At 43.3% G+C, this 72089-nt stretch overlaps 2 protein-coding genes across 4 annotated transcripts; one reads left to right on the top strand and one right to left on the bottom strand.

Annotated features, from left to right (window-relative positions):
- The first annotated feature begins 25384 nt into the window (after positions 1–25384).
- Positions 25385–26029, top strand: LOC142841071 (ubiquitin-conjugating enzyme E2 L3-like). Of its 2 annotated transcripts, XM_075957812.1 has the most exons (3): positions 25385–25411; positions 25508–25752; positions 25942–26029. In XM_075957812.1, exons 1-3 carry the CDS (start codon positions 25385–25387, stop codon positions 26027–26029), a joined length of 360 nt encoding a protein of 119 aa, XP_075813927.1. The 2 variants fall into 2 exon arrangements, with proteins under 2 accessions (XP_075813927.1, XP_075813925.1); XM_075957810.1 differs by having other exon boundaries at positions 25385–25752.
- Positions 26030–38601: 12572 nt separating this feature from the next.
- On the bottom strand, positions 38602–62563 carry Prkx (protein kinase cAMP-dependent X-linked catalytic subunit). 2 transcript variants are annotated; one of them, XM_075957343.1, is made up of 9 exons: positions 62175–62563; positions 53502–53670; positions 49325–49588; positions 46892–47011; positions 45074–45169; positions 42892–42949; positions 42090–42167; positions 41578–41727; positions 38602–41358 (listed from the first exon to the last, which is right to left on the bottom strand). In XM_075957343.1, the coding sequence occupies exons 1-8, from the start codon at positions 62338–62340 to the stop codon at positions 41602–41604; spliced, it is 1077 nt and encodes a 358-aa protein (XP_075813458.1). In that variant the 5' UTR covers positions 62341–62563; the 3' UTR covers positions 38602–41358; positions 41578–41601. The 2 variants fall into 2 exon arrangements, with proteins under 2 accessions (XP_075813458.1, XP_075813459.1); XM_075957344.1 differs by lacking the exon at positions 45074–45169.
- Between the last annotated feature and the right edge of the window lie 9526 nt (positions 62564–72089).

Here is a 72089-nt window from a genome sequence, read left to right as displayed (position 1 = left end):
ACCTAGGTTGATCTTTTGTTTTGTTTTGCTTTTTGAGACAGGTTTTCTCTGTGTAGCCCTGGCTGTCCTGGAACTTACTCTATAGACAAGGCCAGCCTTGAACTCAGAGATCCGCCTGCCTCTGCCTCCAGCATGCTGGGATTGAAGTTGTGCACCGCCACCGCCTGGCTAGTTTGACTTTCTTTTAAGGGACCAATGACATTTGACAAAAAGAACAGAAGATGGGTGGCCTGCCTGGCCTGTTATGCACTTACTCATTTCTAGGGATAAATGCACTAAGACCATTTGCCAGAAGAGGTACCCAAACACCACCTTAAGTTTTTTTCCTATTGAATTGGAACCTTTTCTACACACAGCACAGGACTATGATCAACACATTTCTGTCCTGAAGCCCTTTTATAAGTTTATTAATTAATTGATTGTATGTATGAGAGGTGAGAAGGGTGTTTCATAGTGTGTATGTGAAGGAAGGACAGAGGTTGAATGCAGGTGTTCTTTCTCTCCTTCTAACATATGGATACAACTTAGGTTGGCTCACTGGCAAGTGACTTTACCCTTTGAACCATCTTATCTCACCTAGGTGATTTATTTGTTTTGTTTCTTTAAGACATGGCTTGGCTATGCATCCCTGGTGGGTTTGGAATTTACTACATAGAACAGCCTGGTCTCGAACTCAAAGACTTATGTGTGCCTCTGTCTCTCTAATGCTAGGGTTAAAATCATCATCCCCCAGCCCAGGTGACTTTTTTGTTCTGTTCTGTTCTGTGACTCTATGCAGCCCTGGCAGCTCTGGGACTTACTATGTATAACAATCTGGTCTTGAACTCAAGTCATCTGTCTGCCTCTGCCTCCCAAGTGCTGGGATTAAAGGTGTGCACAACCATACCTGGCCTGGGTGACATTTTAAGTGCCATTTAACACTTAAACTCAGGATAAACAACCATAGACTATCCCTTCCTTCCTCCCATGTGTGAACAGGACCAAGCAAGCACAGTAGGACTGGCTTTGTGTCAGGTCAATGTCATCAACAGAGGTCATTAAAGGATGCCATGGGCCAATCGTATATAGGAGAAGTGTTCAGCACATGCTGTGTGCAGCTTCTGGTACCACCATCAGCCTGATGATAAACTGAAGACTCATGAAAGGAGTGTTCATGGCTCTCCGGGAGCAGATTGCCACCACAGAGTGGTCATTAGCCCAACAATGCCTCCTGTTTACTTCTCTAAAGAACTGCCACTCTCAGAGGTGTTGCCACTTAAAGTGGAGCTCCTCTCACAGTGCCTAGCACTAATGTATTTTAAATGATGTTTGTAGTTCTCAATTATTTATGTTGGCTGAAATTCTACAGATGCTTCGATGTACTCAGAAAATCACACAGTAGAACCAGCAGCCATATGTCTGTTTTGCAAACAGTGGTGTTTGCGTATGAATAGGCAGATTAAGCCAAAGAGAAACTTTTGAGTCATAGATTTAAATGTTGACTATAGCGCACATACCAACACTCAGGGACAGCATCCAGTGGTCAGGATTACACGTCATCACATTTGTTCCCCAGAGATGGTGTCTTAGTTAGGGTTTCAATTGCTGCAATGAAATACCATGACCAAAAAGCAATTTGGAGAGGGAAGGCTTTATTTGGCTTATACGTCAGCATTGTTGAAAGAAGTCAGGACAGAAACTCAAACAGCAGAATCCCAGAAGTATGAGCTGATGTAGAGGCCATGGAAGGGTGTTGCTTACTGGCTTGCTTCATGTGGCTTGTTCAGACTGCTTTCTAATAGAACTCAGGACCAACAGCCCAGGGATGGCACAATCCACCATGGTTGGGCCCCTTCCCTGTTGATCACTGAATGAGAAAATGCCTTAGAGCTGGATCTCTAGGAGGCATCTTCTCAACTGAGGCTCCTTCCTCTCTGATGACTCTAGCTTGTGTCAAGTTGACACACAAAATCAGCCAGTACAGACGGCTTCACACTAATATTCCATTTTATTGCTATTGCAGTCAATTTCAGAGATTGCTGCACTGTTCTCAGCATTTCTTCTGGGATGTTCTGGGACGTTCAATCTACAGAAAGAGACTAGTGAGCTACGTAAGCATTTTAGAAAATACTTATTCAAGTAGGGAGAGTAGTGTGGGTCAGGGTGTGAATTAAGAACAAGCTACAGTGATATATATGTGTGTGAAAATGTCACAATTAAGTACATTATTAAATGCACAAATTACAATACTAATGAAACATAACTTGGGAAAGATGGTGCCAAGCAATGCATTTGGAAGCGTCTGTCCACTTTCCATTTTTACAATGTATTTCTTCTGATCCCTGAAACATCAAATTAAGTTCACATTCTATATGAACTATTTATCCATGATAATAAGTTCTTGAATATGGTTGAATTTGGGGATTTAAAAGCACAGTGCAGGAGGATATCAGTTTATTTTTTCCCTATGTAAAAATACTAGTCAAATTACAAAAGAAAATTATGAAGGTTTATTGGGAATGTTTATGGTGCCAAGCAACACATAAAATATGGCAGATTCTAGGAATAGCTGCTCCTGTCAGCTCTCTGACATAGCACCCCTCTCCATCAGTGGGACCTCTCTCTTGTTTCTAGACAACAGGAAAGATGATGAATTAGTACATGATTATGTTATGTGATGGTGCAATATAAATTTGCAACACAGTTCTGGGTGAAAGCCACTCTCCCTACTGCCCTTTGAAGAAGCAATTTGCCATACTGTGTACTTCCCAAATGAACAAGTCCAGAAAGGAAGGATTAGAGTGTTTCCAGCTGCCAATAGCCAGCACAAGTGCAGCAGCCTGCAGAGTACCGAGTGCTACTAACACCCTCAATGAGATTGGAATATTAATGCTAAAGCCTTCAATGAGACCGCAGTCTTCACAGGCGCTATTTGGCTTAACAGCCACTGAAACCATACCCATGTATCTGCCCTACAGAACTGGTACAGTAATACTATTGTGTCATCTTAAGTATTTTACAGTCAGCTTCTCCTTTAGTTCTAGACTTATTTCTTAAGGATTGTTATTTCTGTTATATTATAGATAAATCAGCTAAAATTGTTTCCTTCCATTGTCACATCTCCAACTTCCTGTCCTGTAGTCATGTCCGCTTCAGTCATTTTTATAAGGTCCAAATACATAATCTCAGACAATAGTCACACCTCAAGAACTATGACCACCCCTTGTGGTTCTTTTCCCACATAAGGTTACTATCCTAGTTCTAAGAATAGGGTGGGCATACAAGCAGCAGCAAGACAATTCTTCAACATGACAGACAGAATTATCAGTTGAAGAAAAGCTTTAATTAGGGATGAAGAAACGCACACACACAGCTGGCACACACAGACAGAGACCCTCCCTCCAAATCAGAGAGGGCACTAGAAAACCAAGGCCCAGCCTCTCCTTGAAGACTGAGAATTTTAAGGGTTTTATGGGCTTTCCCCTGTAATTTACAGTTGGTCAGTTTGAACAAAGTTAGGGAGGCTGATAGGTCCAAAGGTTTGAGGTACATAAATCCTGAGTGAAATTTACTGCTGCAGACATGAATGTCCCACAGCAAAGCAAGGCTCAGGCACAGAAACACTACCACATTATATGTCTATATCTATACTGCATATGCTATCTTTACATAGTACACTATATAGAGTATTCTACTACAGTAACTCACATGGATTTATTCATATAGCAGTTCACGGGGATTCAGTAGTAGATCTGTGCTCCCTGACAGACTAAAATAGCAGTGCACAAGACTGAGCCAGTACAGTCACTCAGTTGAATGAATTAGGATAGCAATACACATCGATGTATTAGTAAACATGTGCACATGGATTTACTAGTAGAACAGTAATTATGGATGTACTTGTACAGATTCAAACATGGATATATATTACACCCATAATATTACAGAAGCATGTTGGGATTTATTACTAGAGCGGGACTTTTTTGTTGTCTTACTTAGGGTTTCTATTGCTGTGATGAAACTCTGTGATCAAAAGCAAATTTGGGAGGAAAATGTTTTGGTTTTATTCTTTTTATTTTGGTTTACACTTTCTGTTTCTTTTTTGGAGACAGGGTCTCTCTGTGTCACCTTGGATGTCCTGGAATTCACTCTGTAGACCAGGCTGACCTCGAACTCAGAGATCCACCTGCCTCTGCCTCCTGAGGGGCTGCAATTAAACTTTCATATCACAGTTCATTGTCAAAGGAAGTCAGTACAGGAACTCAAGCAGGGCAGGAACCTGGAGACAGTAGCTGATGCAGAGGCCATGAATGGGTGCTGCTTACTGGCCTGCTTCCCTTGGATTCCTCAGCCTTATTTCTTACAGAACCCAGGACCACAATCCTCATCAATCCTAATTAAATAAATGCCTTACAGCTTATGGAAGAAATTTTCTCAATTAAGGTTTTCTGATTTTGCCACGCCCACGGTGATGACAACACCTGTGTGACAGAATGTCCGGTGGTGGAGGTCGATGTCGGGTGAGGGGTCTGAGCTTCCTGGAGCTGTGTCCCCGGTGGTTCCCTGGCAGTCGGCTACAGTCATGATGCTTGACCAGCAGCAGCCTTTGCAATCTTTTCAATCACAACGTTCCTGGCCATGCTGGCGCTGTTGACGCCTGTTTCTTTTTCTTTCTCTTTTATCTATCGTGACAATCATAGACATCGTGCCAAAGAGGTTATGGACTTTCTCAACAGGAAAATGTCCCCAATGATTCCCTGAGTTCTGAGGAACTCATGCGTTAGTCTCCACCGTTAATTCAGGCCTTAAATCAGGATCAGCCAAAAAGTTTAGGGGAATTTATGGATACTTTAGAACAAAAGGAGGTTCATGACACAGACCCTGACAAAGTGAACATAGAGATGCTTAAGAAAGAAAATATTAGATAACATGAAACCAGCTTTACAATAGTGGTCCAAGCCTTGAGGCACAGACCCCAAGGAAGCTTAGTGGAATTATTTAAAGGGTAAATGGGACCTTGGCCCCTGAGAATGTTTGCAGTAGTTTTATGGTGTGAGACAATTTTTTAAGAAGAAGATTGCTATGTCCTTAGCCACAACCGCAAGAAAATTCTAAGTATAGAGATAGCCTGTGTACATGTAATTTCTGTCTATTGCTGTAAGGGAAGTGTGCCAACTTCCTTATTTGATTGCATTTAGTTTCTGTTCTGTAATAATATAAATATTATGCTTTGATTTGAGTAAAATGCAGCAGATTCTAACCTCAACCTGAGTTGTGTCTGTCTGTCATTCGCCGAATCCTAGATTCTCCTTAGCCTTCACCCTTGTTCTCCCTCGGTTCTTGAGCTCCACGAGAGAAGGTCCGTGGCATGCTTTCTGATAGCTCTAGTTTGTGTGACAAATTGCCGTAAGACTAGCCAGCACAGATGGAACTACCATCAATGGGCTGGGCCTTCCCCCATCAGTCACTAATTAGAAAATGCTTACCAAGTGGTAGGGTGCATGCCTTTAATCCCAGCACTCAGGAGGCAGAGGCAGGTAAATCTCTGTGAGTTTGAGGCCAGCCTGGTTTGTAGAGAATGTTCCAGGACAGGCAGGCCTACATAGAGAAACTTTGTCTCAAACCCCACTCCCAAAATAAAGAAAGAAAGAAAAAGAAAAAGAGAAAGAAAGAAAGAGAAAATGCTCTACAGGTGTGCTTACAGCCCAATCTGATGGAGGAATTTCTCAATTGAAGTTCCATACTCTCTGATGGCTTTAACTTGTGTCAAGTGGACATAAAACTAGCCAGCACACATATGGATATACTAGCAAACCAACACCCATGGAAGTACTAGACAGGAACACACAAGGGTGTGCAAGTACAGCACTTTCCATGGATACAATAGTACAAAAGCACACATGTGTATCTTACTAAAGCACTGCACATCAGTGTGCCAGTGGACTACTACTACTACAACATAAACAGATGTGCACAAACTAATACAAGAGAGCTCACAGGTATACTCCCATGTCAGTTCACAAGCCTGTACAAGAACAGCAGTGAACAGGTTTATAATAATTGTTCCATGTGTCTCAATGTTCTATTATAGCAGTGCAGATGGATGTATGTGTACAGCACCAAACATGAAATTTATGACTACTTCTCTGTGCATAAACCTGATGGATCAGCAGTGAACATCAATTTAATAGTAAAGAGGTTTGCATAAACTTACTCTTATTGAACTGCACATGGACATAGATGTATTAGTGCCAAAGTAGAGCAGTGTACAATGATGTCCTAGTCAGTGTGTTCATGTATTTACTAGTACATCAGAAGACATAGATGTCCATGAACAGGAGTGTAAATGGGTGTCCTTGTGTGGCAGTACACATGGACAGTCATCCACAGATGAACTTTTACAAAACACACTCAAATGTGATACTACAACAGGACATGTGGATGTACTAGACATGAGTACACCAGGATATACTTTAACATCTTGACACACAGATGTACTAGGAGAGCAGAGCACACAGATCTATTATTACAGCACTACTTTGGAAAAACAAATGTACTACTGCTGCCTCATAAACTGATGCACACTAAAAGCAAAGTAGACAGCTGTATTTGTCCGGCACAGCATGCGCTTGAACTAGAACAGCAACGACTAAATACCTTTGTAGGAGTAGAGCAGTGCAACTGAATGGACGAGAACACTGTGCAGATGGATGTAAAGGCACAACAGGAAGAATGGCTGTACTCCATGGGCACCCCATACTGATACTAGAGCACCCCATAAGGATACTAGAGCTAATGAAGTAGTTACTAGAGTAACTACTACACTAGACTAGGACATCAGATGCAGTACTCAGCTTCTGCACTAATTCAGAAGACATCCGTGTGTAGTGATGCAAGTATATTCAAGTATGCTGCTTTGCAACTACAGACATGGCCACTGTCTCTCTGATAAATTAGTGTGTACTGTCATCGATACTTGTGGCTGCAATGGCACATCCAAGTGGACAATTATAGTAGTATAACAATGTGTGATCTTGCCTAGTAGTACTTGCATCCTGGTTTACTACAACATCCTTCTGTAGCATTATACCCATGTGTGTTTCTGTAATACATCCCCAATGTGCAGAGACTGAGGTCACACCCAGTCATATTTCACTAACTAGTTTCGGGATCTTCCTACTCTAAAGTGATTACAAAGGGGCAGAGGTGATGTTCTCAGGCCTCAGAGGATGTGACCAGAGAAGCTGGGGTGCAGTAAACTGTGGAGGCACCAAGGTGGGTAGGCAGAAAAAGAGATTCTAGCTCTTTCGCAACTGCAGAGCTGAGCTTCCAGCGAAACAGCTCAGATTAATGCTGGGCTGTACAGGATCTCATGGGTGGCCATGATGCTCCTTGCTGCCTCCTCAGACTTCCGATGGTCTCATGCTTCTTCTCACGTGGCAGGCAGGTTTGGCCCTCTGTTGCTCTGTGTTATATGGAGCACTTGCAGGGATCCCTGTGCATGCCAAGGCAGATGCTCACATCAGTTCTGGCCTCTGAACTGTCTTTCCATGGGCCACACCTTAAGAGACTGTCACCACCAGCCACATGCAACCCAATAAACTGCTGAGTTCTGTAGTTACATGAATTCTAGACACCAAGCTTGTTGACAGAAGTTTCTGTTCTGCCAGGTCCCAAAGTCATTCAGTCCCAAATAAACACACAGAGACTTATATTAATTATAAACTGTTTGGACTATTGCTCATGCTTATTACTAACTAGCTCTTACAATTTACATTAACCCATAATTCTTATCTATGTTTAGCCACCAGGCTTGGTACCTTTTCTGAATAAGGCATTCTCATCTTGCTTCCTCTACGTCTGACTTGCTACTCCATATCTGCCTTTCTTCTTCCCAGAATTCTCCTAGTCTGGTCACCCTGCCTATACTTCCTGCCTGGCTACTGGTCAATCAGCATTTTATTAAGCCAATACGAGTGACAAATCTTTACAGTGTACAACAGCAGTATCCCACAGCACAAGCTGGATCAGGTTCCCACAGAATCCTCAAATTGGTCCTTGGAAGCCTGAGAGTGGTCTCAGCCTATGCAGGCTGAGCCTGCCCCATACCAAGCCACAGCAACATAAAATACTCTTGAATATTTTTTTGAGACAGAGTTTCTCTGTGAAGTCCTGGCTATCCTGAAACTCACTCTGTAGGTGAAGCTGGCCTTAAACTTCAAGATTCACCTGCCTGCCTCTGCCTCCTGAGAAGTGACTCAACCACTAAAGGCTAGGCTCATGACCAAAAATAGTCTTGACTTTTAGCCAAGTTGTTATGGGCAGGGTTCTTTGATCTGATTGTATCTGGGCATGTGTTGTTTAGAGTGCACATTATATGTTGAGAACTAAGACCTCGGTGAAGGCCCAGCATGCTACACAGATGAGCACTATCAAGGGTGTCTTGAATTCATTCATAGGTTTGGCCTGGAATTAATTCTGGTTATTTTGCATTCAGAAACCTTTTGATGACCTCCTTCATGTAGTAATAACCCCATAGTTTAAGAAATCTGTCCTAAGTGATGACTGTTTTCCTCTATATCTAAATTTCACTTTCTGGGTATTTGGCATACCTTTATCTATACCAGATGTAGTATTTATATCTGATTCTGGCCCTTTACCCTGACTTTAAAATTCTTTCATATTCTTATACCTTTCAGCATATTGTTTCTTTTAACTCTGTGTCTATGGCTGTTATGAACAATTCTGTTGGGTATATTCTTTGTCATCACTGGAGAATTTATTGCTGTGTTTAGGATCATACAAGTCATTTTACAAACAGCTTACTCTCTGTGAGTACATGCGTGTGTGGTGTATAAATGTAAGTGTGTGTGTGTGTGCTTCCACACATGCAGAGGTCATATGAGGATGCCAAGTCTCCTGTTCTATCACTTTCTACCTTATCTTTTTGTTTGAGTTAGTGTCTCTGAAATTATGTGTATACACACTCACTTACAGTAGGTATTCAGAAACAGTTTGTTGTTTGCCTAACATGGTTAGTGAATAAGTAGGACATTTTTTAACTGTATGGATTATTTTTTATTTTAATGTCTTATTAAATGTTAATTAAAAAACTTTCATAGTTAAACTTTATTTTTTTCTTGTAATAGATCAGTCAATGAAATGTTGATTTGAACCTGGCATCATCTCACAGGAAGAGATGTATATCTTTTTCTTGTTTTGTTTTGTTTGTTTGAGACAGTGTCTCTTGGTATAGCCCTGGGTGTTCTGGAAATGCCTCTGTAGACTATGCTGGCCTCAAAATCACAGAGATCCATTTGCCTCTGCCTCCAGAGTGCTGGGATTAAAGGTGTATGCCATAATCACAATCACTTGGCAGAGAAATAAAATCTTAAGAAAATGTTAGATGCTAAATTAAGTTGCTGATATTCTTTTCTGATATATTTCAATCTGATTGTCACTGAGATATTGCCAAAAGCAATTCTGAAGTATAAGTGTTTGTACACTGTACTAGGTATTAGTCACCACACACCTAATAAGAAGAACCTTTTAAAATAAGACTAATTTGGGGTTCTGGTTTAAAGTTTTAGTTCATCATAGTGAGAAGGCATGGCCAGTTAGGAAGCAGAGAGAGATGAATGCTAGTGTTAGCTCACTTTTTGTTTTTCTCTATTGTTTCATTCTGGGCCTCAGCACGTGGGATGGTGCTGCCCATATTCAAGGTGGGCCCATGGATATCAGGCAGCAGTGGTGTGTCAAGTTGCTGTGAGACTAGGCTTCTGTTTTTCTGTTAAGGCTAGATGAGGCAACCTCGTAGGAGGAATAGGCTCCCCCAAACAGGCAACATAGTCAGAGATAGTCCCTGCTCTCACTGTAAGGAGTCTCACATAAAGACCAAGTTACATAGTTGTAACATAAACAAAGAGTACCTAAGTCAGTCCCGTAAGCAGGCTCACTGATTGTAGGTTCAGTCCCAGTGAGACCCTGTGAGGCCAGATTAGTTGATGCTGTGGGTTTTCTTGTGGTGGCCTTGACCCCTCTGGCTCCTATATCCTTTCTCCCTATTCTCCACAGGATTCCCTGAGATCTGCCTAATGTTTAACTGTGGGTCTCTGCATCTGTTTCCATCCGTTGCTGAGTGAATCTTCTCTGATGACATTTAGGCTAGGCATTGGTCTTGGGTCCCTAGATCTGGTCTGGCGTCCAGTAAAGCTACAGGAGGTGTGGGCTGGGATATGGTGCCCAGGGGAGAGGGTCAATATTATGCTCCTAAAACATAACATAAAAGATAATCATTTATTTTTACATGATCTTATCAGTTATGTCTATGCACCAATATCTTGTCTCTATCTTTTTGAACTTTAGAAAACTAAAAATAGCTTACTATCCATTGAGGGGTATTATGTTCAACATATAATATATAGATGTATGAAGCCTTAATAAAATAAAAAAAACCCATCAAGCTCTGGAATAAGACATGGACTAGAACAAGGAAATAAAACTATATTCTTGAACTTTTTTTCGAGACAGAGTTTCTCTGTATACTTTTTCATGATTTTATTTATTTATTACATATACAGTGTTCTGCCCACATGTTGCCTACAGGCCAGAAGAGGGCACGAGATCTCATTACACATGGTTGGGAGCCACCATGTGGTTGCTGGGAATTGAACTCAGGACCTCTGGAAGAACAGCCAGTGCTCTTAACCTCTGAGCCATCTCTCCAGCCCTCTGTGTACCTTTGGATCCTGTCCTGGAACTCACTTAGACCAGGCTGTCCTTGAACTCACAGAGATCTGCCTGCTTCTGCCTCCCGAGTGCTGGGATTAAAAGCGTGTGCCACCACTGCTTGGTTTATTGTTGAGCTTTAAAGATTTATAGACCTTTTAAACATTCTACTTCAGTTGAAGTACGGAGTTTAGGTCAAATTATTAACCTTTCTGGGTCTCCATTTCTGTGTTAAATTGAATTATCTGGATTCAGGATTAAAGTGTATGAAATACATATCCCACTACTGACACATGTGGTTACAGTGCTTGTCCAATAAATATATAACTTGATATATGAACATGAGTTATATATACTAACAGGCATAGATCGGGTCTAGAATTCATGTGATAACAGGTCAAAAATGCAGTCTTATTTCATTTACAAAATGCTTTGTAGCCTTATGTGCTAGCTAGTTTTATGTCTACTTAACACAAGCTACAGTCATCACAGTGGAGGATACCTCAATTAAGAAAATTCCACCGTAAGAAGGGACTGTAGGTAGTCCTGCAGGACAGTTTTTAAATTAGTTATTGGTGTGGGTAGGCTCAGTCTCCTGCGTGGAGCAACCTCTGGGCTGGTAGTCCTGAGTTCTATAAGAAAGCAGGCTGAGCAAGCCTTGGCCAACAAGCCAGTAAGCAGCACTCCTCCATGACCTTGGCATCAGCTCCTGTCTTCAGGTTTCTGCCCTGCATGAGTTCCTGGTCCCGATTGCCTTCAGTGATGAACTGTGATATGGTATCATAAGCTAAAATAAACCCTTCCCTCCCCAAGTATAATGTTTAATCACAGCAATAGAAATTTTAGAAATTTTTTTATGTGAATTTAACTTTAACTCTGAAGGTGATTTATATTAATAACAAGAAAATATGTCCACTGCTCACCAGACACTCATCTAGTTGATAACTTAAGAAGGAGGCTCCTTATTCTTCATGTTCTTGAGGCTATGGTACCAACTTGTGAATCTGATATAGAAGATAACCAAAAGGCTCAGGTTTGTATCTTTTACATTGCTGGAAGATACTTTTCACACCTGTGTAGGAGGCTTTTTCTTTGGGCTGCCAGTTAACAAATAATGACACGGAGACTTATTATCAATTATGAAAGCTCGGCCTATAGCTTAGGCTTGTCCCACTAGCTCTTAGAACTTAAATTAACTCATTTTTATTTATCTACATATTGCCACATGACTCGCGGCTTTTACCTCTCCTCCTACCTGTCTTGTTCCCTCTGCATGCAGCTCACAATACCCCTTTCTTCTTCCAGAGCTCTCTCTGCCAAGAAGTTCCTGCTATGCCTCCTATCTAGCTATTAGCCATTTAGCTTTTTATTAAACCAATCAAAGTGACACATCTTCACACAGTGTAAAGGAATATTTCATAACACATCTGGAATGAGAGTCTTCAATATTAAGACTTACTACAGTCTCTTTAGTTGTGTGTCTTGTCTTCAGTAGTGTAATCTCTACCTTTAAGATTGTAAGAAGCAAAGTCAAAGGAAAAAGCAACAAAGGAGCTAGAACAGCTGTTTTGAAATGGGGTCACAGCCCCTTTAGGTGTTGCACATTAGATCCCTGCATATCACTTACTTACATTATGATTCATAATAGTAGCAAAATTGCAGTTATAAAGTAGCAACGAAAATAATAATATTGTTGGGGGGTCATCACAACATGAGAAAAGTTGATAACCACTGAGCTCAAAGAATGGTATGCAAAACCAGCTAAGCAACAATGGGAACAAAAGTGAACAGCGGGGCAGCAGAAGAAGCCTTTGTAAATAGCACTGATGAGTCTTGCCCAGCCACTGAGTGGTAGCCATCTGGGTGACTTTAACCCTAAATCCAGCAAACAGGACAAATATGCCTCCTGCATGTGCTAAGTCCTTACATCCTTGAAACAGGCCTCTCTGGTACACTCAAGAGCCACACTGAGCAAACACTATGTCTACAGTATCTTAATCCTACCCAGTGCAGCTGTTCACGTAATTGGATTATGTTGAGTTGATCATTGCTTGTAATTTCTTTCAACTGTGTTCTACCTGGCATCCAGAGAGGAGTGAGGAAGAGGAAGGGGAAGGAGAAGGGAGGCAGCTCCACAGTAGCTTTAATCTGTGCTTTTGTGCATTCTTCTGAGAATATATTTCTGGCCAGATGGACTGGGTTTGAATAAGCATGGGATAAAACCGGATTCGCTGAACATAGCGGACAATGAGGACTGCTGAGAAGTCAAGAACAATGGCACTGGGTTTTGATCCTACTGCACATACTGGCTTTGTGGGAGCCTAGGCAGTTGGGATGCTCACCTTACTAGACCTAGAAGGAGGTGGGAGGTCCTTGGACTTCCCACAGGGCAGGGAACCCTCACTGCTCTTTGGGTTGATGAGGGAGGGGGACTTGATTGGGGGAGGGAGAGGGAAATGGGAGGTGGTGGCGGGAGGAGGCAGAAATCTTTAATAAATAATAAATTAATATAAAAAAGAAATATTTAAAAAAGTTTGCTTTCTTTTATCCTTCATTCTTTGTTTTGAGACAGGGTTTCTCTGTATAGCTCTGGCTGCCATGAAACTTGCTCTGTAAATCAGGCTGGCCTCAAACTCAAAGTTACCCTTCATTCATAAGAAAGTTGGAGAGAAATAAGTTGTTGGTGTAAGAAGTAGAGGAATGGAAAATCCAAATAAAATAGTTCATGGATAAGACAGTCTGGAATGTCTTAGTAGATTGAGCTCTAGAGACAGAAATTGATGAGACAGGAAAGTTGAAACAGAGGTTCATATCAAGAAAGGCCACATAAAAACATTGGAAACCATTTTGTGCTGTGCTAATGTTCTTTTAAGACTTAAAGCATTCCGGGTAGAGCCACCAGAAGTAGCTGTTGGATTTTAATATAAACAATCTGTGTGTGCTACTGAATATTACAGTATGTGATACCTCCTAAAAAGACATAAACTTTCTCTTAATAGATTTCATTGTTCTTCCCTTCAGTAAACCCAGGTTTTCGAAAGCTTATTTTCCCTTCTGTTGGATTGTGGGTGGGCGTGAGACTCCCATTGGTCAGGTCAAACATGCTGTTCAAATAAAGGAAAACCAACAAGAAACAACAAGAATCAAAAGGTAGTTGATTCTTCTCTCAAAAAGTGTTTTAGATCTCGTAGTTAGACATCCTAGAACCCATCTCTGTCTCTGGGGCAAGGTCCCATGAGGGGCCTTGCTGGACCATTTGCTCCACTTCCTCTTTATGTATTTTATTTCCTTCCACTCACTTCTTCGCATCTCATAACTTTATTGTTGTTCCTTTCTCTCATCCTCACCATATCAGGACATCTGTAGTCAGGGAGTTGGTTACTGCCATCCCAGTGTGGCCTGCCATTATGGCACTTTCCACCTTCTTCTCCTCTCCTATTGCATTCTGAATAGTTTAGTTGACACCCTGGTTTCAGAAGACTGTCTCAAGCAGTCAGTTTTTAAAAATTTGGTTGGAGAAAAGTGTTTTGTGGGAAAGTCAGAAATAGGAGTCTAGGACTAGAAAGACAGCTCAGTAGATAAGCTTCCAGAGGACCCAGGTTCAATTCCCAGAATCCACATGGCAGCTCACAAATGTCTGTAACTCCAGTTCCAAGGGATCTAGCACCCTCACACAGATATACAAGCAGGCAAACCACAAATTCTCATAAAAGTAGGAGCCCTCCCCCATCTTATTGTCTTTCTTATTGATTGGAAAGAGACTCAGCAATCCATTTGAGTTCCAAGTACCCACAGAAACTTTAATGGCAATGTTGACTTTCACCTTCCAGAAGGAGGACATTTAAGAATGGTTTTGCTTCATGTCTGTTTCATCCCTCCATATCTCCCTAAGCCTTAGGCTTTTTTTTCTGCTATAATAAATTTGGTGTGCCCATATAGAAATTATAACTTGAAGTCTCTCAATCTTGTTTTTTAAATTTTCATTTTGACCTTTTGTGCAGAAGACTTAATTGAATGCAAGAAGGGCAAAAATTTTACACAAATACACTCATAAATTCTTTTATATTTATAAATTCTTTTATAAAAGTATTCAACAGAAAGGTTAAGAATTGGTCAGGACAAAAATATCCCATTTTTACTTCCAAAATAAGATTTTTTTAAAAAAAATTATTTATTTTTTTTGGAGATATTGTCTTTCTACATAGCCCTGGCTGTCCTGAAACTCACTATGCCGACCAAGCTTGCCTGGAACTCTCAGAGTTCCACCTGGTATTAAAGGCATGTAAAAAGGTATGTGCCACTAGGTCTGAATGCAAAATAAGATTTTAAAGCCTGCTTGTTGAGGCTGGACACATTGCTCAGTGCTTAAGAACACTAGCTGTTCTTCCAGAGAATCTAGGCTCAATTTTGGCACCAACATGGCAGCTGCCTTTGATGCATATGTATGTATGTATGTATGACTTTATTCTGACTGTATATCCAGTGAACAGCCAAAGACTCCCAGTCTCTTTCTGGGGCAAACTTCAATGCATAAAATGCCTTACTGAGAAGTTTTGTGTGTCATGAGAAAGTTGAGGGTTATAAAATCAACTAATCAAACCTCAACCATAAAGCTGGATGAAGATGGCAAGCCAAAAGCAACAGAACATCTCCAGAGGAGGATTGGGTTAGCCCCTGTAGTTTCCCATCCTTTCTGAACAAACAGAAGAGAGTAGTGAAGCAAGCCAGGTGGTGGTAGCACACACCTTTATTCCAGACTCGGGAAGCAGAGGCAGGAAGAGTTTGAGATCATCCTGATCTACAGAGCTAGTTCCAGGAGAGCCAAGTCTACACAAAGAAACTCTGTCTTGAAAATAAAAGAAAATTAAATCTTTCCAGGAATAACTTTCTGAACATACCACCTCAGCATTGTAGTAATATGGGAAGCGGCGGGGTTGCGTCCCCAAACACCCCAGCCGCCTGCCCGGCTCGGCTAGCTTATGCCCCAAATAATTACACGGAAACTGTATTCTTTTAAACACTGCTCTGGCCCATTTCTAATAATCTATGTAGCGCCCCTAGGTGCGCTTACCGGGAAGATTCTAGCCTAAGTCCATCCTGGGTCGGAGCTGGGGCATGGTGTGCGTCTTCCCTGGAGCAGGTAGCATGGCGTCTCTCCTGCGTCTGCTCCGGAGAGCAGAGCTGTGGAGTCTGCCCTCACTTCCTCTTCCTCCCGGCATTCTGTTCTGTTTACTCCACCCACCTAAGGGTGGGCCTATCCAATGGGCCTAGCAGTTTCTTTATTGCTTAACCAAGGAAATCAACAGATTGATATATGACACTCCCACATCACTTCCCCTTTTTCTGTTTAAACAAAAAAGAAAGGCTTTAACTTTAACATAGCAAAATTACATATAACGAAACAGTTATCAAGTAAAAATTACATCAGAAACATTCATACATATAACAAAATTGACCGTAAATCTCTATCAATACAAATTATTCATACCTCTATCATTTCCCCCTTTAAATGTAAAAGAACATTTATAAACTATATTTGGGAACATGGGCGCAGTTTTTTCTCTCCAAACTGCTTCCTGCTGAATGGGGGCGTCGTTAATCAGATTATTTAGGGTGTAACCTGTGTGCCAGGTTTATCTCAGTTGGCAGTTGAGCAAAGCAATTTTCTGAAGATGTTCACAGCAACCCTTCAGGAGGACGTGGTCCATCATACCAAATCGGGATTGAAGAAATGAACAGGGTCTCATCCTCTGTGAAAACAAAACAAGAAACTCCTTTCCAAAGCATCATGTCCTTAGATCCAAATTTCGAAATCGTAATACCCTTATATCCATTCTGGTTTAGCTTGGCAGCCCAGGTAATGAAATGTCTCTCTGTACTTAGCTCCTTCACAGTCAAAAATTTTAAAGAAAACACAATGTACATAATCCAGACTCTTCGTGAATTTTTCATCTTTACGCGGCTTATTTTTACTCTATCACTTTACTTTATTCTGTCTCTTTAAAGACTTTACCTTTTTTTTTTTAAACCATTAACTTTATTCTCTATATTCTTTTTCTTCTCTCTCCCAAGCCTACGTACATTCATCCAACAGTGTGACTCATTCAGTGGTCTGAATCTGTCCTATTGTGAATCTACAATTTTTTACTATCCAGGAGCACTTTTGATTTACACCTTTAAATCACTAGGCGCTAAGCTGCAACATTTCTAGGTTAACTTTTTGCTTTTTGAGCGCATATCTTTGACCTGGAATAACCCTGTAGACCAGGCTGTCTTTGAACTCTCAGAGATCCGCCTGTCTCTGCCTCCCAGGCATTGGGATTAAAGGCGTGTGCTACTACACCTTGAACTCACAGAGATCTGTTTATCTCTGCCTTCTAAGCACTGGGATTAAAGGCGTGTGCTACCACACCTTGAAGTCACAGAAGTTTGCTTTAAGAATTTTAACTTTTAGTCTGCATATATTTTTAACACACTTTAAACCATTCAGAAATTTTCTGTCTTTGAATCTCTCTTTACTGTATATCTCTCTTTTTCTGATGACAAGAGCCTTTAATTTGCCAAGCAATATCAGTAGGACTAAAGGCGTGGCTTTGCCAGCTAGATCCAGTCCATTCCTTAGCTTTCCAGCCTCATGGCTGAGGTACAGGCTGCAAGGTCCCTGCCAGCCAGCGAGCTACAACAGACAACACTCAAATCCTCTCTCGGTAGCCGGCCCTCCTGCCTCAAACAGTCAGAGTTTGCCCTGGCAGGACAGCCCAGAAAGCCTGCATTTTTAAACGCGCAGCTTTTTTCCTGCTACGGCTGAAAACCGAAAAGCATGCGTTCAGCTTTTCGTCACCACCGTTTAAGTGTTTCGTGGCAGGACCTCTTAATGAGCTGCAGGCTTTGCAGCTAAAGCTGAGTCAGGAAGCCTCTTGGGGCTACCAGGTAGGAGCAGCACTCAGCACTTTAATTCTGAGACTGAGCACGCAGCACAGAAATTCTTTTCATCCAAGTTACATCCAAATCTGACACGCAGAGCACTGTGCAGTCTGAAAACACGTGTCTGTATGGCGGCAGGAATCCGCCATGCTCTTCCGCCTGCCTAAGCCTGATTCTGCCTTCTGCCCAGGAGCAGGCGGGAAGCTCTGAGTCATCGCACCGTCTCAGAGCACTCTCCTTCCGATCCCAAGCGGGAACACAAACATAAAGCCAGAGTTTGCACTGGCAGCACAGCCCCAGGGAGCTGTGCTTTAAAATGACACAGCGTTTTTTCTGCTGCTGTTGCCGAATCAGGAAATCTCTCTACAGCACGCCACCAACAAACAGCAAAAATCTGTGTTAAACTCTCTCTCCCTTATTTTTAAGCCTTCTCAGGTTTTTTAAGTGGGTTTAGTTAGCCACACGTCTGGGCGTCATTTGTTGTAATATGGGCGGCGGCAGGGTTGCGTCCCCAACACCCCAGCCGCCCGGCTCCGGCTAGCTTATGCCCCAAATAATTACACGGAAACTGTATTCTTTTAAACACTGCTCTAGCCCATTTCTAATAATCTATGTAGCGCCCCTAGGTGCGCTTACCGGGAAGATTCTAGCCTAAGTCCATCCTGGGTCGGAGCTGGGGCATGGTGTGCGTCTTCCCTGGAGCAGGTAGCATGGCGTCTCTCCTGCGTCTGCTCCGGAGAGCAGAGCTGTGGAGTCTGCCCTCACTTCCTCTTCCTCCCGGCATTCTGTTCTGTTTACTCCACCCACCTAAGGGTGGGCCTATCCAATGGGCCTAGCAGTTTCTTTATTGCTTAACCAAGGAAATCAACAGATTGATATATGACACTCCCACATCACAGCATCACAATTAAATTGTAAGCTAAAATTGTTTACATTGAATGCTACAGGTACCAAACGCTATTGTGTATATTTTCTAAGGCGAATTAATTTTCCTTACAAAATATTTATAAACTGTTGAAATCATTTCATTTTTGTTATCTCTTTTCAGGCTGAAAGTTACTCTGATTCCATAAATGTATAAATATAACTCCAAATTTCAATTGATGTAATAATAGAAAAGTCTTTTTCAGTATTAATGTACATTATGAGTTGTTCCTTCACTCTCTTTCAATTTTATTTTGTGGAGGAAAATAGAGGCAATGCTGGTACATGTGTTGGAGTTTCTTGATGGCCACGTACATGATTTTTAACCAGAGCACTACTATTTTCTTAACCTTTGATTTGCAAAGATTGGTGAGAAAATTGAAGACAGTGTCCTAGATGAGCAAGCATAGCCAGCACCTACTACCAGTGTGTAAGCATCCAGCAGGATTTCCGGCTCCCTTGAGGACACCACAACTGCCACCACTCCTGCCACTTACACGAAAACAGAGCCTGCATCTGAGTCCCCAGGAGTAATGCCACTTAGTCTTCTCAGGTAGACAAGCTGGCCTCTAATGTCAGTCATGCTGATGCCTATGCTTCTCAGAATGCATTGCTTCTCTAATGCAGAGTGTTAAATGCCAAGTTAAATCCAGGCCTTCCAGGGGAAGAACCTGGGGTCATTCAGACAACATGCCTTAGTGAAGGGGAAACTATCCTTCTGGAGTTTGATAACTTGTCCTGAAGTCTCAAAGCCTATGAGTGCTGGGCCAAAGACTAATGATTATTTTGGCAGGAGCAGAGTAGATGCAGGGTCAGGCTGTCTTCCCAGGCACAAGTGATGCCCTTGCTTCTGGACAGGTGGGAAATGTAGGTGTAGCACAGCCTGGCTAAGCTTTTGAAGTTTTGGTTTCTTCAGATAGGAAATTGATTGATTCTCTCTTCCTGTCTTGTGTGTGTGTGTGTGTGTGTGTGTGTGTGTGTGTGTGTGTGTGTAGGTATGATGTGGGAGAGTCCCCTCTGTGTGCTGTGATTACCAATGATGAATAAAGAAACTGCCTTGGCCTGTTGATAGGGCAGAACTTAGGTAGGTGGGGAAAGTTAGGCTGTATGCTGGGAAGAAGAAGGGCAGAGTCAGAGAGGGATGCCATGAAGCCGCCACTGCTGAAGACAGACGCACTGAAACTTTGCTGATAGACCATGACCTTGTGGTGATGCACAGATTAATAGAAATGGGTTAAATTGAGGTGTAAGAGTTAGCCAATAAGAAGTTAGAGCTAATGGGCCAAGCAGTGATTTAAATAATATGATTTCTGTGTGATTATTTTGGTTCTGGGCAACCAGGACGAACAAGCAGCCTCCTCCTACATAGGTGTTATGGGGCAGTGCTGCTACTGAGACTCAGGACCCATACATACTAGACAAACATTATCACCAGGATCACTTCTCCAGTGATCCATTCTGGGGTAATGATACTTACATCAGCACCTATGTCTAATAAGCCTTCAATAAAAGTGCCATTTATACAGACTCTTAGCTTTGGTCTTTGATCATTAATAGAAGTCTGCCAAAATATACGTTTACTCTGTCCAACTGGGTTTTTTGACTCATCCTCCACATGGATTTCATCATTTAGACCAGTATTACTTTTTACAGCAGAAATTGGAGCTTTTAATTTTCTTGGTGAGGCACGTTCTCCACTGTGACTGGGAATGACTGGGCCACTGTTGGCTTGGGGGCCTGCGAGAGGCCCCCCAAGGAGTTTCCCGACGGTATCGGGTTGCCTTGTTTGTCTGTTGTTGACCTGCATTCATTGGACCAATGTCGGCCATTACCGCATCTCCTACATATACCTGAAGGCCTAGGTCTCCTATTTTTGTCATTCCCAGAGGAGATAATATTCCTAGAAATTCTGTGCCTGCAATCCCTTTTCAGATGTCCTAATTTACCACAATTAAAACACCTGGCAGTTTGATGTCTCCTCATTGCTGTGGAAATCGCTTCTCCTACCCACGATTCATCGTTATAGCTAAACGTCTCAACATTCATCGTATGCTGAATCCATTCATCCATAGGTGCTGATCTAGACTTTAAAGGCCCAATTATCTTTTTGCATTCTATGTTTGCATTCTCAAAAGCTAGAGATTCAAGAAGTATTCGTCTAGCTTCTGGGTCTGTTACCCCTATGTCCACAGCCTTAATTAATCTTTGCAAAAAGTCAATAAAGGGTTCTCTCTGTCCCTGCCTAATTCTGGTATATGATTCAACCCTTTTTGCTGGATCTTGTATCCTATTCCAAGCATTTAAAGCTGCTTGGTGACATAGACACAGTACTTCATCATCATAAAGAGCTTGGACCTGTGGATCAGCATATTCTCCTGCACCAAGAATTTGATCTTGGGAAACCTCAATACCTTTTGCTCTTCCTTGCTGTTCCATATGTTTGGATTCTTCTCTGAAATAAATTCCAAACATCAAGGAAGGTCCATTATCTAAAACTGCAGACACTAACTGATGGAAATCATGGGGGGTAGCTCTAGCATTAGAAGCCCAAGTCCTTATCATTTCCTTTACGTATGCAGAGTGCAAGCCAAAATTAACAATAGCTTGCTTAATTTCTTTTAGATCATTCATTGCTATTGGCATCCATCTAGCTTCTCTGACTCCCTTTGAGCCTTTAGAAGTTGACGCTTTGTCAGAATTAAGTATAGGGTATGCTGCTAAAACCTTTGGTAAGCCAGTTCTAATAGCTGGTGTTGGCATTGTATCCTGTCCTTGTGCCTTATTACTCTGTTCACCAGCTCCAATCATTTCTTCAATCATTTCAAGTCTTTTTATTATTGTCTCTTTTGAATCCTTAATCTCCTGACCTGCATGAGTTTCTAGTAAAGATTGTATGGTTCTTAGGAGTGCCATGATCTTCCTAAATGATAGAATATGCAAAAGAATACTGAAACCTAGTAACCAGTAAATTAAGTTATCCCCATAGTCATATAAACCTTGCATGATATAACCCATTGTATTGGTAACCAGAACAGTAAAATTCGCGTTGGAAACGAGAACTGCCATATTACCTATTATCCAGCAGGTGGCGCTGTTGCCAAGTCTCGACGAAAACACGGTCCTGTTTCAGAGTCCGCCTAGTATTTGTTAAAAACTGGAAAATGTAAGTTGCTCAACAAAGTAAATGTAATTAAATCAATTCCAGAGATGGAACCAGAAACCAGAATCCAGGGGTAGAGAAGAGCAACCTGGAAGCCGCTTATGCCTCCATGTGACAGAGTCACCCTGAGGGGTTGCAGCTTTCAGCAACCACGTGCTCTGGTTCGCGCCACTTAAGAGCTGTGCTTGCAAGGGAGATTTAAAAACGACTCAGAAAAGAGCAAACCAGGCGGGCAGAGACTACGCGGGCCTGTGGAGTTTAAATCCTACGTGGGGAGGCCAAGGCCACAGCCGCAAGGCACAGGCGGCGGCTGAGGAAGGGAGGGCTCCCACCAAGCCTCGGCCGGCAGCCGAGCGGGGAAAGGAGAGGTTCTAAAACCAAACGTTGGGTGCCAATTGAAGACGTAAGTCATAAACAATGCCACACCAATTTGGAATTATGATTAATAGGGTGGTATTTATTTAAAGGGGAAAAAACTTACAGATCACTGTCAGCCCTCTGCGTAACCAGGAAGGAAGTCAAGTCACCTGCGGAGCAGGAAGTGAAGAGAGAGAGGAGAGGGAAGTGGCCGCTTTTTTAAAGGGAGAGAGACCACGCCCCAAGGGGCTGGTATCTCAGCGGCGATAGGCTGGAGGAGTGGGAGGACCTCCCGTAACACCTCCCCCTTTTGTTTAAATAAGAGAGTTCTAAACCTACTATGAAATTATATACAATAAGTACAAATATCCTATTCTAACTAGCTTAGGTCTTGTATAATAAATAACTTGGCCAAGTCATGAGAGAAAAGTAACTACATCTATATAGTCTTCAACCCCATCAAAGATCTGAGAAGGGAAATAATGTTACCTGGTTAATTAGGAAGTTCAATAAAACAACTTCCAAAACATGCAACAAATCACAGAGACAACTAGCTACCTAGGCAATCACCCAAAGTCACATTAGCAGCGTTGAAGCAACCAACTTTGGCTAAGGCCTAACATAACTGACACACCATTTTCAAAGGCAAGCAACTTTTCAAAACTATCTTACCCTGTCTTGGCAGGATAAGACAGTCCTGTTTTATCCATTGATGCATGCTCTGTATCTTTGTCGGTGGTTGAGGTACGGGCATTTCTTTGCCCAAAGGCCAGTTCTGCTAAAAAGAAAGGAGATCACTTTGAATTTTGAGTAATAGAGTCTAAATAAAAATAACTCATCTGAGTGAAATAAGTTTTCCCTGAGTTTATTCCCTAGCATTACCTAAAAGACGCTGATTTAATTAATGAATTCGATATAAATAGATTTTTCTGTCTCGTTTTAATGAAATTTGTATTTCCATTTCTTGTAGAGTTTTCTGCAGTACTGGGATCAAATCCAAAGTCGTATGCATGCTAATCAAGTGCTTTAACACTGAGATATTTTCCCAAGCACTATTGTTTTTACTATCTAATATTATATATTCCCTTTTTAAGCTGTAAAAAGATTTTTGAGTATGTACCTTATAATACTATCGATAAGATAAAATAGCCTCAAATTCCCCCTGCAATCATTTTCCTTTCATAGTATGACTCTAGGTCTTCTTCTTTTTATTTATTTTGATTTGATTTAAAATTTTATGGATATGGGTATTTTGTACCATGTGGACATGGGCATGACCGGTGTCCAAGAAGGCCAAGAGATGGCAGCAGACACCCTCCAATTTGGCATTCCAGGCAGTTGTGCGCCACCATGTGGCTGCTGAGGATAGAAACCACATCCTCTGGAAGAGCAGTTTGCTCTTAACCACGGAGTCATCTCTTCCTTCATAATTTTTTATTTTTAATTGTTTTTAATCATTCTAACCACGGAGTTCTGTAGTTATCATGGCTAATGTCTTATGTGGCATGCAGATTTTTTTCTAATAAGTTCCATGAATGGTTTCATAATTTATTTTGAAGTATCTGTTTCCCCTAGGCACAGGTTCTCAATCATTTCAGATGTTAAGTATGGTATGCAATCAGTTAGGATTTAGTGTAAAGTCATTTTCTAACGGGAGCCTTAAAGTTCTAGCCTTTAAGACCTCCGTTTAGGGTTCCATTAAAGATGCCAGGATGAGCTAAAGAGGGCAAAAATCTGAGGGTAAAGAAGCCTACTCACAACAGGTTCTGTGTCTATCCATGCTTTTTATTCTTCTCTCTTCAATACGTCATTTCTCATTGGTCCTTGTTCTACATTGTTCCACCTGTTACAAACATTCCCAGTCATATATATTCTTAAAACCAGCAATTTCCCAGGCCTAGCAGGTTCCAGTGCCAGAATTCTTTTGCCCCATAGAAAATCAGAAGAGAGTTTTTACACACACACACACACACACACACACACACACACACACACACACAGAGAGAGAGAGAGAGAGAGAGAGAGAGAGAGAGAGAGAGAGAGAGAAAGATATCGGTGGGAGTAGCTAGTATACATCCAGTGAACTCCTTAATGGGGAAAGTTAGTTAAGAAATGAATTAAATCATCAGAGGGTTCTAGAAGGGAATCCTAGTGAGCTATGCTACATTTTCAGGTGGTTAGTAAGAGCTAAAAGATTTATTTTCAGTAAAATTATTAACAGCGCATTGATTGTTTAAATGAACACGCCACTTCTTTTTTCGCAGCAAGCACAGAGGCTGTGAGGTAACCAGGCAACCTGGGCGATGCTGATAGCTCTTGATCAGATAGCACATACACCAGATGCTGCAGTTTGTACAGACATAGGTCTGGAGGTAAACTTCCTGCTGTAAGTGAAGCAGAGACCCAGACCTCCAAATTATCAGTTCTGGGCTACGCTGTTATCAGCTGCTCGGATCGTGGGTGTTGTGGGTCTTTCTCTGGTTTGCAGTTAATTATCCCTTCTGTTGTCTTTGAGAGTCGGGAACTAAAATCATCAGTAAGCTGAGGTGAAAGTGAGTGTAAGGAGTTAAGAATCTTTTAAGTGGGGTAAAACCAGAACATCAATTTGGGCAGGTTCTATGTCCTTGGAGATCTGTGTATGTCTTAAGTGAAATTCTCTATTGCCTGAACCCTAAGCACTGACCAAATGCCTGCTGATAAAGATAATTGCAGGAAGGCAGATCTTTGTACTTACCTAGGAGAGAGGAACAAAGGCCTGACCAGTAGGAAACTGTTTTCACTAAACAGTTCTGAACTGAAGGAATTAATTCCCAAATATATAACAAAAAGAAATTTAACTATAGCAAAAAAAATCTACAGCAAAGGACAGCCACTTTATTTACAAAGTAATAATGCCAAAAAGCCTTGCCTTTTGGTTTAGCCTTTATCAGATCCCTTGGTTCTGATAAGTCACTTGTGAAGGGATGGCTGAGCAATTAGGCTTGCAGCAACTTTCTCTTTAGCTGTGGGGCTTGAGATGATACTCCAGGCTTTACATTCTGGGCAAGAGCTCTCCAACTAGCCTCATGGCCATTTCTGATTCTGTTTGATTTTAGGCTTGAATTAAGCATCATTTTGCTCACAGCTGAATTCAAGATCAGACAAAAATTAATGCCCAGGTAATATGTATGACATATCTAAAATTTAGGAGTTTTACAAGGGATGAAAAATGTTCCAAAGTTTTTTCATAGGCTGAGGGGAGAGTCTGGACAAGACCCTGGTTTAATATCCAGCAATTTTCCTCCATGTAAGAAGTTTTAGATCAGATCCAAGATGGCGGCCAGCAGGAGACTGATGAAGAAGCTTGAAGAGATCAGCAAATGTGGAATGAAAAAGTTCCATAACATCCAGCTTGATCAAGCTAATTTATTGACTTGGCAAGGGCTTATTTTTTCTGACAACCCTCCATATGATAATGGGGCCTTAAGAATTGAAATCAGCTTTTCAGCAGAGTATCCATTCAAACCACCCACGATCACATTTAAAACCAAGATCTACCACCCTAACATTGATGAGAAGGGACAGGTCTGTCTGCTGGTAATTAGCGCTGAAAACTGGAAGCCAGCCACCCAAACCAACCAAGTAATCCAGTCCCTCATAGCACTGGTGAACGACCCCCAGCCTGAGCACCCACTCAACAGGCAGACCCCATGCTCTGAACCCGTGGTCAGGCTTTCTTTGTAGAGAACCCTACAATACCAGGTTTGTGGTGACGTTGGAGGGAGGGTCTGCCAGCAGAGAATGCCTTGAACTTGTGTGATAAATTTCTCTCCAGTCAGCAGCTCTCCCTGCAGCTGTGGGAGATGACCTGTTGGTTATCCCAGGTCAAGGCAAAAGCCAGAATATTCTTTTGACCCTGAATACTCTAAGGACCGTAAAAAATTCTGTAAGAATGCTGAAGAGTTTACAAAGAAATAGGGGAAAAACGGCCTGTGGACTAAAATCTGCCATCAGTGATTGATTCCAGCAAGTTTCAGCAGAGCCCCTGAGCAATGCATTCAGATGCCCTGCAAAGCAGGACTCTGTGGAAAATTGACGCGTGCCGCTTGTGGCAGTTACTAACTTTCTATAGTTTCTTAATCAAAAGTGGTCTAGGCAACCTGGAAAGAAGGATTAAAATATTCAGATGCTCTAGTTCTGTTTGCTTTGTTTTAAAAATCACTGCTTTAGTCTACTTTGAAAGAATGCCATTTCTTTTCCTTCCCAGACTCAAAGGTACAGTTAGCCCAGAAGGTTTTTTTTAAAAAAAAAGCTGTGATTCCCTCTCCCCATTGCCTTCTTCTATTTCAATTCCACTTCCACAGACTAAGGCCCCAGCTCCCCATAGAAGCAGTAGCCCTTTTGTGCCACACTGCCTGTGGGTGATAGCTCAAGTCCCCTAATGCCATCTTAGTAATGTACTTACAAAAGATTATAAAACAATATCAACCCCCCCCCCAAAGAATGTCTGTGCAGAGGGAAGCTGCTTTTACGTAAAATCTTAGCAAAGTGTTTCCACAAGTGACAGACTCAATGGGCAGATCCCATGCTCTGAACCCGTGGTCAGGCTTTCTTTGTAGAGAACCCTGCAATACCAGGTTTGTGATGACGTTGGAGAGAGGGTCTGCCAGCAGAGAATGCCTTGAACTTGTGTGATAAATTTCTCTCCAGTCAGCAGCCTTCCCTGCAGCTGTGGGAGATGACCTGTTGGTTATCCCAGGTCAAGGCAAAAGCCAGAATATTTTTTTGAAATCTCAAGCTTCTCCATCACCAAGCTCTGCTGAGATGTGCCAAGGAGCCCCCACCCCTAAGCACAGTAGGCCACCACTGTCGTTCTCCGCATGGTTTGCATCTTGTGGGATCAGCATTGGTGGCTTCTGCTTTGTAACCAGCTGCCTCTTCCTCAGAGCAGCTGCAGGTGCAGCCCAGGAACAGGATGGCCTTTCCCTCCCTCTGGATTCAGCCTTTCCAAGGTCAAGGTCCACTTTAAGTTCACTCAGTAATATCCTTTTAATGTGTTTTATATTGTTTCCACTGCCTTTTTTGGTGGAAATAAAATTTGACCTTAGAACTTATCAAATGAACTTTGTCAAGATTTGAATGTTAATGTCTTTTCAAGGCAAGTGGGACTGTCCTTGAAGCAGTAGTGACGCCCTGAGGAAGATGTTGGCCTGACTGCCTATGTTCACCAACTCTTTCTACTAGGGGTCTAGAGCCTGTGGAGAAGATTGCCTCGAGAAGTCTTGCTTTCTGCTTTAATCTTAGTTCTTTAACTTCAGTTCTTAGTTCTTTAACTATGAGCTACCTAGGGCTCATAGGCTTGGAAGACAGTTCTGGGTTTTGCCTATAAACAAGGGAAACAGGTCCTCTCAGGCAGTGTAACACTATTTAAGTTTTCCAAGTGTTTGGTTCCTGTGGTGCATAAATGAACTATGCTTTTAGTTCTAGGTGTGCATGGGGCAGGTTTCTGGAGACGTCCATGTGCCCAGGATGGTCAGAGCATTGGGCCTGCATTTCTACGTCTGTCTCTACATTGGCAGAAAAGTGACAATGGATCTTATTTCATTCATATTCAAATTTGTAAGAAAATGCCAAATTCTGTCAGAAGTTGTCCAAACAAGCCACCATTTGTTCTTATTGCTTTTCTGAATCTAGAGATAGTCCCCAATTGTCTCATTGCTTAGCTCTACCTGCCTGTTGCCCCTTACTGCTCTCTGCTCACTATGAGAGGGTTCTCTTATGCCAGAAGCCCCTCTCAGGGACTCTCAGCCCCAGGACTGACAACCATAGCCTACCCTGGAAGCAGAGGCCTGCCCGGCTTGGAGTCAGTGGTGTCCCTCTGGGTTTGCTCTTTCCAGCCCTGCTCTGGAGCAGGCTTTGAGCAAGCTGGCAGGCAGCTCTGGCTGCTCGAAACTCAAGAGCTGGATCCTCTAGAGAAGGGGAGATCTGTGGAGCAGCCATCTACCCACCCATCCCTCACACAAGTTGGCTCAGGAATTCACATCCCCCTGGTTCCTTGAAGTGCCCCGGGTCTTGTCCTGCTCCTTCCATGATGGCAGAGAATAGACTTTCTAAGATGCTGTGACCCCTTTCTGTCCTTAATAAAAATGTTCTCAGACACACACACACACGAAGTTTTAATCATATATATATATATATACATATATATACATATATATATATATATCTTATACAAATAATTTCCATTTCCCCATTCGATACCTACTGTAGCCAAAGACACAAGCAAACAATAAACACAGTTCTAAATATATTATGATGGTATTCTATAAAATGTCTTAATTTTAATAAAAGAAACATTTTAAGCAATAAAAACCTTTAGAAGAGCTCACTTGGTAAAGTACTTGCAACCTCAGTTTGATTCCAAGACACCCCTCCCCCTATTTTTTTTTTATTTTGTTTTTCTGGGACAGGGTTTCTTTGTGTAGCTCTGACTGTCTTGGAATGTGCTCCTCAACAAGGCTGGCCCCAAACTCAAAGATTCACCTGCCACTGTGTCCTGCGTACTGGGATTAAAGATTTGTGCCACCACCACCCAGCTTCCAGAACCACCCTTTAAAACAAAACAAAACAAAACAAAAAAACCCTCCAGACAAAGTCAGGCATGGTGGTGCACACCTTTAACCTCAGCACTCTGAGCAGAGACAGGTGGCTCTTTGTACCTTCAAGGCCAACCTGCTTTACATTGTGAGTTCCCGGCCATATGACGCTACATAGTAAGACCCCGTTTCAAAATGTGTGTGCGCTCTCACACACACACACCAAAAAAGAAAAATCTAGGCTTAGAGTACATTCTTGTAAGCTCAGCTCTTGAAAGGAGAAATAAGTGGTTCCCTGGGATTCACTAGCCAGCAAGCTAACCTCATCTGCTTGTTAAGTTCCAGGCCAGTAAGAGACCAAAGCAGTAGGATGCAGATTGTAAATGATTACCCAAAATCTGTACATAAGAGTTTCCTAGCTTATGTGGTTCAGGCAATCAAATGCTAACAAAGCATCAGTAGTGTAAAAGATTTGAATGTGGCATATACCTTGTGTATCACAACACTGAGTTTTAGATAGGTTAACAATGGTAATGGACTTATTGGTTATAGGTCCAGTACCACCAGTTCAAGGGAGGTTAGTGATATCCTCTGTGGTTGCCATTAACAAGTGATCAAAGTGTTATTCAAGCCACACAGTACTCTGTCTGATTTGTCTATTCTCTGAAAGAAGTCAATCTAATTGTCCATTTTGCATAGCATCCAAGTGTATAGTTAAAGTGGATCAAACATTCTTAGAAAGTAAAAACTGAGCAGTTAGTTGTGCTGAAACTGCTGTACCTTAACAAGATGTCTTTCATGCTCTGCTAATGTGTCTGCTTGCTGTGCTTGGGGAATAGTTAAAACTTTAATTGCCAGGGGAGCAACAATATCAAACTGAAGGAACCTTCATTTCCATTTTTGTTGAATAGGGAAATTAGAAATTTGGTAAGACTGAGAAAATTTAGCACATAAAATTATTCTGTACATCAAAATCTATTTCAGAGAACTGGAAGTTATATTTATACACATTGGGTCTTTGGAGTACACCAATATGTCTATGTTTTAAGGACAATATTATAGAGTTTCTGTGTTCTAATATTTCAGAGGTATGTTTTCTTTGGGCATATCCTGGTCTCTGGTGTTTAGTGTATAATTTATGTTTCTGATTATTTCCTTCACATATCATCCAATAGGGTCCAGGGAGATTCCCCAGATATGACAATCCACGAATGATGTAGGAGGGTCATCTGTCTATGTTATTTTCATTGGTTAATAAAGAAACTACCTTGGCCTTTTGATAGGCCAGCCCTTAGGTGAGTGGAGTAGACAGAACAGAATGCTGGGAGAAAGAAGCAGAGTCAGGCAGCCGCCATGGAGCCAGCAGCCAGGTCAGACATGCTGAATCTTTCCTGGTAAGCCACCACCTCGTGGTGCTACACAGATTATTAGAAATGGGTTAATCAAGATGTGAGAGTTAGCCAATAAGAGGCTGGAACTAATGGGCCAGGCAATTTCTTTATTAACCAATGAAAGTAACATAGACAGATGACCCTCCTACATCACACAAAGAATATATGTTTAAAAGAAATGTGTCTCAAAGATGTGAGTTGAGTTAAAACCTATTGTTGGTACATGTGTTATTCGATACTTTAGCCAAATTACCATTAAAAGGTTGAATAGTATTAAATTTATGACAAGATGCAGTTATTATTTTAGTAATTAAATTATCACAGTTAAATTCCTGTCCAAGGGATGTCAGTGTGGTTATTTCTCAGAAAATTGGGAAACAACCTTCCTCAAGACCCAGTAATTCCACTTTTGGGTATATACCCAAAGGACGCTCAATTGTACTACAACGACATGTGCTCAACTATGTTCATAGCAGCATTGTTTGTCATAGCCAGAACCTGTAAATAATCTAAATGTCCCTCGACCGAAGAATGGATAAGGAAAATGTGGTACGTTTACACAATGGAGTACTACACAGCAGAAAAAAATACAACAACTTGAATTTTGCAGGAAAATGGATGGAGCTAGAAAACATCATTTTGGGTGTGGTAACCCAGACACAGAGAGACAAGTATCACATGTACTCACTCATAAGTGGTTTGTAAACATAAAGCAAAGAAAACCAGCCTACAAATCACAATCCCAGAGAACTTAGACAACAATGAGGACACTAAGAGAGACTTACATAGATCTAATCTACATGGGAAGTAGAAAAAGGCAAGATCTCTTGAGTAAATTGGGAGCATAGGGATCTTGGGGGAGGGCTGAAGGGGAGGAGAGAGGCAGGGAGGAGGCAGAGAAAAATGTAGAGCTCAATAAAAAAAAGAGAGAAACTGTTGATCCACTTCATTCTCAGTATTAGTGATCTAGGTGTGATATCTCAGTAGATGCATGGTGCTCAAATAGAGGATATATATTTAAAATAGAGCCAATTCAAAACTGAGGCCAGTAGGACTACAATTAAGGTGATATAAAGTGTGAGGAGAGTGCTGGGCTGTGTATCTGCCATTAGATCTTAGGATGTAGCTTCAGTTTTGGCTTCCAGGACCAAAGCTAAATCTACTGTCAATATGAGCTTGTGTGCTACAAATTTGTAAGTTTTAAAAAGGTTATTATGTCTCCCAGTGATGGTATATCTGGTAAGTTCTTCTCCTAACTGAAAAAAGTCTGGAACAAGGTAAGTTGTATCTGGGAGGCCAAATCTCAAATTAAAACCACTTTTCATGTAAAATGAGTGGAACTAGTAAAAATGAAGGTAGTAAAGTAGCAGATAGTGACAAGCTGCTATAGACTATTTAGAGTCTGCAAAATTGGCCTAATACTTTGTTCTGATAAGCGTTGTGAGGTGGGAACGCAAGCATTCCCATTGAGGCAGATAGTGGAATTAGTCAATACCTAGTGTCTCCAGGTAAGATTGAAGGTATTGTTGACATTCAGATGTTGGAAAGGAATAAATTATCATAGATAGGCTGAGTCCCAATACTGTCTGGGTCTTGACTTCAGGGTGTAAGCTGCTTTGCTAATAAAAGCCAATTTTAGGTTGAGTTAATCTGATGTTAGTTGTTCTTTGATTATGGCATTACCACTCTCAATGTTTCCTGATGCTCTAGGGCAGTGGTTCTCAACCTGTCGGTCACAACCCCTTTGAAGGTTGAACAAGCCTTTCACAGGAGTTGTCTAAGACCACTGAAAAACACATATATTTACATTATGACTCATAGCAGTAGCAAAACTACAGTTATGAACTAGCAATGAAAATAATTTTATGGTTGGGGGTCACCACAACATGAGAACATATTAAAGGGTCACAGCATTACGAAGGTCGAGAACCACTGCTCTAGGGTTATATGATGCATAAAAATTCCATTAGATATCTACTTCTTTAGCCAGTCCTTTGCCAGGCTATTTTCACAGATTTAAGACAGCCAAAGGCCCTGCCCCAGAACCAAAGATTGTTCATGGAGGCTTGTCATGTAGGATACGTGCATCTGCTGTGCCTAACTCTATAAAGGTATCTGCCACTAAGCGTGCGTATTTGTTCCTATATTTCGTCAATGGTCCTATGAAGTGTATTTGTATAGTTAAATCTATCTTACAACATGTAGCCTTGCCAATGGAGTTGTAATCTAGTTGGCTTCTGTGAAAACTTTTCACAACCCTTAATAATATTCTTAATAACTTGCCAGGGTGTCTTATTAGTACATTAATCTAACCAATGTTTTGGTTCTTGTGTTCCTAGATGTCTTAGTTTCTGATGTAGTGGCAATAGCCACTCGTAAGTGACCTTTACTAGATTAATGGTAGATAGTATTTGTTCCTTTGTGTCATTTTCCCATTTGATTGTAGTTCTACGTTTTTGCTCCTAGTTAAGCTCATATCTGGTTGCGTAGATCTTAGATGGTTGATCATAATGGTATTGTTATGTCTGACTTCCTCTGAGCTCGAGGCCAGCCTGATCTACAGAGCAAGTTCCAGGACAGCCAGGTGTGTACAGAGAAACACTGTCTTGAAAAAACAAAACAAAACAAAAACAATCAAAAAACCAGAAAAAAAATCTAGGCCTCTTTAGAGCAAAGATCTTTTCTACTGTTGTAAAATTTGTCTTTTTCCATTTTTTTTAGATCAGATTGCAATACCTTTTGCTAAGGTCCAAGTGTGAGTAAATATGCATATAATCTGGTGGCCTTTCTTTAGGGACTGTTGGCTAGCCAACCTTGCTCCGTGGATTCTGCATGCTGTACATACCTGGACGTTCCATCCTCTATGATGGTTTTATCACTGGAGGATCTGAAAGCGGCTGACTTCCAGGCAAACACATTGTCACCGAGGCAGGAGTATTTTGTAGAACAAAGTATACTTAGGGGGTCTAAGTGTTGCTCCTTAGCCTTCCCCTCTGGAGGAGAGACCTCTATGGCTGTAAGTTCCTCAGTCACCACCTGCCTGGGGTTTGGACCAAAATTTGATAGGTTTCAAATTTCATAAATTTTTTTCTGTAGAATCCAATTACCATATCCCTTAATATAAATTAGCTCTATGACACAAGATAGGGTTGGGTCTAGGTGTATGCCTGCTTTATAATCTGCTATGTTTGGTTAAGGTTAGGGTTAGGGGATTGTGCTCAGCGTTTTAGGCCTAATGTTAGTGTTAGCATTAGAGAGCTAGTCCCCTAACTAATTTAGCTTATTTGTTTTGGTTTTCTGAGACAGAATTTCTCTGTGTAACAGCCCTGGCCATCCTGGAACTCACCCTGTAGACCAGACTGACCTCAAACTCACAGAGATCCACCTGCATCTGAATGCTGCGATTAACGGCGTGCACCACTATCATCTGGCTTAGGTTTGTATTTTGAGACATGGCCTCACTATAAATCTCTGATTGCCCTAGATCTCATTCTGTAGATCAGGCTGGCCTAGCCCAATGTTGGATGCAGTCCCCAGCCCAGGTTTATAGATTCTGCTAAATCCACTGGGAGATATGAAACTTCCATACACTTGTGGATCTATCTAATCCAGGCTCAGACCCAGTACACTAACTGTGTCCACAGCTACTGGTGAAGACTCTGGCATGGTAAATTTATTCTGGTTTTGCGAGCCTAATCCATACCCAGATCCTGCCCTGGGTCCACATCTTCTGCTGAGGGCTCTACAAGTTTTCTCATCTCCACCATTTTATTTATTGGTTTTGTTTATTTTTAATTTGCACTAAGCACCATAGAAGCCCATTAAATTCAGTTAGAAAAGGACTCAACTATACTCCCAGCTCACTGGAAGCTGAGACAGGAGGATTATGACTTCAAGACCAGTTTAGGCTTACAGACACTGCCTCTGATAGAAAAGAGGAGAGCGAGTCCTGCACTGATGAATCATTTATAAAGGTGCATTTGCTGCTTTTCTGTAAGCCCAAGGCTTGATTCTCAACCTCCACATGGCATCTTCCAGCCATCTGCAACTTCAGTTCCACAGGATCCTTATGCACTGTGTGGGGACTAAGTATACATACATGCAAGGAAAACACTGTTGCACAGAATATTTTTAAGACAAAAAAATGTGATATATAAACAGAGAGAAATAGATGATGATAGAGCATACAGAGATTCAGCAAAACAATTTGAACAACTAAAATATAACATAATAAATATAATAATAATAATAATAATGTCTTTAATATTGAGAGTTTCTGGAGCTAGCCTTAAGGACACTTAAGGATCTTGCTAGTAGCAAGGCCATTCTAAGCACTCTAGAATTCTGAGCAGCAATAGGTAGCTCTCCACAAGTCAGGAGCAATGCCTTCTCCAAAGCAAAAACTGTCATTTGACATTGCCAAGGGTCCTTTCTTGCAGACCACAAGCTATGCTGAGAACCTGTGTCCTGCAGTGAGGGGTCTGTGGGAACAACCACAATCACGTCAGTTAGAAGTGTAACGTCTTTTGTGTATGTAGTGTGCATTCTTTTTTCTTTTAATTTTTTTATTAATAAAAGGAGGATAAAGAAAAGAAAAAAAAACAAATTTCCACCTCCTCCCACCAGCCTCCCATTTCCCTCCCCCTCCTCCCACTCTTCTCCCCCTCCTCCCACTCTTCTCCCCCTCCTCCCACCCCTCTCCCCTTCCCCCCACTCCTCTCCCCCTCCCTTTCCAGTCCAAAGAGCTGTCAGGGTTCCCTGCCCTGTGGTACGTCCTAGGTCCTCCCCCCTCCATCCATATCTAGGAAGGTGAACATCCAGACTGGCTAGGCTCCCACCAAGCCAGCACATTGCGTAGGATCAAAACCACGTGCCATTGTCCTTGGCGTCTCATCAGCCCTCATTGTTCGCCATGTTCCGAGAGTCCAGTTTTATCCCATGCTTTTTCTGGTAACAGTCCAGCTGGCCTTGGTGAGCTCCCAGTAGATCAGCTCCACTGTCTCAGTGGGTGGGTGCACTCCTCGTGGTCCCGACATCTTTGCTCATGTTCTCACTCCTTCTGCTCCTCATTGGGACCTTGGGAGCTCAGTCCAGTGCTCCAGTGTGGGTCTCTGTCTCTATCTCCATCCATCGCCAGATGCAAGTTCTAGGATGATATGCAATATATTCGTCAGTATTGCTCTAGGGTAGGGTCGTTTCAGGTTCCCTATCCTCAGCTGCCCAGGGAACTAACTGGGGACCTCAGCTTGGGCACCTGGGAGCCCCTCTAGGGTCAAGTCTCCTGCCCACCCTAAAGTGGGTCCCTTAACTAAGAATTGTGGTTCCGTGCTCCCCTATCCAACCTTCCTTTATCCCGATCCTCCTGTTTCCCCAAGTCCCCCCTCCTTCCCTTCTACCTTTTCTCTCCCCATCTCCCCTTACCCCCATCCCACCCCACCCCCAAGATCCCACTTTTCTCCCCGGCAATTTTGTCTACTTCCCTTATCCAAGAGGATAATTATATGTTTTTCCTTGGGTTCACCTTCTTACTTAGCTTCTTAAGATTCGCCTATTGTAGACTCCGTGAACCCTATTTATGGCTAGAAACCAATTATGAGTGAGTACATCCCATGTTCTTCTTTTTGGGCCTGGGATACCTCACTCAGGATAGTGTTTTCTATTTCCATCCATTTGCATGCAAAATTCGAGAAGTCATTGTTTTTTACCGCAGCGTAGTACTCTAGTGTGTATATATTCCATACTTTCTTCATCCATTCTTCCATTGAAGGGCATCTAGGTTGTTTCCAGGTTCTGGCTATTACAAATAATACTGCTATGAACATAGTTGAACAAATGCTTTTGACATATGATAGAGCATCTCTTGGGTAAATTCCCAAGAGTGGTATTGCTGGGTCCCTGGACCCAGCAATAGTGTGCATTCTTAATCCTCCTCCTTAGCCCTCAAGGAGGGGCCCCTATTTTCCTGCATGGCCCTGAGCTCCCTCAGAGTTCTTGCCTTGCCATCTTTCTGTGGTATAACAAGTTATTTCACCCCCAAAGAGCAGCCAGCCCCAGTGTACCAGTGTACCTCCTCTACCATGTCTAGAATCATTTTGCTCATCTCATCCCTCACAGGCTCTCCAGCTGCCTATTTATTCGTGTGATTCAACCTTAGCTGCACATCTAGAGTCAGATGGGTAGGGGGCATGTGCCGAAAATCTGAGGACTCTTTAATATGTTTGGGTTTTGTTTCCTTGCGGCGTTGAAGATCAACGGTAGGACCTTGGGCTTACAAGACAGAATCAACTACCTCATTCTGAGTCATATTCTGGCAGGGCACACCTTAACATTTGTTTTCACTGTTTTGCAGGGAAGTTCCAAATTAGAGTCCCAGCATTTAGGGGCTGGAGAGATGGCTCAGAGGTTCAGATCACTGGGTGCTCTAGCAGAGGCCCCAGGCTTAATTTCCAGCACGCATGCACGTAGTAGTTCACAACCATCCGTATCATCGTCCCTGACTCCAGTTCCGGGGGGCTCTGATGCATCTTCTGACGTTGGTGGACACCAAACATGCACACAGTGCACAGTTATACATGCAGAGAAAACACTCAGACATAAAATGAATAAACCTAATCAAAAAGTTAAAAAAAAAAAGGAATCACAGTATTTGTGCCTGATGCCAACCTGAGCTTCAAGCTGCTCTGGGCTCTGTAATGAGACAATATTTAAAAAAAAAAAAAGCTGAGCTGAAACAAAACAAGGACCTATTTCAGTATAAGCTTTTATAAGACACATGAGCCCACTAGGACTGTTTGCTTTTCAGGGCATTTCCTCTCCAGTCAGGGCCTGTCTCTCCCCTGTGTGGGTGAGTCTCCTCCTAGGAATCTCTTGAGAACAGGGAACAGGGAGGGTGTGAACCTCCACCTCCGGGCTCCTCCTGGCCTGATCCCCGCCCTCCACAGTCTGGAGAAGCCTGAGTTCCCCACCTTCCCTTCATGTCACACTCTTTTCCTTTCCCTTCCTATCCCTATCTGGGGTTGCTGCTCTGAGTGATCCATCCACTTGTAGGGAGGTCATATCCTAGCCCATAGCCTTTGGCGCCTGCTGCCTCAGGAATGCTCCAACCACCCGTTTCCATGCTTTAGCCCTGTCTCCCTGCATCCCAACCGGGCCTGCCAGGGGGCCCATTGATGTGGTAGAACTCCAGGTGAAGTTTCTATATTTATAGCAGTGTCGAAAGCCCACATGCTTTACACAGAGAACCACCTTCTCCAGCGCCCAACCCTTCCTCACCCCACCCAAAGGTTTTCAAACCCTTGTAGTTCCTGGGGCAGTGGAATTGGCTCATGGATTGTGCCGGCTGGAGTGCCGATTTCAACGAGCAGCTACTGGGGAGAATAGACTAAAAAAAATCGTTTAAAAGAGATTTATGAGACAATTACTTAGGATGTTTGTGATTTGGCAACCTTGCTGCAGATGTCATGTTACCAATGATTTTCTGTGGTTTGGGCTTGGCATTGTTTACTGTTTACCAACTTCTGACCAAGGCACGACAGTGGAGACCTTCTCTCAGTAGTGCTAGGCCCAGTACCTGTGTTAGAAGTTTTATGCACACACACACAAACGTGTGATTTGGGGGCCCTGTTCCATGCACCTTATCATCACTTCATATTCCCCATGTATTTGAGAAAATGCTAATATGGCGAGAAAAATGGTTCTTCAAGCTTAAATGTGGTTTTCCTGTCCCATCGGACTCACATTAGTTTGTAGTATTTAACGTAGCTAATTATGTTGTATTATATATTTGTATACAGATTGAAACTTTTAAGATATTTTTACAAAAAATGAAGGTTGTTAATTCTGCTTGACCTAGTAGTGCAATCATTATTATTTTTTAAATAGTGTTGTTAATTTAGAGCCACTCTAGGTGTGAAGTTTCTGAGGCCTCCAACTGAGGTCTGGCTTGTTTGTTGTTCTTTGAAATTGTCTTGCTGTTTAGCCTTGACTGGCTGCCAACACTGTCCTATCTCAGTGTTCTGGGTGCCGATTACTGAACGTGTCCATCAAGCCAAGTTGAGGCTGGCTAGGAAGGGAGGTTTTTCCGTGTGCCAACAGGAAAACTTGTTTTTTAGCTGCTGAAGAAGGAAGCATTCACTCCTCTGAGAGGCTGAATCCAGGCCTCTGATAGCATGTGCACTTAGTCAACTCCAGGTGGCTTCTACTCTCCCTTGGGAAAAATCTTCCTGTAACAGCAGGTGTTTTGGGTTCATGCAGCCCCACCACTCCCTGCTCACTCTTCTCCCTGACTAGGTTATGCCCCTCCTCCCCTTTATGCTGTTGGCAGTTTGTAACACTAGAAAAACCCTGGGGGTGCTAATTTTCATGGAAACAATCATCAGCCCCTGCTACAGGGGTACATACCCATTTCCTTGATAAACCTGACTTTATTTGAGCATCTTCAGTTCTGCCTCTCAGAATGGTCACCAACTGGTGACTGGGCCACTGTGGTCATTAACCACTTTTGTTCTATAGTGTTAACCCGGATTACTGGAAAAGCCAAGGAAGGACCTGAGACAGATTTCTTAACATACAAACTTTTATTAAACAAACCTGGACTCAATAGTATTATTTCATAAATTAGACAGCAGAAAAATCTTCCTGGGGGCAAATATATATAGAAAGATATAGATATATACACAAATCACAGTGATTTTTAAATTGTGCAGCAGGATTAGAAAGTAAGATGAAAGACCAGGCTTTTTCATTCCAGGTGCTAATTTCAGATGAGCCAGCAAGTGCTCGGCAGCGGGACACACCTGCACAGTGTACGCGACACCTGTTCCATCAGGAGGTCGAGTGGTGAATCCCCACACTGGGAGAACTGAGGTTGCCAAGGGGTTTTGAGTCTGACCTGTGAGGACCAGGAGGGCTGGGAAGGCTCCTGCTCCCGCTCACTTTCCCCAAGTTACACAAGTAAGGATGTCTATTACATAGCCAGCTAGAGCACCCACACCCCCATGGAAATGACAGTGTGCGGTTGGATGCAAGGCTGTGAGGTTCACAAGGCAGATTTGATGGGAACAAGCAAGGGTAGGGACACGGACACAAAGACACAGATGGGAGAAACCAACTCATACAAAAACCTTGACTTTGCATCATCATTTTCAGGTGGTTTGCAGTGTGTGTGTGAAACAAGAATGACAGGTGTCAGGCACTCATCAATGCTCCCTATGTAGCTTCATCAAAAACAACAACAACAACAACAACACACACACACACACACAACCCAGGAAATCAACACACCTCAAAATATACAGCCAGAAGTGAAAGACCCTTTCTCCAGTTTTTCATTCCAACATAGAGCCCCACACAATGCTAAATCTTGCCTAGGGTTCACCGAGCAACACAGTGGTGATTGACTGCTATGTTTTGGTCCAATGTTGAGATATAAGCACAGCCCGAGGGTCCTGTGAACAGTATTTAGCCGTCAAATCACGTTTTACAGTGTAACATGTAACAGTTAATTAGGTGAGGTGAGCACCATTCCGCAGCACTGAGTACTTTATAGCTACTAAACACACACACACAAAAATTAGTCTTGATTGGAGAGCATGGGGATTTGTTTTTAAATTAGTAGTTGTTACTGATTATCTTTTGTACTTGGTTCAAGTCAACGAACCATCAGAGAAATTTGAAATTCATTAACTGTCCCATTGCTTTAAGAGAAGGTGCTGGGTGCACAGTTCTCCTTGGACTCAGAGGCAGGAAGAGGACATAGTTCCTTTATCCATTCCAACATGGACAGCGCAGCATGCAATCGCCTAGTATGTCCAGCTGCAGAGTCTCTGGAGTGCTCTGCTGGCCCCGTATGTACTGAAGCCACATGCACACACATTAAGAATAGTAAAATAAAAATTATGATTCATACACACTACCTGATGTCACTACAATGACATCACATGATATAATTTATAAGGGTGTTTAATTTTATTTTTAGGATCAGGGGTCAAACTGTTAAATAAGAGCACACAGTGGGTGCATGTGCATATGTGTGATCTCCCCGTATATGTTTAGAATTAAGGCGATGTTTCCTACGCTGATTTTATATTATTTCCTACTTAATATCAAATGAAGACAGCACCTATGTGGGTCAGCGTGTGTATTCACAGGGCTTGATTATAATCTTGAGTTCTATCTCCTGTATGTTTGTTTGTGGTACATAACCCAGTTATTTTGCATACTGGGAAGGGCTGAGAAAGCTCACTGAAAATACAGCTCTGTACAAACGTTCATAAAAGTTCCCAGCCCGGCAGAGCAGTGGTGGTGCACACCTTTAACCCAGCACTTGGGAGGCAGAGGCAGGTGGATCTCTGTGAGTTTGAGGCCAGCCTGGTCTACAGAGCTAGTTCCAGAACAGCTAGGCCCATTACACAGAGAAACTCTTGTCTCAAAAAAAAAAACAAGAAATAAAAGAAAAGAAAAAAAAAGTTACCAGCCTGGAACCTGAGTTTTTACAGATGAATAAGGCTGGAAGAACAGGACTGAGTTTGGTGGGAAGAAAATGTCATTTACAACAGAGGAGGGAGTTGAGGGGTGGATCCTTAAAGTTCCCTTTTGGGAATGTGGATAAATTTGTATTATCATAAAAAGGCAATCTTTGCACCCAGGATGCCAAGTGGTTAATGCATTATACAAAGTTCTGGCTTAATTTTAGGAAAGGATATTTTACTGGAAACGTGTAAACTGGAAGATTGCAGAAAGTCACCTGTTTGTGCCATATTTGAAAGAGGGTCTGCAGGACATGTGGCTTCCTGCCTTCCAAGTTTATAGTGACCAGAGAGAAACCTAACAAACAATGCAGACAAATGACTACAAAATGCATAGAAAAGCATTTTAAAAATGCATATATCGCACCCCTCCTTTTTTTGCCTGCAGGGTGACAGATTTTTCAGAAAGCTTGGGAAAATAAACATGTCCCAGGCATATCAAAGTATCAGTTTTGCACATTGTCTGTGCACATACACAGTGACAGCTAGAATTAAATGGGTCAAATTCAAACTTACAAAATTCAGTAGCGAAACAACAACAATAACTCCACAGCACGAACACAAGACTCACAAAGAAGGGGAAAAAATCTACAATTTAACAGGTTTTACAAACTTCCCAACGGGCAGGTTTCTAGTTTTGAAATGAGGCTGGGTCCCGAGGGCAATGATCCCGTTAGCCTTGAATGGGTAGTGGATACATATACCGAATCCTTCTAGTTTTTCAGGAAAAAAAAATAAAGTCAAGCAACAAAAATGGTTCTGGTCCTCGGCACTGCGTGGAATTCTTCATGCTCCTAGCAAAGAAAAAAGAAAGCGCGGGGGGGGGGGGCAGTTAAGTGATTGGCAATATCTACTAGTAACTGACCTGTCGATCATTTTAAGAAATCCTGCAAACTGGCTAACTCACCATCTTCAGCTGCACAGTGTTATTTTTTTCGACCACATGGTAAGTTCAAGGCTATCCTTGGCTATATGACAGCCTACCTTAAAATTCAGAAATACAAAAGTTTCACCTTGCAGATGTGGGTTCCCGTTCCTCAGAAATTTTTGAACGTTTCCAGTTCTTTGTCAGACACAGGTGGGGTCTTGTCCCACTCACTCTCTGGATAAGTCTCAAAGTTGGAGGTGTCGCCATCACCCGATAACTTGGGTACAATGGGTGGCTAAGGGTCACACAAAATAAATAAGGGAAGCACCATTATGCAGAAATGTGAGGAAGTCGAATACTTTTGTTGACTGACAGTAATGTTTGCATGGCTCACGGGGAATGGTAACACCAGGCAGCTGAGTGGGGCCATGCACTGCCTGTCACTCAGAATGTAAATTTTACAAGGAGGGGCTGAAGCCACCCTGGTATTGCAGTCACATGGTGTACATAAACTAATACACATACATGGAGACAATCACTAAATAAATCTCTGCCAAATTAATTTTTAAGACTGAGACACAGCAGTGGGAGCTTGATGGATGGTTAGGCTAGGATACGGAGGGGTTCATTTAGTTTAAGGGTGTATGATAGTCCTACCTTGAGTTTCCTCTGTGGCACTGACTCCCACTCCACACCCCGGAACCATCGGTGCCGCTTGATGTCTTCTACCCCGTTCTTGAGAATAAACATATACAGTAAAAAGCTTTAGAAAAACTGTGTGTGTGTGTGTGTGTGTGTGTGTGTATGTGGTATTATTTGTAAAGTCTCTCTCCAATAAAGCAGATTAAAAAAATAAGTGGCCAGATGTGGTGGCATATGCCTTTAATTCCAGCACTCTGGGAAGGAAGGCAGGTGGATTCCTGTAAAGTTTGAGGTCAGTCTAGTCTACACAGAGAGTTCCAGGGCAGCCAGACTACTTGGGGAAGCCCCACCTCAAAAACAAACAAACAAACAAATAAGAAAAAACAAGCAAATAAATAATAATAAAACTCTAACAAAGAATAATAAGTCAACCTTGAGAAGTGTTGCAAGCCTGTCATCCCTGCTCTGGGAGGTAGAGGTGGGTGGGTTACAAGTTCAAGGTGATGCTCAGCTACATAGTTTACGCCTAGCCTGGGCTACATGAAAACAGCAAAAATGGGTCGGAGAGATGGCTACTCTTGTACAGAACCCAGGTTTGGTTTGCAGCACCCACATGGTGGTGGACAACCTATAACTGCAGCAGCAGGGAAACCGGTGTGTTCTGCCCACTGTGGCCGGTGATATACCCAGGTAGTATATACACAGAATTAATAAAAACAAACAAACCACAAAAATAACGAACACTGAGCATGGTCTGGAACACCCTGAGCAGATGTTACTATCAGTGTGCAAACTGGAACACCCTGGCATGACTCACCTTCATGCTGCCCAGGCGCCGGGTCCTATCTACCACCAGCAACTTTTTGATCAGGTCCCTGCATGAACAGAGCAGACTCCACTTAGATAGGGAAAATGCCAGAAACAACACAGGCACCAACCTCACCTGCACTCACACAGTGTGTCCATAGGGAAAGCATTTGCAGGGGGCAGGGTGGGTAGGCTGCTTGCTTCCTGGGCTCCCACTCCTAACACTGACCTTCAACCCCTGACCTCTGGCTTCTGCCTTTTACAAGCCAGGGATACAGACGTGCGTACCATTTACACAGTGAGGGATGAAGCCCAGGTCTCGGGGCATGCCAAGAGAGGCACCAGCACAACTCACTGAGTGACAGGCACTCTACCCACTGAGCCACAAGCACTCTGTCTACTGGGCTCTACGCAGTGTTCAACTACCAAGTACTCAAATGGTAGAAAATTGGTACAAAATCTCTACTGATTGAAGTATAAGCACTCTCCCCACTGAACAACCAGCACCCAGCCAATTCTGCCGATAAGTACTCTGAACTACAAGCCCTCCATCCAGGGAATTTGCCTGCAACCCTTTAGCACTTATCTATCCCAGCATTGTTTCCTCCTGTGTAACTGACAAGGCGGCTTTGCAGGACCACACCTGTGTTCGTTTATGCAGGTCTGTCTAGGGAGACCGAATTTGCAGCCCCAGCACACCTGCTGAATAAAATCCCAAACACCAGCCACTCTGCTGTGTCTTTATTGTGGATAAAAGACAGAGAATGCAAAGGACAGTGAGGTGCAGTAAATCAAAGACTTGGAGAAATTAAGGCAGGGTGGAGATGGGATGCTCTGTGTGTGTGTGTGTGTGTGTGTGTGCGCGCGTGCGCGCATACACGTGCACACAAATATCCTGCAATCCATAGCACCCATAATAATATCCAAGAGGGACTGTAGTTCAGTGGAAAGGGTGGCTGTAACACAGCGGGCAGAGAGCTTGCAGTTAAATTGGATGAGGGTTTGTCGCTCAGTGGGCAGAATGCTTATTTCTCAGTTGGTTGATTGCTTCTACTCAGTGAGTACAGTGCTCACGCGGGCCTGGGTTCCATCTGCTGTATTACATAGTCTGGATACAGGTAGCACAAATCTGTCTGTCACCCTGCCTTTGGGAGGCTAAAAGAGGAGGATCAGAAGTTCTGAACTATGTGGACCCTTCTTCCTAATTAACTAAATGAAAAAAATAAACGATTGGAGATGAAGGCTCATTCTGGTTAGAAAATGCTCAAATTTAACCACACTCAAATCAAGGAAAGTTAAAGGTATTTATATATTTTTTAACCCTTCTTTTTTCTTTTCCACTAATTTTACGATAGTCTTCATGAAATGCATGGTCAGTATGAATACTGAGCAAATGTTTGTTAAGCAACATGTTGACCTTGTATATAATAATTCTTTATGATGAATGCAATTTTATAAAGAGAAAAAGATAGAAAAAAAGAACACTTGTGGAGCCACAGAGGTTTGCCTTTCTAGCTCAACTAATAAACCAATCTCAGCAAAATATACCATATATGTGTATGAAATTGTCAAAACATTAATAAAAATACCATATTTACACATTGAAGTGATCATGAAGAAAAGCCTAGGACCCCAGCATCTCCTTCACGGGCCTATCTCCAATAACCCAACTTCTTCCCACTAAGCCCCTCTTTTCTTAGTGGTTCAAAAAAGAGTTTAAAAACTTAAAGTTAAAAAGTTAATAAATAGGCCTGGCACAGTGTTGCACATTTTTCATTTCAGAACTCAGGGGGATAATATTTATGAGTTCAAGGCTAGCCTCATCTACACAGCAGTACCAGGACAGCTAGGGCTACAAAATAGGACCCTCACTCAACTATAAATTAATAACTAATAAATTAGATGGATGGATGGATGGATGGATGGATTGATGGACAGAGTGATCACTTATACAATTGGCTCCAAATCTGCATTGATTTCAACACATTCTATCTCAAAAAGAATGAGATATATAACAGGTCTTTCAAATATTATATTTCAGTAAAATGAAAAGTTTTCCCTTCCTGGTGGGAAAAGTGGTTGGCATATGTAATGAATCAGAGAATTTGCCAGGAGTGTGTGCTTTCAGTATTATTTCACAAAGCGCTGAAAATAAACACAGGGACAGGGCAGGAAATCGCAAGTGCACTTACTTAGAGGTGAAATCCAAGTGTCTGGGGAAATCTATTTTGCACGCAAGGATTTTCTGGTAAATCCCAAATGGGTTGTCATCAAAAAATGGGGGAAACCTGTTGCAGAGAGAAGTGTGTATTTTTAGCAGAATTAAATACAGAATTATGTCTACTTTGTGCCAGTTATTTTTGCTTAATGGAGGCAAAAAATAATTTGTGTCAGATGGCTCCACTGCTTGACAAACTGGCAACATGGCCATGTGAAGACAGATGGCAAGCAGATGCTCTCAGGAGGCAGTGTAGCCACAGGAAGACAGGGAAAGCATAGAGGGCCTCTGTTGATGACTTCATCCCCAGCAGGGGGTGGAACTGACCATTATAAACCTTTGAGAGGTGGGGCTTAGTAGCAGAAAGTTAGGCTATTGGAGATGTGCCCTTCAAAAAGATATTGGGACCCCAGGCTTTTCTTCAGAATCAGTACGACATGAAAAAAATTTTATATTGATTTTAAAGCATTTCCTTGTTTGTGTGTATGTGTGTGTGTGCGTATGTGTGTGTGTATCTTATGAGTTATGTTATATAGTATACATTTTGTAGATATTTCAAAGAAATTATATTTCATGTATTGTACACACACACAGACAATATGTACAAATTTTCCAGAACACATCACTGGGACCCATTTGCACATAGGGTCTTTACCTAGAGAATGAGTGACAGATTTTGAGATGAGTTCATCCTGAGTAAGGATGACTCTAGATGTAGTAACAGTAACCTTAAGACAGAACAAATACAGAGCCATAGGAGAAGCCATGTGAAGATGGGATTGAAGAGGCCACAAAAGCCAAGCATACCTGGAGCCTCCAGGAGCTGGAAGAGTGGATGGATGCGGTAGATGAGTGGGTAGGTGAGTAGATGGATGAGTTGGGGGATGGATGACTGGTGGGTGGATGGATGGATGGGTAGGTGTGTGGATAAGTGAGTATATGGATGGATGGACAGATGAATGGATTGGTGGGCTGATGTATGAATAGATGGTTAGATGAGTATATGTATGTATATATGGGTGGGTGTATGAATGGGTGGGTGGGTAGGTGGATGCTCCTTCTTGACAAATCTCATACTACTTTAGTAAAATCCTCCTGCAAGCTGTTTTTTTTTAATACTTGGTTTGATCCACAAAGGATGAACTTTCTTTTATCTAGGCACCAGAGAAAAACCCGTGGGGCTGAGATAACTGTCACTTCCCCAGCAGGAGCCAGTGACTCTAGGTCTACACAGGTGAACACTGTCAGGGTATTGGCCTCCAATTCTTCCAGTTACACCTAGATCTGTGGACATCTCGTTTTCTATGTTTATACAATTTTCTCAAGTGTATACTAGACTTGACAGATAATAGTGACCCTCAGGAATGACCAACCTTCCAGGCAAGTGGGAGACAAACAAAGCCCATAACTCCCACATTCTATGCATTGCCAAGAAAGGAAATTTAGGGTGGTGAAAAAACATAGCACAACATTGCCTTCCTCATCTGCTCTTCTATCACTACTACACTGTTTGACTGGTGTCATTTGTTCACCGTGGGTACTGCTCAGCCTCATGTGTCATCCCACAAATAAGATGGATGTTACACATAGGGAACTATGAATGTCTTTGAAAATTTAAATTCTCGTTTAAGGAAACTAAATACTGGGTTTATAGAAAACTAAATACCCTCCAAATCTTGATAGTGCAGTGAGTACGTCCATGTGCCAAGTGTCAGAAAGGAGATTCAAGGTACTGTGTGGGGTGTGAAGAAGACACCGTGTGTGTCCGGTTGCATTCAGGAGGGTCACTCACCCAGACAGCATCTCAAATATAAGGATGCCCAGTGCCCACCAGTCCACGGCTCTCCCATGGCCTTTGCTCTGAATGACTTCTGGGGCAAGGTATTCTGGTGTTCCACAGAGGGTCCATGTCCTATGGGGGATGACAGAAGCAGTATCCATGAAATTTGGAAGGTGCCATAACAGAGGGCTTGAGAGATGGCTCAGTGAATAAGAGTATTTGTTCTTGTGATCCCCAGCATCCACGTGGTGGTGGTACAACCACCTGTAACTCCAGTTGCAGGGGACTTGCACAAGTCACAGCACAAGGACTTTCTGAAAAGGACTCTAATGGCTCAGGAAGGTTGGCAGTGGGAGGGCACAACACTAAAAACCTCTGTGCAGCGAACCAGACAGAGCAGGGAATAGATGGGGGGAAAAGTCCTGCAAGTGAAATGTACAGAAGGGACTCAGGCCCAGAATCTGTAAATAATGGATCTGGACCTGGTGCAACGGATTGTGCAGTTCAACTCAGATGCCTATGCAGGGATGGAACTATAGGTCAGTGAGTAGAGTGCCGACAGCTTTGTGGGTGGGAAGCGTGTAGCTGAATGGATAGAGCGCTTGCCTAGCAGACACAGGGCCCAGGTTCTAGTCCCAGTGGAAACAGGACATGGAGATGCCCACCTGTCATCTAAGCACTCGGGAGGTTAAGGCACAAGGATCAGGAGTTCAAGCTCATCCAGTTTGGGGTGCACACACACCCTTTGCCTCACACCCCATCCCGATGGAATACACTAGGGGCCACTCAGTCACTGGCTCCTGTGTGCTTCTGGGCCCATTAACTCAGATTTCGATCCTTGTAGCCCGACTCAGTTAGAACAAGATCAGGGTAGATAGAGCACAGTAGCTGAGGAGGCCACAGGTAACTGGACCTGAGAGAGCTCCACTTACGGGGCTGAAAGCTGAGTCTTTCTGTGTCTGCCCCAGGCTGGAGATTTGCATGCCTTAGGTGGAAATTTCTACAGCCTTGGGCCTGACTTCTTTCTACAGCCTTGAAACTCTCTACAGGCAATCAGTTTTTTTTTTTTTTGCAAAAATACCCCAATGGTTGTCTGGTTGGTCAAGGGTATTTAGCATACTCTGCTAGTATTGGGACCACAGAGAATCTGTCCCCAGCACAGAGATACCCTGCTGAGGCTGCAAAGTGCCTGATTCCCTCAATGTGAAGCCTTCTCCCCCCCACCCCCACCCTATGACTTAACAGGAATGTGACACCATCTTCTTCATTACCTACGAGGGGCTCCCTTAGCCCTGAGCAGAGGACCCTAAGGAAAGAGTTCTATAAATAGAAAACACTAAGATGGAGGCTGGAGAGGTGGCTCAGCCTTAAGAGGGCTGGCTGCTCTTGCAGAGAACCTGGGTTCAGGACCCAGGACCCACATGACTACAGGCATTCACTTGTAACTCCAGTTCTAGGGGATCCAATGCCCTCTTATGATCTCTGTGGGTAACGCCTGTGCATGTATGTGCACGTGCATGCACACACACACTTACTCACACACATACAATACATCTTGAGGCAAAAAATGCATTAAAAATCAAACTGCCCCCTAGCGGTGCTGGCGCACGCCTTTAATCCCAGCACTCGGGAGGCAGAGGCAGGCGGATCTCTGTGAGCTCAAGGCAGCCTGGTCTACAAGGTAAGTTCCAGGACAGCCAGAGCTGTTACACAGAGAAACTCTTGAAAAACAACAACAAAAATGGAACTAACATGTTACCTAGCTATAGTATCCCTGAACATATGCTTGTGTGTGTAAAATCTACATGTATGTGTATATCTGTAAGCATACATACATGTATGTAAACATATAAACTGCACAAATGTACGTGTAATATAGATATGTATTTAAATATATTTGCATATGCACATATATTCAAATACAAAGTTATTCTCACATGGACATTATTACAATTTTCCAGAACAAAATTCAACCACTCTGATAACAGCATGATTTTCTCCTTTGCTCACAACCTGGAGGGACACCACCACTCCCAAAGTTGTACACTGGGTGTGGACTGCTTCCCACAGACTCAGGTATTTTAACACTTGGTGCCCAGCAGGGGGTGAGCTCAGGGTTTGAGAACCCTGCCTTATTTCCTATTTTCTCTTCCTGTATGTGGTTGCAATGTGAGCAGCTGCCCTCTACACATGGTCCTATTGGCACGTGATCCCATGATGGAACCAGGAACCAACTAATATAAGCCCATTCTTCCTTAAAAAACTTTTTTAGGAGTGTTTAACAACATTAGTAAGAAAATAATAGGATACCCAATTAGATAGATGGAGGGAGGGGTGCATCACACCAGAGCCTACTGTGCATTCTGCTTATGTCGGTTCACCCACCTAAATCAAACCTTCAATTGTCGATCAACCTCTGATGACCCTGTGATTGTTCCCACTCACCTATCCACCAGCTTCTTGGAGAAGCCAAAGTCAGTGAGTTTGATGTGCCCTTCCCTATCTAGAAGGATGTTTTCAGGCTTTAGGTCCCTGTACACGATCTCTTTGGAGTGCAGGTACTCGATGGCACACACGATCTCTGTGGAGTAGAAGATTGCTGCAACTGAGGAGAAGTGGCCACGGTTCCTCAGGTAAGTGAACAGCTCACCACCAGGCACGAACTCCATCAGCATGTACAGGAAGCGGTTGTCATGGCCAGTCCAGAACCTGCAAGATGCAACAGAGTGCATGATGGGTGTTGAGGTAGGTGCTCAGATGTAGATGCAGATGGATGTTGGTGATCGATAGACACGGATGGCAAGACATGTGTGCAGACTCTGGATATACAGAGGTAGATGTTCCCGTTAATATACTGGTGTATACAGACACTAACATGTGTCTATATACAAATATCAAAGTATAAATACAGATATAAAGATAAATACACAAAAAGGTGCAAACATATGTATGTGCCCTGGTTAGCTTTAACTGTCAACGGTACGGCAAAGAACTTTCTTTATCAGACTGGCCTGTTGTATAAATACAGATATAAAGATAAATACACAAAAAAGTGCAAACATATGTATGTGCCCTGGTTAGCTTTAACTTTCAATGGTATAGCAAAGAACTTTCTATATCAGACTGGCCTGTGGGCATGTCTGTGAGGAGGTTCTTCATTCAATTGATTGATGAATGCAGATCATGCCCACTGTGGGTGACACCATTCCCTAGCTGCGGGAAGATGTGCTGTCACCTTCGACACAGCCTGGAGTCACTTAGGTAGGATCTTAGTGAGACATTTCCCACATCAGACTGGCCTGTGGGTATCTGTAGGGAGTTGATGACTGACATGGGAGAACTTGCCCACTGTGAAGAGGGCTTCTTGTGCTGGATGAAAACTTTCTGCTTCTGGTCTTGCTCTGCCTTACCTCCAAGATGGGGGGGGGTATGGTGACAGAGAAGTGAAAGCCAAGTTAACCCTTAGAGACTCTCAGTCCCTTTGCATCACTGTTTTATCATAGCAACAGAGTCAAAGCTGGCCAGTAAGAAATGAGGATGTTTGATTAAGATGCCCGATGTCAGTTCACCTAATGGTAAGGTTGTGCTTAGATGAACTGTGGCTGCAGGTTGATGTTAGGATGTCTTAGGTTGCTATGTGAGGACAACCTGAAGGTGAAGTTCGCAGGCAGAGTATGTGCTAAGCCAGTGTTGCTCTAGGTGGGACCTTCACCAACACCCTGATCTTAACCAAAACTATGTATGTATTATGTATGTGTGAACATATGCATATGTGTGTGTATGTATGTATGTATGTATGTATGTATGTATGTATCTACCTTTCTTCTATTTACCAATCATCTATTATCTAGCTATTTAACCTATCCATCCAACCATCTATCTTGTCTACCATCTATCATCTATCCATTATCCATCCATCATTTATCTTTAACTATCATTTATATCATCTATCTACTAATATCTATCTATCTATCTATCTATCTATCTATCTATCTATCTATCTATCTATCTATCTATCTATCTATCTATCTATCTATCCCTCTCTCTCTTTCTCCCCCCCCCCCCGCCAAGTAACTCTCCCAACTACCACAAGGTTTTCATCCAAAAACATCACTGCTTTCCACGCGCACAAAGCAATGTCTACAGATCATTCTCTGACTATAATCCCCTAGGATGGGAGGCTCCTCTAGACACCTGCTGTATTGTGTCCGGAGACACTGGGCCTTTCAGAGATTACAGTTCATACCTCTCCAAAAATTTACTCTACTCAAGGCTTCATTCCTGGTTAGATCTCTGTGTGTATATCCCTCTGACATAAAAGGAATGGTTGTACAAGAAGAGAGATCATGGTCTCCAATCAGAGCACAAATTTTCTGTGTCAAGTGACAGCACACTCTCATCCTACCTGGGGATGGTGTTGCCTGCAGTGGGCAGATCCCTACATCAGTCATCAATCAGAATACTCCCACAGACATGCCCACAGGCTGATCTGAAGTGGAAGATTCCTCAGTGAGACCTTTCTGGGTTGTGTCAGTTGACAGTTGAAACAGGACATTTTCCCTGTACTTTGGGAATAGTGCCACCCACAGTGGGCTAAGTCTAATACCAACTCTTACTAAAGCCATTTGCAAATAAGCCCAGATCCCTGAGGCAATACAAACTGAGAGTCCTATCAGCTGTTTGAAGCCATTCTCACTATGCATCCCATGTCTGTTCAAGACAAACAGACTACTCCACGTTCACAGCTGACACACGCAAGCAGGATGATGACCCTGAAGATCTCCAGCAGCATGCACATCATCCTTGAAAGTTCAAAGGCCCGACTAAGTTGTGTTCCCACAGCTGGGCAGATACACGGCATGTTCTGCCAGGCTGTAAGTACTCCAAGTCCCTGTAACACTATGTGAACTTTAACCTAGTTCTTAACCTGCCTGTTGAGTCCTATGAATGCAAAATATATAAAAGCAAGAAAAGATTCCTATAAGGAATGTGTAGTCACACAGGAGTGGGTGGAGATGTCTAGTCTGACTTAACCACTCAGGATTCATTCCTCCAAAATTTCTGTGTTAAAAGTCTGCACACCCAAGACCTTGGGACAGGACTGTGTGTGGAACCGGGTCTTTATGGGGAAACAGGTAGAATGATGTCTCTGGGATAGATTTGACTTAACAGGACTGAGTCCTCATAAGAAGGACTGGGACAGATACAGAGGGATGAGCCTTAGTTGGTGTTTCCACCAAGAGGAACCCATTTTGGCTAATATTTAAGTTCATGTATAATTTAAGGTTCTTGTGTTTTAAATTTTTAAAAAATACTTCTCTGTATTTTATTTATATCTGTGTGTTTAAGTGTGTACATATATATATGTGTGTGTGTGTGTGTGTGTGTACATATAAGAGTACAGCAGACACAGAGGCCAGCAGAGGGCATAGGATCTCCTGGAATTAGAATTATAGAGGACTGTGTGTTGCAAGGTGAGGGTTGGGAATTGAACTGGGGTCCCCTGCAAGAGAAGCAGATGCTTTTAACCACTGAGTCCTCTCTCCAAACTCTGATACTCTAATTCTATGCTATTCTAATGAATTTTGACTATAGTGTACCTCTATGATGTTCTAACAAGATGGAACACTCCAGAATAACATGACTATCATGTGGTGGTATTTCAATGATGTCATGCTGGGTAATTTACCCTCTCCTGGGCTCACGGGACAGTCATACTTGCTGAGTTCCAGCAGGAGACCTTGTCTCAAACTCTTAGTGCGAACTAAGTAACAATGGCAGATGTTATCCTCTGATCTCCACATATATATAGACATATATATGTGCACATATATATATAAAATATATTTTACATAAATGTGTATATATTTCTAAAATACAAAAAAGGGTTTTAACATTGATAAAAATCACCAGTTGAGTTTTAGATGAAAATTATGAATGAATAATTAGGTTACTCTGTCATCTTGACTAGATGCTGTAATAAAAGATCCAGGTCTTTGACTTCTACAGGTGCATCATATTGAAGAAGAGATTGATATCAGCATCACAAGGCCTATTCAGGTCACACAAAAGGAGTTGTTATAAAAATTCATAGGTTGAGATTAGAGGGATGGATCAGAGGTTAAGCACACTTGCTGCTCCTGTGGAGGATGAAACTTTGCATCCCAACACCTGGCTGGGCAGTACACAACTACCCAAAACTACAGTTCTGAGGGGATATAGCACCCTGTTCTGGCCTCTGTGGGTATGATTTGGATGTGCACAGTCATGCACAATTAAGAAGAAATCAAGACAAAACCCGGGTAGCATCTCCTACCTCATACCTCTGAGCTACAAGCACTCTATTAGGTGAGGGCAAGCACTCTTCCCACTGAGCTACAAGCATTATATTAGCTGGCTGCAAGCACTCTATCCTCTGGGCAACAAACTCTCTCCCTGCTGAGTTACATGCAATCAGTCAACTGGACTACAAGTGCTCTACCCACTGAGCGACAAGCTCTCTATCATGTAAGCTGCAAGCATTCTACTCACTGAGCTACAGCCAGCACCTTCCCGATAATGCTCCCTTGAGAGAATAACCTTGCAGAAGTGGGGAGCTAGAAAGAAGGAGCCAGGAACTCACAGCTTAACAAGGAAGGGATGGTTGATTTCCTTCAGAACTGCCTTCTCATTCTGCACATGCTGCTCCTGCTTCAGGCGGATGACATCTGGGATGCTCATAATCTTCAAGGCATAGTACCTCCTGCCTGTCTTCTCCTTCACCAAGTTCACGCGGCCGAACGTTCCGGTGCCTTAAAGAAGACAAAGCAGCCAGTCAAATCTCCCCTCGATCAGGAAAAGCATACATATCTGAGAAATGAACACCATACTGACCTGGGACCTGAAAGCTGGACACAGGGAGAGAAACTTACTTGAGCACTGAGGACTTTATGCATATGTTTTTATACACAACTGTCAATTAAGCAGCCAGGGAAATGGCTCTGAGGGTAAAGGGCTTGCCTTGCAAACCTGATAACCTGAGATCAAATCTAGACACCCATGTAAGGCAGGGCAAGGGTGGTTTAAACTCACTCAACAACTTTCCTATGATGTCCACAAGGATGCTATAATATGCAACCATACATATAGTAATAATAATGACTAAAACTTAAAAAAATAATTGTCTGCTATACGTATTGGAGATTGTATTTCAAGTCGGCCATGATTTAAACACTGTCACGGGAAGAGCCCAGATACTAGACTCCGCAACTCCTAGTGGGGTACTTTTTTTTGTTTCTCAAGACAGAGTTTCTTTGTGTAGCCTTGGCTGTCTTGGAACTAGCTCTGTAGAGCAGAACTGACCTCAAACTCACAGAAATCCACCTGCCTCTATCTCCCGAGAGCTGGGATTAAAGGCCTGTGCTACCACCACCTGACCTGGTGGGGTAATTTTAATCCTAGCTGTCTCTATTTACCACCTCTTCCTTGGTCCTCCACCTCTATCACCTCCCTTGTTTCCTCTCATTCCTCCAGTTCTTCCTGGAGCTTCTGCTCCTCTTCTTGAATCTCTCTGCTCTTCCTGCACTTTCTTCCTCCATCCACCCCTCAGCTGCCTCTGCTCTTTTATCTCCTCATTCTTTCCTCTCCCAACAGCATTTGCCCTCTCCTAATTCTTCCTTTCCTCATCTTTCTCCATCCTCATCTCTAGCTATGCCCCTTTTGTTCCTTTCCTTTTCCAGCTCCATATCCATCTCTTCCTCTCTCTCCTCTCACTCCTTCTTTTCTGTTTCACTCTACGTACTAAACCATCCACCCCCACTCCCAATTTATTCATCCATTCACCCATCTAACTACCCACTCACACTCCCACATCCTGGCATTTTTTATAGACAGGGTTTCTTTGTGTAGCCTTGACTGTACTGGAACCCACTCTGTAGACCAGGCTGGCCTCAAACTCAAGAAATCCACCTGTCTCTGGCTCCCAAACGCTGGGATTAAAGGTGTGTACCACCAATACCCAGCCCCCATCTCAACTTTTAAACACAGTTGCTTTCTGCCTTATGATACTTCAACATATAGTGCTTACCCTTATAATGTAGTAAAGAAAAGGCAAAACTCACTGGGTGGTGATGGTGCACACCTTTAATCCCAGCACTTTAGAGGCAGAATTAGGCAGATCTCTGTGAGTCCAAGGTCAGCCTAGTCTACAGAGAAAGTTCCAGAATATCCAGGATAGTTACAGAAACCAACCCTGTCCTCAACCCCCTGCTCCCAAAATAAAAGAAAAAAAAAGAAAGAAAAGAAAAAGCAAACCTCATAAAATCCCAATCTTTGCAAACATGCAGGATGCTCCCCACAGCAAGGTAGAGCTAGGCATAGGACCAAGAAAGACACCCACCCACCCACAGTTAGACCGTGGGCTGAATAGCCCAATGACCAAGAGAACCATGTTCAGCACCAAAGTTGTATTAAAGGGGAAAAAGGCATGCTTTGTCAAGCCCAGTCTCAAAAGCACTTCTTTTGACTTCTGCTGTCTTAGCTTAAAATAAATTAATTAGGATATAAAATGGATCTCTGTAGCTCTGTTATTTAGAAAAGGATGCCAGCCAATCAGGAGACACCTGTCACAGAACACACAGGACTGGAGGGGGCACAGAGAGTCAAAAGTGATCCTGAAGTCAGGACTGGCCTAGAGTGGATCAGATGGGAAAAGTGGGTGGGAGTATTTACATACACTTTTCCAGAGAGGATTGGGGTAAGCATGCTCCAAATGTTCTTAGAATAACCTCAGCAGGGTCTGCCCCAGGCTATCCTGAATATGGGGCTCACTGAAGTGGGGGGGTCACTGAGGTGGGAAATCCCACCCTGAATGTGGGCATTATCATTCCTTCGCTGGGGTTCCCGGATTAAAGGAGGAGGAGAAAGACCTGAGCCCCAGTGGTCACCTCTCTCTGCTCCTGACATTTATATTCCTGTCTCCATGATGGACTGGCACCAGTCTGGGACACAATAATTCCTCCTCCCTTAAATTTTGATTATCAGGCATTTTGTCGCAGCAATGAGAAAAGCAAGTGCTGCGACACTAGAACCCTGTGAGTGCTTCTGATTGGTGGGGGACACATCACTTTTGTGTCTAAAATACACTGTGTGAGCAGAACCTGACAGATGCACTGCGATGTGCAGTCCACGGGATGGCTTCTGCGTCAGATGGCTGCCGACCTGTTTCCTTCACACTTGTGCCTGCGGCTTGTGGGTACAGAGGCAGCTGGTGGTGTTGATTACACAGAGCAGGGGAGCTGCAGAGGCAAAGCAGCTGAGAAACCTAACACCGTGGAAAAGCACAGTGCAACAGAGCGCCAACTGCCAGAAGCTGCCAGAACAAAGACAACAAGAAAGTACCAGAAACTCCCAGGGCAAGGTGCTGTTTACTGCCTAGTGGGAGAAACTTAGCTCATCAGGGACGTGTCATTGAATGGGGCACTGGGACTCCAGTCTCCTCTTCTCTGTTTCCTGACCACTATGTAGTGAGCACCTCTGCTCTATCAAATGCTCCCATGATGCTCTGTGTCACCACAGGTCCAAAGCAATGGAGTTATAGACAGACACCTTTGAGACCAGGAGCTAACACATCTTTATAATTTTATTATGTCAAGGATTTTTTTCCACAGCAATGGAAAGCTAGCTAATACACATTGCACACCATTTTTCAAAGTCTGTAGAAGGAATTGTGTTGTCACTGGATCTGGTTGTTTGCCCCTATACAACCTCCACCCCTAATCCCTTGGCTGTAAACTACAGCATACCCACAATCACTCAAATGCATGTTGTTATCTGCCCATCCCAGTGAATGCCCCAGCATCCCTATGTGCTAAAAAAAAATCACTCCATCTTCGATGTTTAAGCCCCAGTCATTAACACCAGTCACTCTAGCACAGTCCCTTGACCTGTAAAGTGACTCCCAGGTCACGGGGGCAGCGAGGTAACAAACATCACCACCCAAATTAATGGTACACCATTTTATAGTCTTTACACACTTCGAGGTTGCCCTCTACGCCACAAGAATGAGTGGCCTCCTCAATTAAAAAAATGACTACCTCAGAGTAGGAAGATGCTGCCCACGCCCTGTGCACACTCTACAAACGGTAGTCAAGTGCCCCCATCCATGGATGATACCTGGAACCTTCCAGAAGTAATTCTCTGTATGACTGGCATGGGGGAGGGATGAATTTTTATGTAATAGGCTCCCAGGGTAGCGGACACAGATGTTACATGAAAGTGGCCCAGATGCCCAGAACCGGGTATCAGTAACCAATGGGGTGCAAGTAGGGACAATCCCAGTAGGCTGTGTAGAGGCATGCAGGTTCTTTCCCTTTTCGCCATCATGTTGGAATATGGTGATTCTTGTCCCAGGTCAAATATAGCACATGATGTGTTCAAAGAGCTGGGCGGTATGGATGGGGGTGCAGCTCACTGCTGGAGTACGTGCCTGGCACAAATGAGTCCCCTGGCCACATCCCCAGCACCTAGCACAATAACAATAATAATAATGATGATGATAATAACACTAATAAGATTTTTCTTGGACTGGGTGTGTAACTCAGTGGAGTGCTTGCCTAGCATACACAAGGTCCTAGGTTCCATCCCTCAAAAATAATAATAAAAAAATTTCCCCACATTCCATTCCTAGCCTCACAAAAGGAAAATAAACAGAAGAGTTGACTGGAAGTACAGCCCAGAATATTCCTGGACGAGCCAAGTGTCGGGTATATCAATGTGTCATTAGCACTGATGGCCTTCCATAAGAAGAGCCAATCTACTAAGCCACAAGTACTCTTCCCACAGAGTTAAAAGTATTTTATCAACTGAGTTACACCCTCAACCTCAGGAGAAAATCTTTTTAAAATAAAGGAAGTGTGATGACCTGATGGCTATTTCAGACAGGAAATAAAACTGAAAGTAATATATTTGGTGTAGCACACATGAAGCCCTGGGCTCACTCCCCAACTTTGCATAAACTTGGCCTGGTGAGGTAGGCTTTAATCCTAGCACTTCTGAGGTAGGGACAGAAGGATTAACAGTGGTTTGAGGACACCCTGGACTATACAGTGAGTTCCAGGAAAGACTGAGCTACAAGGGGAGACTCAGGAAGCAAAGGGGGAGGAGTGAGGAGACTTAAGAGGGAGAAGGAGGGGATTGTCTTAGTGTAAATGAGATTCTATATTCAATGCCCAGTATTTCAAAGATAAAATAAAATGAAAATTTGAGTGAATACAGAGAAAGCCCCAGTAAGCTCAACTTCTCCAGATAATGAAGGTACTGTCCTAAGAGTGTGGTCAGACTCAGCGTAGAGCACCCAGGCTTAGGGGTGACTGAAGCAAGAAGCACGGGCCTGTGTGACTGATGTTGTGACAGGTTCTTGCTTTCCTCTTTCTGGGTGGCATCCCAGTCTGGCCCCAGCCCTAAAACAAAATCATCCTGAAACTCACTCTAGAACCACCTTCACAGTGATAAAGGACAAGTGCCTCTGAGAGAGTGTCACCTTTGGTGATTCGAGAAAGGATGCCAGCGGCTGAGGACAGACACACAGCTAAGGGTTGAGGATACCTAGGAGAGTGTTGAGGAGTAAACAGTCAGGAAAAGTAATCTGAAAGAATAAATCAAGTCAGTGAACAATTCAAATAGCCTGCCTAGAGGTGGGATTCGAGATGGTGCATGTAGATTATTTAAGATGAAGCAGGCTGGATAGAATTCAAGATGATGAAGGTAGGTTCAGTTAAGATAGTACAGGGTGGGTGGCTTTCATGAAGACGCACATAGGTTCAAGTCAAAATGGCACAGGGTTGGTGGACTCCAAGATGGCACATATAGGGTCAAGCCAAAATGGTAGAGGTTGGGTGAGATTTAAGATGGCGGAAGGTGGGCGGGGTTCAAGATGATGCACATAGGGTTAAACCAAAATGGCACAGGTTGGTGGAGTTTAAGATGGCATGGGGCGAGTAGATTCACCTGTTGTTCTCCCAACAAACACAGGAGTGTAAGGTGTAAGTGCATCAGCCCCACCACTCACAGGCCCCAGGGAAGACCCTTCCTATCCAGTTCAGCTCCTGGGTGCTTCAGCCAGACACATCCCTCTATCCTATGATCCTTCACTCTTTATCGGGGGCAGATGCTTGGCTTGAATGACAACGAGTCCCACCCCTAGAAACCACAAGGAATTAGAAGGTGGTGCTCAGGGACTTGGTGCTGTGGCGAGGGGCTTTGTGCAGTGTGTCTGTCTTTAGGAACTTTGCAAAGATCTATGATGAGACTTCCCTTTCCTGTTTATGATGGGACTGCTCTAGAAGGAGCTGGAGGCCTTCGAGGTACAATGTGGGTAAGTATATATTTACATATCCATGAACGTTATGCAAATCTCACATCTTACTCCTCTAGTGCTAATCAAGCATGTGGCAGTGAGGCTGGGGCTTGTGGATGGGACAGCATAATGGACACAGGCGCATGACACAGCTGCTCTTATTTCATCCACAGGCATGAACGCTTGTGACTGACAGTATTGACTGGTGATTGACTGAGTTTCTGAATGATATTTTTCCTTTTTAAGCACTCTGGGTCCCCATCCGTGTCCAAGCACCTCCCTCCTCAACGTAATTACCTGAAGTGTCTCCTAGATGGCTCTAGATATGGATTATTGTTACTATGGACTACCAGGTGCCTACTCCCCCTCAACAATTCCTCTCTAGTGTATAATAAGGTGCTAGCCTGTTGGTGATCTGAAAGACAGCTAGCCATGTGACCATACATCTTAGTAGACTCCCACCTAGACAGAGCTCCTGCCCTAGCAGTACTGAGAATTTAACACCAAGTTTCAGATTTAACACCGGCTTTCATAAAGCCAGCCAGGAAGGTGCTGAACAGTAAACTGAGGCACAGGTGACAGCTCAGAACACAAGGCATCACCCCCGAGTCCAGGGAAATGAGTGCAGAAGTCCAGCCAAGCAGAGAGGGCCTGTTCCGCAAATTTAGATCTGAGATCCACTGAGCTGCAAGCACTCTGCCCGCTGAGCAGTAGGCAGTCTACCCACTGAGTCACAAGCACTCACCCACATAGCTATACTACTCTATCCACTGAATGGAAGCACTGTATCAACTGAGCTACTCTACCCACGGAGCTATAAATACTGTCCACTGAATCACACAAAACCCTATCTGCAGAACCACAAGCAGTCTTCCCATTGGGCTGTAAGCACTATTCCACCTAAGCTACAAGCACTGTCCTCACGGAGTCACATCTTCAGCCTGGAATGAAATGAATTTCAGGTAGGAGGCAATATCATCAATATTTATTTTCTGGAGAATGCAGAATAGGGCGTGTGCTGGGGACTGACTGGGGATGCAGGAGTCGCCTGGTGAGCTCTAGAGTACTCTTGTGAGTGTGGGGGTGGCTCCCTGTGGATTTGGGTGGTGTGTACTTGTAGGCACCTGCAGCTCCAGGCCAGTCTAGTCTACACAACAAGCACCAGGACAGGCAGGGCTACACATGAAAGCTCTGTCTCAAACACCCCCAGAACACCACGTTTGTCATAGTCACAGTCTAAACTTATATGAGTCCTCAATGATGAGAGTTCTTGTAGCTCAGTTAAGTGTGTGTATATAAAATAAAAGGCTGACTGGGGAGAGGGGAAGCTGACATGTGCACACACCCAGGTCCTTCTAGAAGACTCGGAGGGAACAAGCTCACAGCAGAGAAAGGTTGTAGGATTCAGGATGTGACACAGCCCAGGGAGGCTCCCAAGACGCCCAATGGGGTCCAATGGGAGACCCAGTGGGCCTGAAAGAGGGCTTACTTAGTAGGTGAAGAGGCTTGCTGCCAAACCCAAGAATTTGAGTTCAATACCCTGGACCAACTTGGTGGAAGGCAGAATAACAGATGTCTGTAAATTGATCCCTGACCCCCACCCTGCCCATATGCGGCGCAGTAAATAAGTGAATTTAAAAATTACCAAAGAAGCCAGGAGTGGTGGTATACTAATTTAATCCCAACACTTGGGAGGTGGGAACATCTCTAGGTTCAAAGCCAGCCTGGTCCACACAGTAAGTTCCAGGACAGCCAGGCCTATGTAGAGAGTCCTTGTCTCCAAAAAAAGAAAGAAAAGGGTGGAGAACCAGTTGAAGTGTTGTGTGTCCGTGAGTCCCTATGGTCCCAGCACTGGGAAAGCTAAGACAAGAGGATTGCCTGAAGTCTCCAGTGCGCTTGGGCTATGCAGTGACTTTCAGTTCAATCAATATTTCAAAAACAAGGGTGGGGGCTCGGTTCGCAGCACTATATAACCAATCTGCGGTGGAGTAGGACCGCAATTTCAGCACTTAGAAAGGATTGGCAGGGGAATGTGCACTTTAAGGTCATCTTGAGCTACACAGTGACAGTAAGGTCAACCAGGGCTACATCATAATAAGTAAAAGACATTCACAGGGGCTCCGTTTCCTTCAAAAGTCAATCAAAAGCCGGTTTCCTCCAAGCTGGAACCTTGATCGAACTCGGGTCACAAACTTCTTTACCCACCAAGCCATCTCTCCAGCCCGGCTCAGAAGATATTAATCCTCCTTCAAGCCTAGCGCGGAACCCCGACTTGACTCCCTCAACCTAGGCGTTGAACCCCTTCTAACACCGGGGTGAACGAAGAAGTCTCTAGCATCTCTGCCAGCAGAGGACGCCAATCCCTCCCTCCGTCCCTCCTCCAGGAACACTTTCCTAAAAATCAACACACTGGGCGCAACTGTCCTAGCGACCGAGGTCTCCGAGATGCCCCAGACAGACTTGAGAAGCTGCTGCCCACGATACCTCGCGTGATCCCAGCCCCCTCATAGCATCCCGGCCCGTGAGGGAAGCCACCGACTTCTCCAGTAACCTGGAGGGTCACAGGGAGACCAAACTAGGAGCCACTAAAGAAAAACCTAGATCCAGGCACACAGGGGATGCGGGGAAAACATCGGCATAGCTGTCCCTGAAGGGTCCTCTGGGGGTCACGTACCCCTCTGAACCCCACCAGGTATCCACACTAGGGAGGCTGGATTCGACCCCGAGGCACCCTAGGGCCCAAGCGGGTGCGCAAGCGCCAGAGAGGCCGGGCGTGGTGTCCCCGGGGTGACTGGCACCCCAGCAGGGAGCCACCGAGTCCCCAAGGTGAAGTCACCCTCCTTAAAGCTCTGTGACGTAGGGCCGCCCCATTTCCGGAGACCGTGTACTGAAATGTGTGGGAGATAAAAGCCCCAGGGTCGCAGGGGACCCTTGCGTCCCGACACGCGAGTTCTCACTCACCCACTGTGGCCACGGTGTCCCAGTTTTGTAGAGAGTGTCCAGCTTTCTGCGGAGGCGACGTCCTGGTCTGGGGGTCCCCAACTGGCGCCGAGACCTTGGCATCCTTGGGGTCGTCTTGGGGCGCAGGATCCTTTTCGGTCGCCGCGGCCCCCCCGGGCGGCTCCATGGGGCGGGGGACGCACCGTGCGACGGGGGCGCAAAGGCAGCCTCGGCATCAGCAGAGGCAGCGCACACGCGTCCCGGCTCCCACAGCCGTAAGGACAATGGAAGCGCGCGCAGCGGGGCTCAGAGCGGCGGGAACCGGCGGGGCGCGCGTGGGGTCCGCGGGACAGACGCCAATGGCAACGCTCTTCATTCCAGGCGGAAGCCGGCTGGGCGGGGACCGGTCTACGCGGGCGGGGGGGGGGGGGCGGGACGACGTGATTGGGGAGGTGTCTTCCTCGCGCTCCGCCCTCCTGCCTACCCCGAGCTGGGAGGAGCCGGGTTGCAGCCCCGCCCTGCCTGTTACCTTAGGAGCCCTTGGGACGCGCCTGTACCAAAGTAAATAGAACGACGGGGATGCTCGGGGGTCCCGGCTTACGTCCCCCCCCCACCGCAGGAAACGAGAAGAGGCGCAGGAACTTCCGGCTGCCACCCGAGGATGTTCCTGGCAGAGCCCAAGCGGTGGAGAGGTGGAGGCACTAGGGGAGGAGTCCAGGTGGGGCACGGCTTCCAGGAGTTTCCCGAGGTTTGGGGGATAGAACTTATGACGACGCTATCGGGCGAGCACCGCAAGCGTCTTGCAGCCCCCTTTCTCTCCCCCCCCCCCCGAAAGTTCATGCTCCCCGTGGACCCGCGACACCTGCTGGTCCTGAGCCCGAGGACTCCTGGGTAGACAGGGTTTCCAGGGACCTGTTAAGTGGCATCATACACGATTGGGCTCGCCGTGAGTGCTAAGAACACGGTACTTTTCAGACCACAGCAGCCACCTGCAAGGCCTGGGCAGAGTTTCTCAGAGCCTGGCATGCAAAGAATGCGGTTTCTCCGGCTGCTTAGAGCATGCGCTTGGCAGAGTCCTGCTTTAGAAAGGGGCCCAGAAACAGGGATAAAGACCATCCACTCAGTGGCAGGTGCCCTGCTGGCGCCTGTGGGTGGCAGGTACATCTGATTTTGAAAGCAAGGAAGTCTGCTGGGTTTTTTTTTTTATTGTTTAACGTTGAGAACAATATTTTTTCATTCAGTAAACACTGAGTGCCTGCTAGGACCTGATACTTCACTATTAAGAATGCACCGAGCATGCTATATTTTGGTTTTTGGTTTCATGATGACAAAATCATTTATTAAACTCAACATTAACCATCTGATACAGCCAAATACTCTGTGTGATTGACCGCTCGAGCAATTAGGATCTGAGTTCTAATTCCCAGCACCTATGTGGATCATATACACATATGCCTGAGGCAGGGGGATGGCTGGACTTGTTCCAGTGTGTTCCTCTGCCTACTCCCTTTTGTGTGTGCACATCCCACTCAGCCTAGGACTCCCCATCGCCTTAACAGGTGCCATCCTCCTGAAACCCTGGGGCGATGTGAGGCCTAGTACCCAGGAAGGGCTGTAGGCTCAGTACCCAGGGCTGCTCTGCTTGGCTGTGTCCTCCCCTCCCCCTTGTCACATAGTGGGTCTCCTCCTGCTTTGCTTTCTGCAGCCTTTTTTGTTTGTTGCCACACATCACTTAGTCCCGTGGACCCACCCCTTTCTGTATTGGCTGCTTTTGTGACACTTCTGCATGCTCTGCTGACATCATATGTCTCTTGGGTATCTATGGCTTCAGAGTATCAGGGTTTCAGCACTGGTGATGCTGGGGTCACCTGGAGTCATAGAGCACTTCTACATGCACCTGAAAGCAACTCCTGCTTTGGCTTGAACGAAGGTCGTGACCCAATGCATTTTTTTTATTGGCATCCCGATCTCTGCCAGGCAAAGCAGGATTGGTAAAAAACCAGACGCCAGCCACTGATAACTGATGTGAAACTGCCTCAGATGCAGAGCATGTGCTGTTCAGCCCCCACAGCAACGAATTCCTGGTAGCAAAGAATTCACCCCAACCAGGAATATGGTAGAAATAGGGAAAAATAAATCAAGGGAAAAATGGGCAGTCAAGGATTGGCTATGGGGCAGGGGGTGTGGTTCAGTGGTTCAGTGCTTTTAGCTCAGTGGGTGGAGTACTTGTAGCTTGTTTGATAGAGTGCTGGATCAAGAGGGAGTGAAATTCAAGATGGCGCAGGATGGGATGGTTCCAAGATGTTGCAGGAGCTCCCAGAAGGTGCAGGGTGGATGGGGCTCACGTCGTGGCTTCCTTGTCAGGCCAAAGGGATGACCCTTTCAGCTACTTTCAGCTTCTCAGTGCCTCATGGGCGGCTGTTTTCCTCCTCATGGGTGGCCCTGGTTTCTTTTCCCTATCCCTGATTTTCGGGAAAATGCTGCTGCTTTCCGCCCTTTGTTCAGTTCCTGTATTTGGTAATGAAGTTGCAAGTAAGCTCCTGATGGTTCTTGTTTTTAAATAAAAGTCACTTTCTTTCCTGCTCATCAAGGAGTTTGTCACAGCAACAAGAAATCAAAACACAAGCTACATCGCCCAGGCTAATGTCAAATGCCCTTCTGCCTCAGCTTTCTAAGTGTGCTAGCATAGCCACCTGGGTGCTGTCTGAAAATATTAAAAAACAAACAAGAAAACGGGTAAAGGCTCTTGCATCGTGCCTGACAGCCTGCGTTCAGTCCTCTGAACCACAACGCTAAGAGAACTGAACTGCTAACCTCCTGAATGTTAGGTAAGCGCCCTACTGGTTGAGCTACAAGCACTCTGCTCATTAATCTGCGAGCGCCCTACCCACTGAGCTATGAGCACGTGACTCAGCTATAATAGCCTCAGAAAGAACGAGAAATGCGTCTTTGGTAGTCTAAAACTGTTTAAGATGGGTTTGTGAGTTTGGCGTAGTGTTAGTTAAAGCATCTTGTCAACAAAGCCTTAGGGTTTCCTTGCTATCAGTTACACGTGCTGGTAGACAAGCAGGTGGATGGAGCCTGACATCAAGCGCTTGGGAGAAAGTACTTGCTTTATGTGAGGTGTCAAATTGCCTTTGTGTGTGTGTGTGTGTGTGTGTGTGTGTGGTGCTTTGTGGTGGGGCTGCAATCACAGGTGCCAGTGGGAACTGAAACAGCCAGGAGGTCAAAGCTTCAGAGTTCCTACGGGGAGGCTGCATCTGTTTTACATCAGAAGTTGGCTTTGCTTTCTAGAACAATCAAAAGTCCTTGAAACTCTGGAGTTATGGAGATTGTTAGGCTCCCTGTGGACATAGGGTACTGAACCTGGGTCCTCTGCAAGGGCGAAGCCTATATACTCTAAACTGTTGAGCTGTCTCACCAGCTCCAAAAATACTTTCACTATATTTCACTCATTCATTCATGCATGCATTTAGTTTCTAAGAGCTTCCTGCTTTTACAGGGTTGCATACATACTATTTCATGGCTGGATTTGTGCTTATTTTTTTCCTGTTAGATTTGTGGATTATCTGAGCTTTACTGTGGATCCCCCCTGGACAACCCTTGAGGACACTTGCACACATCCCCCAATCTCAGATCCTCCTTAAAGCCCTGGATGTTTCAGGGTCACATCTTCAACTTCTACAAAATCAGGTTCCCTTGGACACCCGCCTCCCCTGTGGTGACTTTATCTCCCCTCCCTGTTCTGACTCAGCACCCATCTCTGCAGATACCACCTTCGTTTCTTGTGAAAATATCTGCAAATTCCTTTTTCTCTTCTTTCTGGCGACCCCTTGGTGACTGCAGCCTGGGGTCAAGGAATATAAACTAAGAACAGCCAGGAAATATCGCAGACTCCAGACTCTCACCTAAAAGCTTACAAAAAGGCTGGTGTGTGGTGCATGCCTGTGAGCCTGGCTCTCAGGAAGCTGAGGCAGGGGGATATCTGTGAGTTTCAGGCCAGCCAGAGCTGTGTAGTGAGACTTCATCTCAAAAGAAACAGAAAAACAAAAAATCCCAAATCAGAACATTGCATGAAATTTTATTCAGGGTATACACGTGGAGGGGTGAGGAAAATGGGGGAAATGTATAACAGGCCAGGCAGGCCACCCACCTTCTGTCCTTCTTGTAAAAATGTCATTGGTCACTTAAAGTGTCAATCTAGCTGGGCCATGGTGGTACATGCCTTTAATCCCAGTACTCAGGAAGCAGCGGCAGGTGGATCTCTGTGAGTTCAAGCCCAGCCTGGTCTACAGAGAGAGTTCCAGCACAGCCAGGACTGTTACACAGAGAGACCCTGTCTCAGAAATTTTTTTAAGTAAATGAACAAAGAATTGATATTAATAAATAAATAAAACCAACCCTTGGAAGCTGGAATGCTGGCCAAATCTGGGGAGAGCAGGCTATTTCACTTGTTGTCCAGGCTAGCAAGTTTGAAGCTGTCTGTGATGCAGATTTTCAAGGAACCCCTAGCTTGTTGCTGCAGTTGATTTGAAATCTGTTGAAGGCTGCAGTTGACTTGAAATCTGTTGACAAAGATAGACTAGGAAGAGAAGGTAAAGTTAAGGAGTTTAGAGGATTTTTTTTTTATCTTGGGTGTACATTTGAAACTTCTAGGCCTACGGTCCTGCCAACTGGGAGAGGGAAGTTCCAAGACCAGGAAAGGTGGAGAGATTGCTACCTCCAGGAATAGGCAGTAGGTAAGAAAACTTAGGCTGTTAGCTCGCAGGAATACTTATCTGCAGTCTGTTTGACTCGGGAGAGGCAGATTCAAGTCGATTCCCTGAAACTTACAGGAATTTTTTTTAAGTCATTCTTTTTATGTATACAATATTCTGTCTACATGTATGCCTGCAGGCCAGAAGGGGGCACCAGTCCTCATTACGGATGGTTGTGAGCCACCATGTGGTTGTTGGGAATTGAACTCAGGACCTTTGGAAGAGCAGTCAATGCTCTTAATGGCTGAACCATCTCTCCAACCCAGGATTTTTTTTTTTTTAGTTTACAAAAAGAGAGGTTTTAGTTATGGTTGCCTCACCATTGTGTGTAATTTGTACTGAAATGAAGGCGTAAGTCACAAACAATGCCAATTTGGGATTATGATTAATAGGGTGATATTTATTTAAAGGGGAAAAAACTTACAGATCACTTTCAGCCCTCTGCGTAACCAGGAAGGAAGTCAAGTCACCGGCGGAGCAGGAAGTGAAGAGAGAGAGGAGAGGGAAGTGGCCGCTTTTTTAAAGGGAGAGAGACCACGCCCCAAGGGGCTGGTATCTCAGCGGCGATAGGCTGGAGGAGTGGGAGGACCTCCCGCAACACCTCCCCCTTCTGTTTAAATAAGAGAGTTCTAAACCTACTATGAAATTATATACAATAAGTACAAATATGCTATTCTAACTAGCTTAGGTCTTGTATAATAAATAACTTGGCCAAGTCATAAGAGAAAGTAACTACATTTATATAGTCTTCAACCCCATCAAAGATCTGAGAAGGGAAATAATGTTACCTGGGTAATTAGGAAGTTCAGTAAAACAACTTCCAAAACATGCAACAAATCACAGAGACAACTAGCTACCTAGGCAATCACCCAAAGTCACATTAGCAGCGTTGAAGCAACCAACTTTGGCTAAGGCCTAACATAACTGACACACCATTTTCAAAGGCAAGCAACTTTCAAAACTATCTTACCCTGTCTTGGCAGGATAAGACAGTCCTGTTTTATCCATTGATGCATGCTCTGTATCTTTGTCGGTGATTGAGGCACGGGCATTTCTTTGCCCCAAGGCCAATTCTGCCAAAAGGAAAGGCTCCAGGTGGAGTGTCTTTGGTGCTCAACATTCTCTCGGGAATAGAGTGGTGTTGCCAGGAGCAATTGTGTCTCACTACCACAAAACTCTGAGTTAGATTAAAGGCCATTTTCTACAGCTCTTTGAAGAAGTTGAAGATTATCTATCTATACTGAGTATAATCTCTATATATCTAAAGAACCTGATTAGTCTAATTATAAATGACAAACTTAGATGACTATTAGTCTATATAATTCTCAATATCTATCTAACTTAAAGACTAAGACAATAAACGACTGTGAAACAAATGAGGACAATGACCTCCAAATATAAACAATGTACAAATATACATTGCAGTAGGTAAATATATATCAATACACAAACATTATATAAGTATCTTAATCAGAGGTAGAAATGTACACTGCAATATGGTAAATATATACAATATATATATATCAATACAATATATGTCAATACATAAAAAATGTTTTAAACAGAGGTAGAAACATGAATGCATACAATAGTCAATACAATTTAACTTTGTATCAATATACAAGAATCTATATCAATATATTTGTCTAACAACAGTAACTCACAATTACAAATCTATTATCCCATCATCCCTCTTTTTTTTTTTTTTTCAAAATGATCCCTGAGCTTATAAAATTCCTCCCCCAACCCTCAATCGTATACTAATTATAATCAACCCCTAAATGAAGTCCCTAAACCCAAGGGCAAACTTTACTGGGAGAGGGGACGTCGTCCTCTAAAATTACTTCCAGCTGTCATAGGGGCGACGTTCTTTCTGGGGGATCCTGTGAAAGTAAAATGATGGTTAAATTTCAAGATCAATGTCTTTTAAAATTGCAAATAGTCTCTGAGTATTTTGTGCAGGTCTGGCCAAAATGTTGTATAAGATGTGCACCATTTCAGCTAACCAAGTTGGAACTGTCTTGTGCAGCTGGTATCCAAAGCAGGTCTTGTTGTAGCGCTATCAGTATCATGACGTCATATCAACCAGGTGGAGTTGTTGTTATGGGGCCCCATCTTCTTCCTGGAAACTTCAAATGTCACTTCAGGAAAAACTCATTGTTCATTATGAAAAACTTAAGCATTAATCATATAGACATATATATATATATATATATATATATATATATATATATATATATATTCAATGAAAGACATGATAGATATATTCAATGAAAAGTATGATAGATATGAAGAAAAGCAAAGATGTTTTCTAAACTCATATTTCTTTCTGTCCCATATCATGGCTCTTGACATGAGACAGAAACTCCAGAAACTCTGGGTTTTTCTCTTACTAACAGGCTTGGAATTGGAGAAGGACTGAGCCAGAGTCCAACTTCAAAACCAGCTTTATAAATTTAGAAATATGGTTTAATATTACTTACACAACCCTTTCAGTTTTCTTGATATTTCCTATTGGGCAGGTATTTTTCCATCTGTCAGTATCCAAATATCCAGGGTCCCTTGAATTTTTCAAAGATGAGTGTTTTCCTGTGGAGATAAGAACAGAACCCTGCCCCCATTCTATATGTTTTTCTTACCACCTGTATGAATATAATCATTGTGGATGAGTTGTCATTTCTCCTTTCCAAGAGGTTTCTCTTCTTCAAATCGAAACTTTATTAATTTTGATGGTATCCACAATTTTTCTTCTCCTGTGGAAACAAGAGCAAAACCCCTTCCCCAACGTAGCACATCTCCTGGCTTCCACTGAGAGGTCAGCACATCTTTGAAATAAATCGGTTGATTTAGTTCAGCAGACTTTTCCATTATCCAATGTCTTTCTGCTGCTGTCGTTCCTTTCTCATTAGCGTTAAGGAAATTCAAGGTTAATAAAGCATTATGTAATCTATTTCTGGGGGTATTTTCGGTCCCTTTCTGTTTGTTCAGCATATCCTTTATAGTACGATTTGATCTTTCTATAACTGCCTGACCTGTAGGATTATTTGGTATACCTGTAATGTGTTTTATATTATAATAATCAAAAAAGCGTTTCATTTTCTTAGATACATATGCTGGACCATTGTCTGTCTTTATTTGTGCAGGTATACCCATGATGGCCATAACTTCCAATAAATGTGTGATTACTGAATCAGCCTTTTCTGAGCTCAGGGCAGTAGCCCATTGAAAACCTGAATACGTGTCTATGGTGTGGTGTACATATTTTAATTTACCAAATTCTATAAAGTGGAACACATCCATCTGCCAGATTTCATTTCTCTTAGTGCCCTTTGGGTTACTCCCTGCAGGCAACGGTGTTTGATTATAGAAAGAACAAGTAGGACATCTCTTTATAATGTCCTTAGCTTGTTGCCAAGTAATGGAAAATTCTTTCTTTAGGCCTTTACTATTGACATGATGCTTCTTATGAAATTCTGAGGCCTGCAACACACTTCCAATCAATAATTGATCAATCTCAGCGTTGCCTTGGGCTAGAGGACCAGGCAGACCTGTATGGGACCGGATGTGTGTTATGTACATCGGACAAAGCCTGTTCCTGATTATGTCTTGTACCTGGATAAACAATGAAGTCAACTCTGTGTCATCTGGTATAAATTCAGCGGTTTCAATATGCAAGATAACTCTTTCTGCATATTGTGAATCTGTAACTATATTAAGAGGTTCTTTAAAATCCCTTAGCACCATAAGAATGGCATATAATTCTGCCTTCTGGACAGAATTATAAGGGCTTTGTTCCACCTTACTCAATTCATCTGACTTGTAACCTGCTTTCCCTGATTTATTTGCATCAGTATAGAACGTACGGGCTCCAGTTATTGGAGCATCACGTACAATTCTAGGAAGAATCCAAGAAGTTCTTTTTATGAGGTTAAGTCTACCACTTTTGGGATAGTTGCTATTAATTTCTCCCAAAAAATTAGCACAAGCTCTTTGCCACGGTTCATTGTCTTCCCATAACTTTTTTATTTCATCAGTAGTAAAAGGCACTATAATTTCTGCTGGGTCTATACCTGCTAGTTGACGAAGTCTCAGCTTACCTTTTATAATTAATTCAGAGACTTTTTCCACATAAGTTTTTAATTTTTTACTTGGTTTATTAGGTATAAATATCCACTCTAAAATAATATCTTCCCTCTGCATTAGAATCCCTGTAGGAGAAATTCTGGAAGGCAATATGACTAGGATGCAGCTAAGATTTGGGTTCACCCTATCCACATGTGCCTCCTGTAATTTTTCCTCAATCATTGTCAGTTCCTTTTCTGCTTCAGCTGTCAGTTCTCTTGGACTATTCAAATCTTTATCACCATCTAAGGTTTTGTTTAAATGAACTATTAGATCAGGTGTTATCCCAACAGCTGGTCGTAGACTGGAAATGTCTCCTAACAATCTTTGGAAGTCATTAAGAGTCTTTAACCGGTCTCTCCTAATTTGTGCCTTTTGCGTTTTAATTTTCTCTAACCCTATTCTGTAACCTAGGTAATTAATAGAATTTCCTCTTTGAATCTTTTCAGGGGCAATTTGTAATCCCCACCTAGGCAAGACTTTCTTTACTTCTTCGAACATCCTTTCTAAAGTATCTTTATTTGGATCAGATAACAAGATGTCATCCATGTAATGATAAATAATGGACTTGGGGAATTGTTTACGAATTATTTCCAATGGCTTACTTACAAAATATTGGCACAGTGTAGGACTATTGAGCATACCCTGTGGGAGGACAGTCCATTGATATCTCCTATTGGGCTGAGAATTATTATAAGTAGGCACTGTGAAGGCAAATTTTTCTCTATCCTTTTCTTGTAACGGTATAGTGAAAAAACAATCTTTCAAATCAATAACTATAAGAGGCCATCCTTTTGGTAACAGAGAAGGCAAAGGAATTCCAGACTGTAGTGGGCCCATAGGTTGAATTACTTTGTTGACAGCTCTTAGATCTGTCACCATTCTCCATTTACCAGATTTCTTTTTTACAACAAACACAGGAGAATTCCAAGGGCTGGTTGATTCTTCAATGTGGTGAGCATCTAGTTGCTCCTGCACCAGCTGTTCCAATGCCTGTAGTTTATCTTCAGCTAGAGGCCACTGTTTGATCCATATTGGCTTCTCAGTTAGCCATTTT

The sequence above is a fragment of the Microtus pennsylvanicus genome, chromosome X (assembly GCF_037038515.1).
Source record: "Microtus pennsylvanicus isolate mMicPen1 chromosome X, mMicPen1.hap1, whole genome shotgun sequence".
Lineage (NCBI taxonomy): Eukaryota > Metazoa > Chordata > Mammalia > Rodentia > Cricetidae > Microtus > Microtus pennsylvanicus.
Note: the sequence above shows the minus strand (reverse complement) of the source record. Positions and strands in the feature narration are given on the sequence as shown.

What these genes read in the sequence shown, in the direction of transcription:
- LOC142841071 (XM_075957810.1), top strand. Translation starts at nt 25,385, where the DNA reads ATGGCGGCCAGCAGGAGACTGATGAAGAAGCTTGAAGAGATCAGCAAA. An exon ending in CCTGAGCACCCACTCAACAG is followed by an intron (nt 25,753 to 25,941) that starts GCAGACCCCATG and finishes TCCCAGGTCAAG; the next exon opens with GCAAAAGCCAGAATATTCTT.
- Prkx (XM_075957343.1), bottom strand. Translation starts at nt 62,340, where the DNA reads ATGGAGCCGCCCGGGGGGGCCGCGGCGACCGAAAAGGATCCTGCGCCC. An exon ending in CACTTGGATTTCACCTCTAA is followed by an intron (nt 42,950 to 45,073) that starts GTAAGTGCACTT and finishes CTGTTCATGCAG; the next exon opens with GGACCTGATCAAAAAGTTGC. An exon ending in GGCGCCTGGGCAGCATGAAG is followed by an intron (nt 42,168 to 42,891) that starts GTGAGTCATGCC and finishes TTTATTCTCAAG; the next exon opens with AACGGGGTAGAAGACATCAA.